General features: G+C 41.0%; 1 protein-coding gene and 1 long non-coding RNA gene across 2 annotated transcripts; one reads left to right on the forward strand and one right to left on the reverse strand.

Moving 5' to 3' along the window:
* Positions 1-14,332: 14,332 nt before the first annotated feature.
* Stam2 (signal transducing adaptor molecule 2) lies at positions 14,333-56,884 on the reverse strand. Its single transcript, XM_021654767.2, has 14 exons — positions 56,656-56,884; positions 38,683-38,767; positions 37,616-37,691; positions 37,409-37,507; positions 36,220-36,366; positions 34,578-34,647; positions 33,730-33,916; positions 28,648-28,742; positions 26,591-26,673; positions 26,374-26,461; positions 24,863-24,917; positions 22,222-22,372; positions 19,507-19,673; positions 14,333-17,082 (listed from the first exon to the last, which is right to left on the reverse strand). The coding sequence occupies exons 1-14, from the start codon at positions 56,693-56,695 to the stop codon at positions 16,854-16,856; spliced, it is 1,572 nt and encodes a 523-aa protein (XP_021510442.1). The 5' UTR covers positions 56,696-56,884; the 3' UTR covers positions 14,333-16,853.
* Positions 56,885-57,032: 148 nt separating this feature from the next.
* Positions 57,033-59,928, forward strand: LOC132655902 (uncharacterized). Its single transcript, XR_009593851.1, has 3 exons — positions 57,033-57,130; positions 57,952-58,002; positions 59,667-59,928. It is a non-coding gene; the product is annotated as an uncharacterized LOC132655902 (long non-coding RNA).
* Positions 59,929-72,089: the final 12,161 nt, after the last annotated feature.

Below are 72,089 nucleotides of genomic sequence, written 5' to 3' on the forward strand. Positions count from 1 at the left end.
GAAGTTTATGGCTAAGGATCCCTCTAATAATGTAGACCTCTGCCTTAGTAGCCCTCATCTCATTCCGGTTTTAGTTTGGAACCCTTTTTCAGTTGACATTTCATCAATACACACAGACTAAATGGCCTCTCGCTGCCCGGTTTCACTAACTGAGTAATCAAAACAGAATCCGCACCAGGCCGACAGAGCTGTTCTTTGCTCCTGCCTCTTCACAAAAGCCATGTGAAAGGTGAACGCGCACCACCACGCTGAGGATGTCTAAGAAAACCCACAGAGCCTCAGAAAGAAAACTGTGCGTCTGTGGCATTGCAGCCTAACTCTGCTCCCATCCCACTCAGAGAGGGAACCCCACACACATGGGACTCCCCTCCCCTCTCATCTCTCAGTTGGAGGTTTACTTTCCTGGGAGAGATACTGCTCTCATCCCCCAGCTACTGTTTGCTGGGACTAAATTCTGGGCCAGCATGGGAGGGTAGCACAGGCTACCTTCGGGATAGCCTCACTTACTTGGTGGAGACTCAGTGTTGCCCTCGGCCTCACCGAGAGTACTGGGGTCCTGACGGAACTTGTTTCTGGCTCATGGAGAGGCAAGTCAGGGGACCCTCTCCTAAAATGACTAGGCTGCCGTGGCAGTTTGGATGGGAATGGCCCCATAGGCTCATATGTTTTAATTTTGGTTCCTAGATACTGGAACTGTTTGGGAAGGATTAGGGGATATAGCTTTGTTGAAGGAGTGTCTCTGGGGATGAGCTTTGAAACTTTTGAAGCCTATGAAAGGCCAAGTCTTGCAACTTTTGGATCAGATGTGAGCTCTTGGCTGCTGCTCCAGCACCCATGCCTGTGTGCTTACCACCACAATGTCATGGACTAACCTTTTGAAAATGTAAGCAAGCCTCGAACTAAGTGCTTTTTCTTTCCCCTTTTTTTTTTTTTTTATAAACTGTCTTGGTGGTGATGCCTCCTCCCAGCAATAAAACAGAAACCAACACAGAGAGAATGATGCCATTGTTCCTACCCCAGCACCAGAGAAGAATGAAGTTGGATTCTTATCTCTCACCACTATACAAAAACTCAAAAATGGATCAGAAGTCTAAATGAAAGAGCTAGAAATGTAAAATCATTAAAAGAATGTAGAACAGTAAATCTGTAGCCAGCTGCAGTGGCGCATGCCTGTAATCCCAGCACTTGGGAGGCAGAGGCAGACAGATCTCTGTGAGTTTGAGGCCAGCCTGGTTTACAAAGTGAGTCCAGGACAGCCAGGGCTACCCAGAGAAAACTTGTCTCAAAAAAACAAAAACCAAACAAACAAACAACAGCAACAAAACAGAATGGAAAATCTTTACCATCTTGGACTTGGCAATGGATTAGTAAACACGACACCAAAGTACATGACAAAAGAAAAGCAAACATATTGGACCTCATCAAAATTAAATATTTTGTGCTTGCAAGGGTACAATCAAGAATGTGAAGAGATAACCCACAGGATGGGACTGAATTTTTTTTTTAAATGGGCAAAGCATCTGAAAAGATAAGATACATCAGTGCTACCCCCCCCCAAAAAAATGTAAAAAAGTGTCTAGTAACAATTCTCAGGAAAGCACTGCTCACAACCACAATGAGCTTCAAACTATGGTTTTAAAACGCATGCTGAAATTTAATTACATATTACAGGACTAACACATTGGACCTTTAAGAGACGATTTTACCACAAGAGCTCCCACTCTTGTAACGGGATTGGTGCCATTACAAACTGTAACTTTTGCCTTCAGCTCTGTGGTGACATGGAAGGCCTTCACCAGATGCTGGCGCCTTGACCCTCGGCACTCTACCTCTAGAACTATGCAAAAATAAATCATTGCTCGTTATACGTTATCTAGCCTCATGCATTCTGTAATGATAGCACCAATGTGTGACAGCCACCACCTTACACCAACTAGAATACCTACCATCATATTAAGAAAGCATTCGCAAAGAAAAAAAAAGTCACATATTTGTATGATCCTTTTTCTATGAAATGTCCAGAATAAGAAAATCTATAGACACAGAAGACAGATCAGAGATTGCTCAGGACTGGAGAGGCTACGATGTTGTATAACAGCTACGATGTTGTATGGTGCCCCTTCCTTCTGTTTGTATGCGCATGTGTAGCGTGTGCTGTGTGTACACGCATGTACATGCTGTCCCGTGTGGGCCAGTGCAGTGACTTCTTCAACTGTCCTCCACTTTATCTACGCAGGCGGAGTCTCCTGCTGCACCCAGGCAGCTAGTTAGAGAGAAAGCCTGGCCCAGAAAGCCTGTCTCTGCCTCCTGAGCTCTGCTTTTATGTGGGTGCTAGAGATCTGACTTCCGGTCCTCATGCTCATCCGGCAAGCATTTTATCCACTGAGCCACACTCCTGGCATCCAAGGGCTTTGTTGTTATTGTTGTTGTTGTTTTTCACGATTTATTTGCTTTATGTGCACCTGTGTTTTGGCATCTGTGCGTTGCTTGCATGTGTGTGTGACGGTGTTGGATCCCCCGGAACAGTTGTGAGCTGCCATGTGGGTCCTGGGAATTGAAGCAGGGTCCTCTGGAAGAGTATCCAGTGCTCTTAACCACTGAGCCATCTCTCCGGCTGCCAGGCTTTCTTTTTAGACGAACTGAATATTATAAAGATGAATGTGGTGATTATTGCACATGTGTGCATATATTAAAAGCCACTGAGTTATCTGGGCACTGTGGCACGCTCAGGAAGAGGAGGCAAAAGGAGCACTTGAGTGCATGAATTTGAGAGCAGCCTGGGCAACAGAGACTTTGCCTTGAACAAAACAAACAAACCAACAAAAAGCCTTGAATTGTATACTTTAAATGAATAAATTAGAAAGTGTGTGAATTTTATGAGTTAAGCTGTTATTTTTAAATCTTTGGGTCTTAAAAAATAACTCGAAAGGTATTATAGAGCTAAGAGCAAATAGAAGACAAACCACATCTTGCACAAAAATGTGCCTGCTCTGGATCTGATGAGGTTTTTAGATACAGCAGTCTAAAGCATGACTGACCCAGGAAAGAAAACAAAACAAAACAAAAAAACTGATTTGGGGGCTAAATTAAAACCTGCTCGGTGACAGACAGAATTTGGGTTTTGTTTAAAATTCGATTAATTTTTTTTTTTTTTTTTTTTTTTTTTTAGTAGAGTCCAATTTGTGCCTTAGGTGTGCAGCTGAAAACAGCTTGACCCACCAGGAGCAACAACCTTAGACAGAACTAACTCTCATTCTCTCCATCCCGGCAGGTGTCAACTGCCAACAGCTCCTCAGCTAGGGGTGGGCTTTCACGCCAGCATCCCCAGCCTATGGGGGGGACCTCGTTTAGCTTGGGTTTGCGTAGGACTTCCACGTGTTGCCACACTGCTGTGGGTTCATATGTGCCACTGCCCTGCCGTGCCCAGGAAACAGTTCTTGTTTTTGTTTTGTTTTTTAAGCCATACACTGACCCTGGCTCTTCCAGTCCTTCCACCCCTTTTTCACAATGATCCCTGAGCCTTGGGGAGAGCGTGTGTGATAGACATCCCTCAGGGCTAAGCAGTCTGCAGTCTTATTCTCTTCACCTTGGCCAGTGTGGGTCTTTCTGTGTAATCACCATTTACTGCAGGAAGCTTCTCTGATGAAGGTATAGCAATAAATCACTAGGAGGTAGCTTAAAACGATGCCCGTTTACCAAAATTAGGTTCTCCTTAAGGCCTGTGACCTGTCTGTGCATAGGTACTTGGCTGTTGTTTTAGAGAAAGAAAATTCCAAATGTTTGATTTTACCAATAAAGACTCAGGAGCCAGATGCTGCAGAGCAAGCCTACTAGCGCAAAGAGGCAGAGGAAGCACCCAGCTGACCTTCCTACTCAGCTGACTTCCCAAAAGGAAAAAGCCTTTCCTTCTTTTGCACGCTGCCTCAAACACCCTTCAATTCAATGTCCCTCCTTCCTGTGTTTCCACTGCCCACTCCTTTGACTGGCTGCCTGTTCTGCCCCTTGACCTAGGACTAACTTTATTTAACCCTGTTTACAGAAAGCTCTTGGATTAACTGTGCGTGCTAGGGCTGAACCACACCACAACTAGAAACAGGTTTGTTTGTTTGGTTTTTTTTTTTTTTTTTCCAGTACACACTATCAGGTTTTACAGTATGACCAAGTATCCCGCAACACTTGGCCCCAATAACAGTGCCAGGTATGGCGTCCATCTTGTGGAACAGACCAAGAATCCAAAGTTTTGGTTACTCCAATAACCTCCATGCCATGACTGATCCAGTGGGCAGATGTTACGTGGCTGGTCACCATTGTAGCTCACATCTGGGTAAGAGTGATGATAACTTTTCTCTGGTGTGTGCATACCACATTCACGCAACATAAAAGTTAACCAGTCACGATAAGGCTTCCAAGTTAGTGCCACATTGATTTCTCCTTTTTCTGTAACTCAGGCATGTGGTGTTTGTCAGTGAGAGTCTGTCAGGTTGAAGAGAGCGACCAAAAGCAACAGAAGTAACTCTTTCCTGGCACTGGGATTTTTATGTGCAGGTCTATACTGTCCATTTAAACTTTTCCTGTTCCTATGTATAGGTGTTATCATTTAGGAAGCTTCTATAGTAATCAGTTTCCATGTGACTTCATTTCTAAAGGTCTTTAGGGTTGTTATCCCTCCCTTATATTCTCTCTTCTTTCCTGCCCTCCCACGTCCCTCCCCATTTAATTCTCCCTAGTCTATTACTTCCCACCCCGTTACACCATTGTCCTGTATCTCCTCCCGCTTGAAAGGCCCCAGCCCCTTTCTTTGACATTTTTAAGAGAACATGAAATACATACTAGGAGAAAACATCTGTGACACAAGTCTGAGTAAGAACTTACAAACAATATTAGTAATTCTTAGATCCCAAGAATAAAAGCAAGTAACCCAACGAAAAACTCACCTGGGCCTTGACATAGGTATCGATTACATATAGAAATATTTACAGCTGTGTACATACTTTAGTTAGGACACACATATTTTCTTGATTTCAGATGAGGGTCTAGAAGTAGAAGAGCAAAAACATTGTGGTGGTCTGAATAGGAACGGCTCCCACAAACTCACGTGTTTGAATGCCTGGCCCATAGGGAGTGGCACTATTAGGAGGTGTGGCCTTATTGGAGTAGGTGTGGCCTTGCTGGAGGAAGCCTGTCATCGTGGAGGCTGGGCTTTGAGGTCATATGTACGCTCAAGCTATGCCCAGTGTGACACACAGTATCTCTCAGCTCCAGCACCATGCCTGCCTGCATGCTGCCATGTTTCCTGCTAGGATGATAATGGACTAAACTTCTGAAACTGTAAGCCAGCACCCATTAAATGTTTTCCTTTATAAAAGAAGTTTTCCTTTGTAAGAGTTGCCGTGGTCATGGTGTCTCTTCACAGCAATGAAATCCTAACCAGTATCTCAGTTTCTGATACTACATTCTAAGAAATGAAACCAGGACACCTAAGAAAATAGGTGATTCTAGGACTGGGGCAGGAAATACAAGTAATGATCTTGGAGTGTCTCAGAGTACCAGATGGTATGGGAGCGCTTTAAAGACAACTCCAGAGCTACGATGATGGGAGTATATCGCAGAGAAGCAGGAACAACCTAACTTCTCTCAGAGGTCAGTGGTAGGACAACATGAGCAACAGGACTGAATTAGGCATGATGGCAGACACCTGTCATTCCAGCATTTGTGAGGCCTGAGGCTCACGAATTCAAGGGCCAGCCCAGGCTATAGCTGAGAGCCTGTCTCAAAAAAATAAAATAAAATAAAATAAAAATAATAAAAAAATATATATAGAGAGAGAGAGAAAGAGAGAGAAAATGATAATATTGGAATAGAATCCTTAGTGTAAAATGGTCCTTGAAGACATAATAAATGATTAAATAAATAAATAATTTTTAAAAGACAAAGAGAAATCGTCAATGTAGCACTGCTGAAAAACATACTGGGCAAAGCTATGATGCCAAAGTAGGGAACAAGATAATGCAAAATTTTCCAAACTACCTCCACAATATTTCTAGGATTCTATTTTTAAAGCAAAACTTACTTTAAAATATTTAGGATTGCAAGAGAATTTAGGAACTCATTTAGAACAAATTCCACAGTAAGCAACTTAGGACCCCGAGTCAAAGAGAATGAATTATTCAAGAGAAAGGGCAGGCTACTATGCTCTGCTTTATCAGGAGACCGAACCCTGCTAGAGCACACTGTCAGCTACAAACACTTTCTTATACTTATGGTTGGGAGCCTCGCCTTTAACGGATGAGCCATCTCTCCAGCCCCAAAACGCTTTCTTTATAATGTCCCTTCACTGATGCATTTTCCTAGGTGCCTCCTGGGACCAAAGTCCTATTCAAGGTACTTTACATAAAATTAATAATAATAATAATAATAATAATAATAGGCTGGAAATGGCTCAGAAGATAGCAGCACTGGCTGCTCTTCCAGAGGACCCAAGTTTAATTCCCAGCACCCACATGGCAGTGCACAACTGTCTGTAACTCCAGTTCCAGGGGATCCAACACCCTCACATAGGCACACATGCAGGCAAAACACCAATGCACATACAATTTGAAAAAATAAATTATTAACAAAATGAAATAAAACGCATGAGCAAATAAAGTATTTGTAGAACAAAGCCCAGGATAGTAAGATGACTGTGGGTTCCTATTTAAAGATCAAATCCTATTTTGTCCAGAATATTGTTTTGCCATAGTTTGGATCTGAAACATAGAGGTTCGTGTGTTGAATCCTTGTGCTGTAAGAGTCACAGTTTGTTGATAGCGTCTTAAATCCTGAGCCCAAACAACCTTCTTAAGTCGTTCTGCCAAGAATAATTTCACAGCAATTGAAAGATTCGAGAGAAAGTGGACACCGAGATGCGGGTTTGCTGCTGTGGTAAATTTGACCAGGTGGTCCTCAGGAAGAACGGGCCAGGATGTAGAGCATAGGAAACCCAGAAATACTGTGACATCATTCTGGTGAAAGTGAGAAAGGCAAGAGTGCAACAGAAGGTGGACAGGGTTGGTGAGCTGGCTCAGCCAGTGAAAACGCTGCAGACTATGGTTTTGTGAATTAGCCTTCTACATTCTATGACCAAATGCTCCATACATGTTCTGAACTTTTGTCTTTTTTTTTTTTTGGACCAGGGTACATACAGAATAGGGTTTTTACATCCTATAGCCTAGGTTGGCCTTAAACCCAGAGCAATCCTCCTGCCTCAGCCCCCAAATTCTGGGACTATAGGTGTGAAGCACCTTACCCGGCTATCTCCTTTCTTGCTCAAGAATTTCTCTAAGATCATCCTGCTCCAATGCTCTGATGCACATATTGAAATTGTTTAAAAGGTACAAAGGCTACGGATATCCACAGTATTAAAGATCGTGAAAAAATGAGTAAGACACGTTTCTTTGAAGCTTTAGCAGATGTTGTACAAACGTTTCTTTCTGCCATTTCCTACAGGTATTCTGACCATATGCACCCACCTCCCCTGACGATCTTTTGCGGCCCTCTCTCCTTCTGTTGATCCCTGCCTTAAGCCTGAAAACCCCGCCCATGTGGAAACGTTCTTCCCCCGGTTATGATCTTGAAGGGTACAAAGGATTCAGACGGCTATGGAAACGGCTCAAAGCAAGCTGTAAGCATAGTCGCTGCGGGGGTGAGTAACAGGCCTCTCTTAAGTGCTGATTTCTATTTGGGTCCTACCGACTGGCTAACTTAATTATTTTATCCTATGTTTATTTCAGCCAGCACAGTGTTTTCTCTGGTAGCCACATTGTGTGACCTGGCTTGTATACGCTGTGGCTCTGACCTACCTACCTTCTCATTCCCCGGCCCTGGTTAAAGCAGGAGCAACAGTCTAGGACATACTGACTCTAAAGAGGGCAGACCCCTGAGAAATATCAGACACTTAGGCCACCCACTAAGCTTCTGATAAGATGTAAGCAGAAAAGAGGGAACTAAGGAACCATACTATGAACCACCGAAAATCACAAGTCAGTGTATAAATACACATATACACAAGTCAGTGTATAAATACACATATAGTTTAAACACAACTTTCCCATCTGTGTTGACCACAGGCTGGAGAGATGGCTCAAGGTTGGGAGCTCTGGCTGTTCTTCCAGGGGTCCTGAGTTTGGTTCCCAGCAACCTCAGGGCGGCTCATAATCATCTATAATGAGCTCTGATGCCCTCTTCTGGCCTGCAGGAACACATGCAGGCAAAATACTGTATCAACGATAAATGAATAAATTCTCAATAATAATAATAATAGACCATCAAACAAAAACCCCAACACAAGAAACAAGCAGCCCTCTTCTGAGTCAGGGTTGTCCAACAGAACAGATACTGTTACTGCCCTTGGCAGGCCCTTACCCTCCAAGTCCCTGTTGCTTAAGACACCATGCACTGTAGACACAGGGCCCAGAAGCTTCTGAGCTGGAACTGACCTGAATGTCCCTCTCTGACGACTAGCTTTTCCGGTACCAGAAGCCACTATGCAAGCTTCTGAAGGAGGGAAGTCACCAACAGTTCTGCCTACCTATGATAGCTATGAAGCACAACACAGACCAGCATGGCACAATAACCGCAGGGCATGCAGCAGTGGCGCTCATACCCTGGCTGTAACCAAAAGCTCTTTGATTACAGATCCTTTCAACAAGAGGGAAATGTGTCTTGTGCTGGAAACCTGGCCAACTACTCAGGGCGACTGATGTCATGGAGCTTGGAGAACTTAACACCATCACTTTATTAAACCAGCATAATCCCTAACTACATTCTAAATATTTATCCTCACACCCACAGATAAACGTGGTCCTCATCCCTTATCAAGGAGACTTCACCTTGCAACAATGAAGACCACTTCCAAAACCCACAACTAATCAAAATGGATACATCTACAATACAACTCCTGCATCTAAGGCTCAGGGATCATTTCCTGGGGAAAAGTAGAACGATTAGAAGAGCCAGAAGAACTGGAAGTTTGCTACGAGATTGTCTTTCAGAAATGTCAGAAGCAACACCCATAAAGTGTCACCAGCCTGGCTGCCTAAATACGAACTGAGCAAGGGATACACCAACAGACATGCTAACATGAATAGGCCTGGGATTCAACCCTAGGCAAAGAACCACAAACAACTAAGGAATACTGAGAGTGAGAGAAAGTCTTCCCCAGAGAAGAACATACCAACTGGTTATCCAACACCAGAGTCAGCCCTGAAAACATACATACAAGTACATTACACAGATTGAGCAGGTTCTGTTTATGAATTTAGAGGCACACAGAGGCATGTGTGCACACACGCCAATTAACAAAGAGTCCATTAATTTGAAAGAGCAAGGAAGAGTATAAGAGAGGGTTTGGAAGGAGGAAAGGAAAAAAATAATTTTAACCACAGAAAATAAAAAATTAGTTGAAAAGACTGCTAACAGGGCTGGAGAGATGGCTCAGAGGTTAAGAGCACTGGATCCTCTTCCAAAGGTCCTGAGTTCAATTCCCAGCCACCACATGGTGGCTCACAATCATCTATAATGGAATCTGGTGCCCTCTTCTGGCATTCAAGTGTACATGCAGACATAACATTGTATACATAATAAATAATAAATCTTTAAAAAAAGACTACAAATAATACCTTTAGTAAGAGAAACTTGCTTAAACAAGACACTTATATCTGATTGCCTATCCTGCACACACACCTTCATTGTGCCAATTTGAATGCTTATCTTAATTATGCTAATGATCTGTATAATATTAATATATATATATTTACAAAAATCCAAGACAGAAGAGAATGATGTAAAAATGCCAAGTAATAGTTCTAGTTTTCCGGGGCTGGAGGAATGGCTCAGTGTTTTAGAGCACTGACTGCTCCTCAGGGCATCTGGATTCAATTTCTAGCATTTAAATGGTGGCTCCCAACTGTTACCAGTCCCAGGGGGATCTGACATCCTTTTCCGGTCTCTGTGGGCACCAGGCACATGGTTCACAGGCATATATGCAGGCAAAACACCAATGCACATCAAAAGTAAAATGAAAAAAGTTGTAGTTTTCCTATTCTCCTGTGATATACATTTTCCCACCACTGGTCAGAAAGAAGTGTGCACTCACTGCTTTCTCCCTTGGCTGCCACTCTCAGGCTTGAGGAGGGAAGGGCACTGTGTGATGTGCACTGGAGTCAGTAAGGCACTTTTAAAAACAAGGCAAGGCATTGGCTTTCTGGAGCCGTATGCTGAAGCCTGCCCCAACCTTTTCCTCATAAGAAAGTAGTAGTATTGTGTATGGATGATGGGGACGAACGATTGTGTATGGATGATGGGGACGAACGAAGGCCATGCGTACCACAGCATGGGTACGAGGGTCAGAAGACTGCGTTGCGGAGTTAGTCTTCTTCTTCCAGCTTTAAGTGGGTTCTGGGGGTTGAACTCAGGTCATTAGGCCTGTGCAGCAAGCACCTATAGCTGCCGGGCCATCTCATTATCCTTATCTTTTGCCTTTTGATACTTAATGCCATATTCCATAAAAGCCAACCTGAATTTTTTAAATTTACTTTTATTTTATGTGCATTGGTGTTCTGCCTGCATCTGTGTGTTAGAGTCTGTGTTAAAGCCATCTCTCCAGCCTGCCAACCTGAATTTAAAGATGTATCATAGATCAAATATCTTTCGGCCAAATAAAATGAAATACTTTAACAACAGAAATGTTAGAAATGGGGGCTGGTGAGATGACTCACAATATAAAAGCACTTGTCACCAGGACTCGGGACCTGACTTCTACCCCCTGGGCCCACGCGGAGGAAGAACTGAGTCCCCAGAGGTGTCATCTGACCTCTATGTGCATACCGTGGCATTTCAATCTCCTTCCAATCACACCTACAAATAAATAAAATGCAATAAAAATTCCACACAGATGCCAATAAGCAATCACATGGACAAGACAGGATAGCAGGCCCTGGAAAGCGCCAGGCAGCTGTTGGCAAAGTTCATCTTCATTTCAGCTATATTACATGTCTGTGGGCATAATGTTCTTGTGGAATATATACAATTTACCCTTGTATACATTACCTTGTATACAATTTATCATTCAAACGCTGATTTCTCTACCCCTCTATCTGGTTTCACTCGGGACATTGCATCATGATGCCTATCACTTGTCTCAAGTTTGTGTAAACATGCCACCATTTGTTCTCTGTATTGACAGTAAAACAACCAGCCAATGCTGAGCAACGCAGAGAAGAGGGTGGGGACATCCTGGACTGAAGGAGAGGAGATAGGGTTGGAGAAGAGGGATCTGAGAGAAGAGGACCTGGAGACACCAGAAGAGATGAACCGGACCTAAGATATGACTAAAAAGCAAGTGTAATGTGGGAAATCTGAATGGGAGGAAGCTATGCAGGCTTGGAGGTTTAGGATGGAGTAATTATTGCCCAGCTTTGTGCTCTAGGTTAATTAAATAAATCCTAGTCTCTGTGTGGTGACTTGGTTATACAGCTGGTTTAAGAATAACTGCTGTTTAACTAAAAGATAAATCAATAATAAATATTAATAATCAACAACGTCTGTGCCAAGCTCTATGAAAACAACTAAAATATGGCTGAATTCTGAAGTCTTCTACAGACTTTCACAGGCTAGAAATTCCAGGTAAAGTAGCAAAACCCTACCCAACAGCAAGTTGGCAGATAATTGGTAGATAAAATCTTTAATTTTTACTCATGTGATATAGCCATTCAATGATACTGTATTTCTAAGCCACTGGGACTTTATCCTTCATGGTCCCAATATTATTGCTTTATCTCCTGGCGTGGAATCTGCTAAGTTTTTAAAGTTTTTTTCTTTCCTCTTAGGAAAACCATTCCAAGACCTCAGATCTCAAACTCATTGGGTCAAAAACCATGCTGCAATGCAGGATTGGCTGCATTGTCTTCCTCTGTGGCCTGGTAAGGCTGCTCCCCCATCAAGGGGAGGTGATCAAAGAGCCAGCCACTGAGTTCTGTCAGAGACAGTCCCTGTTCCCATTACTAGGGAACCCACTTGGACACTGAACTGCCATGGGCTACTTAAGAGATGTGCCGGCCACTATGGTCTTGCACCTCCACTTGGGTATGACGGACATCAGAAGAGGGAGGAAACAGGGAACAGGACAGAAGCCTAACACAGAGGGCCTCTGAAAGACTCATACCCAGCAAGGTATAAAAGCAGATGCTGAGACTCACAGCCAAACTTTGGGCAGAGTGCAGGGAATCTTATGAAAGAAGGGGGAGAAAGAAGACCTGGAGGGGACAGGAGCTCCACAAGGACAGCAACAAAATCAAAATATCTGGGCACAGGGGTCTTTTCTGAGACTGATACTCCAACCAAGCACCATGCATGGAGATAACCTAGAACACCTGCAACAGATGTAGCCCATGGGAGCTCAGTGTCCAAGTGGTTTCCCTAGTAATGGGAATAGGGACTGTCTCTGACATGAACTCAGTGGCTGGCTCTTTGATCATCTCCCCCTGATGGGGGTGCAGCCTTACCAGGCCACAGCGGAAGACAATGCAGCCACTCCTGATGAGACCTGATAGGCTAGGGTCAGATAGAAGGGGAGGAGGACCTCCCCTATCAGTGGACTTGGGGAGGGAATGGGAGGAGATGAGAGGGGAAGGGTGAGGTTGGGAGGGGGGAAGGGAGGGAGCTATAGCTGGGATACAAAGTAAATAATCCATAATGAATAAAAAATAAAGTATTTGCTTTAAAATGGTTAACTTTATTATGTGAATTTCACATGAATTGAAAAAAAAAAAGTTACTGCTTTCTATACCAAATGTCAAGTAGGGGGTTTCTTGCTTTGAAAACAACTTTTTATTTTATTTTATTTTATTTTGCCATAAATCTCCATTGGAGAATAGCCTTTGTCACCAAGTTCTCCTTTTGCCTTTAAATATTCATCCCACCATCAAGTTCCTACTATTCATGATGTGCAGAGTGTGGACAGTAAAAGCAAAATCAAGTGACTGTGTTACCTTTGGGACCAAACACTTAAATACAGATGTGGAGGCAAGGCGTTAAAATGGAATTGTGGTTAGGAGTTTTAGATTCATATATCATCCAGTTTCATTGTGTTAAAAAAAGTAACTGCCCACTGGACTACATACACCCTTCACAGCTCACATGCCTAAATGAGTTAAGCAATCTCACAAAGTTCGAGTACAAGGTACCCAGAACTGGCTGGGTATGTTGTCTGTGTGCTAATTTCCCAGGACTTTGTAACCAAGTGCCATAATGTTGGCAGCTTAAACTTAAGAGATACGTATTTTCTCCCAGTTCTTGAGGCTGAAAGTCTGTAACTGTGGTGTTCGGGGATTATGCTCCCCCAAAGGCTCAGGGGGGAGTCCTGTGCCTGTCCCAGCTTCTATGGGTCCAGGTTGCCCTTCCTCTCCTACAGGCACAGCCTGTCTCCTCCTCCATGTGGCCTTGTTCATTGGGTTCTGCCTTTTCATGTTCTTATGAATACACCATCATAGATTCAGAGCACCTCCAACATGGGAATCGTTTCTACTCAACACCCTTAGCTACCTTTATCTTCAGACCATTTTAAGGAAGGTCACATAAGATATTCAAAGACGACCTGAGTTTGGGGCAAAAGAAACACTTCATCTCACTCTACTGTGTAAGCCATATAATTTCTTTTTAAGACTCAGTTAATATTTTTTAAAACCTCACATTCAAACTTAGCTTCACAAATTCATAGTAATTCTCTGAGGAAAAACAAAGATTTAAAAAAAAATGAAAAACAAAACCCTACAAAATCAAACTGAGTCCTCCCTTCTATCTATGAGCTAATGCTGAAGTAAATAAGGAAGAAAACCATCTTTTGGTAGAGGCATTAAGTCAGTGTTGTATTAGCTGTAACTTACTGGCCTTAAGAACAACATTGGTGTTACACTACGATGGTAATTCAACAAACTCTGCCTTGAACTCAGGAGCCTTGCACTTTGTTCTCTCACTAAGAAAGATGACTTTGCTCTAGAGGACCCAGTTCAACTGCTGGGGCACAAGGCAGCTCACAACCTTTTCCAACTCCAGTCCCAGGGGAGCTGATACCTTCTTCTGGCCTCTGAGGAAACCAGGCATGCACATGGTGCACAGACTTGCTTGCAGACAAAACATCTACATACAGAAAACACGTAAAGTCTTTTTAGAAGGGAAAGATCCCTAAAGCCATCTTCCCCCTTTTTGCAATGTTGAGGGTCAAACTTAAAGCCTTCCATATGTGGAGAACGCACTCTACCATTGAGTTATTGCCCTAGACCAGCCACATTTACAAGTATTTCTCAAAATGTGGATGAAACTTTATTATCATCTTCAGTGTACAGTACAATCATTAGTCAAATATCAAGTACTTAAAATAGTATAATGGAAATACATCTTTAAATGCTAAGTAAAAAGATAATGTGTAGGTAATTTTGTAAACAAGCTACCAAATAAAAAGACAACATTGGCTGACTGTTGATTTTCCAAACATATCCCACTTTAACACTCAGGGAAATGTTTTATACCATAAAAGTCTATATATTTTTAGGATTTTTCTAATGTATCAAGATTTATATGAAAAATGAAATTTAAAATTTGTTAGAAAACATTAACTATGAACCCAATGTAGAAATCTGAAGGTAGATAGACTATTCCTTTGGCAGAAAATAAATAGCTACAAACATCTTAAGATAAGTACAGTTCACAGGATCATGGGAAGAAAAATATATCTTTACAGTTTGTATTAACTGAAAACCAGATCAATACAGATTTAATATCATTTTATGTTATCAATAACTGCAACACAAATTTATGAATGGAAAAAAATAAAATCTTTTCAGGAAGAAGAAATTTCTGCATATATTAACCTTCACAGACACCAATATACACTACTTATATACAGGTCATGTTGCAGGTCATATTCAAAAACAGATGAGCTTTACCGGCTGGTCCCCACTCAACGAGCACGCAGTATTCACACTGACTTAAGGGCTTCAACTGAATAAAGCTTTTATAATTTAGACAAGAACTAAACAGGAAATGCACAAATACTAAAGTTAGCTTATTAAACACAGTTTGGAAGAGAAAGGTAAGATGTGTTCATATATGCAAAAGTTATCAAGAGCACCTCTGGACTTTTCAGTTTATTTACTTAATATTTAAAGAACAGAAGGCTTTTTCAAAACAGCAAGGTGCCGTGTTGCAGTAATTCTTACAAGGACAGAAATGGGTTCCCCGAAAGGAAAATGCTGCATGGAAACAGAACAGGAGGGCTAGAGGCTGGAACACCTCCCAGTCTCTTGGATCTGAAAACCAGACACACACAAAACGCAGGGGCGCAGGTGCTGCTTGCTCTCTCTTCAGTGCTAGCCACTTTATGCAGTAATATGTTCTAGAATAAAGTTTCTTTGAAAAAAGAACATACTTACAATCAAATATCTGTAAATAGATAAATGACAAAATTTCCAAATTGTCTTCCAATAGATTTTTAATAGAAATATTAAGTGCTTAAAAATATAGATAGAAGTGCATTCATGCAAAAAATTTAAATTTAAAAAACTAAGCTTAGAACATTTTCTTACTCTAAGTATCATGTATCTGAAGCATTTGCATCCATGTTTTCTAGTCTGTGTTATGTAAAAAGTTGGTAAAATTAAGTAGTGTGCAGAGATTTAAGAGAAAATCCCCATGGGTTTGCCACCAACTCCCACAGTGTATGGGATCTTGCATGATGAACTAATTTAAAACATGAGCTTTAGAAAAACAGCCTGACCGCTGTCCTGTCAGGCTCCCTTGTCTACCAAATCACTGCTTGCTGCCACTGCAAAGGCTCAGAATTACTTCTGAGGAAATGCACAATTCTTTCATGACACGTGAAAGCTTGGCATGACAGCTTACCAATGGAATGTCAATCATTTCTGTAAGACAGTAACACGCCTACCTCACACTTAACACCCATGATGGTTTCTATCACATCGGATTATAAGGAGTGTTTCCTGGCTCAAGGAAGTGCACGGCAGGAAGGAAAGCCAAAGGACAGCATCCACTAACGTCCCTTGAAAAGGTCAACAGTGGCAAGTCTAAATACCAGGGACACTTGAACGAGAGCACGCCTTTCCTCAGGGAAGGCCAACAGTGGGTGGGGAATTCCTTGGTCCACTGCCATCAGAGGAATGGCTGACTGCTTCCCCATGTTTGCACTTACATGGTTTTCACTGTTAATAACAGAAAACATTTTTGTACCTTCCAAATTGCTCTGGCTTCTGTACAATTATATGCTAATTATTACTCAGCATAGCACTGAGAGCAAAACTGACAGTACTGCAAACACAACTGTAATTTAAGGAGCCAAAAGGAAATATGCTGGCAAGCTAGAGGCTTACACTGAAAGATGTTCGCCTTTTAAAATAACAGGGTGTGGAAAATTCAAAAAAGAAAAAAGTGCAGACAAAAATGTTTAAAGGTCTTCAGTGCTCCTCAAAAATCACATCTTAGAGGAAACAAAGTTTCTTTAAAGAAAAAAAATTTTACTCTCCTATCTCATACCATGTAGTGTCATAAGGCTATTCAGTGAGGGCCTAGAAAGTACAACAAAGCTAACTTGAAGCATCTTTAAGCTGCCTTTGATCAAAGATGAGCTTCAAGTAAATTGGATTAAAAAAAAAATCTTTTATGGCCTTCAGGGTAAGGTAGGGTGGGTTTTGTGCTTTATTTATGCATGGTTCTTTTTGACTGAGAGGGGAAAGTTTTCCTCTTTCACATGAGAAGCCCCTAGGTTCAGTTCACGTCTCTCACGATGCTCGGCAGCCGTGGTGTCTCTAAAGGAGAGGCTGCTGGTGGTAACTTGCTTGTGGCTGTGCGGCTGCAGGTGCAGGGACTGCCACTGGAAATCCAGCCAGCTGTGGCAAACCGGACGCTGTGTTCTGGAAAGAAGACACATCTGCTGACATTCCCATGGGCTGTGAGTAAGCAGTGGTCCCAGCAGCTGCCTGAAGATGAGGGCTCTGGTTCACGTAAGAAGGATTGGAAACAGTGTCCTGTCCAGTGCTGCAAATAAAATTTTACAAAGAAAATCATAAAAAATAAAAATAAAAAAAGAAAATCATATTTACTTTTGCTCAAGTTATGGCAACAGATCATCATGAAAACATGCCTTTTCCATCTTCTTTTAAGCTTATCTAGTCATCATACTGTTAATATGATGACTAGATATTGTCATTGGTTGGTTGACAATATTGATTGGTTGGCTGGTAGGTTTTCTGAGACAGCATTTCTCTGTGTAGCCCTGGCTTTCCTGGAACTCATTCTGTAGACCAGGCTGACCTGGAACTCAGAGATCTGCCTGACTCTGCCTCCCAAGTGCTGGAAAAAAAAGGCATGCACCACCACTGCATAATTTTTTATGTTTACTCAGAAAGCAGGACTAGAGAGATGACTCAGTGCTCGCTGTGAAAGCATGAGGACCTAAATCTGGATCCCCAGCTAACCCCAGGACAGGGCTACAATACAGGCTTCTTTGCCTGACCAGGCTAGCCAAAACAGAATGTTTCAGATTCGGTGAGAAACTGTATTGAAAACACTAGGTGGATTGTGCTGGAGAGATGCCTCAGCAATTAAGAGCACTGGTTACTCCTCCAGACGAGCCAGCTTGATTCCCAGCTCCCACAAGGCAGTTACAACCATCTGTAACTCCGGTTCCAGGGGATAATCCCATTTTGGGTTTGGAAGGCATCGGGCACACAAACAGTGAACAGACACTCACCCATACACATTATTATTTTAAACAAGTAAATAGTCGAGATGAGACCTAAGAAGACATCCTGACCTCTGGCCTCCACACATGCCCACGCGGGCAGCAAATCAGCAAGGTAAATGTACCCATCTAAACATACCTACACCACACAGGAAAATAAAGAAAAGAGAAAGGAGAGGGAGTGGCGGCAGGCACAAGATCAAGATGGGTGAGGAGGGTAAGGGTTTCCTACAAACAGTGAAGAAACTCAAGGAGCAGATAATGAAGACACAGAGAGAGGCCTAGCTACAAGCGGAAGAAAAAAATCTGGAGAAAGGCAAGCTGATCCTTCTACCTGACTGACTGACTGGTTGGCTGGTTGGTTAGTTGGTTGACTGATTCATTGGCCTTGCATTCAGAGGGATCTGCCTGCCTCTGCATCCAAAGACATTGCATTTTTTTATTTAAACCATGAAGTTCCATGCAGTAGTTACAATGAAGTATTATCTTTAGTCTTGCACATTATAAAAAAATTAAAAAAAAAATAAAAGTGCTAACAAAGCAGCAAAATGTAAGATTATAAGGCTTATTTAACTTCATTTCTCAGAAACCTCTCGCTCAAAAGTACTGAAAACACTAAAGATGCAAACTGTTTTTGTCAGCTTCAAAGAAAGCAGAGCCCTGCACAGAATGCAACTCCCTATCACCACACCCCTAAGCTTTCCTTTGACAAGAACTAAGCACTCTCAGAAACAGAACAATGTGCTCTGCCTGAGATCCCTGCACAGAATGCTTTACAGACTGATCATATAGACAAACTTACCCGTTCACACGCAAGTGGGAAGCTAACCATACCAAACTGTAGGACTTTGCTTTTCTCTTATTACTACTATAACATAAACTTATTTAAAACATTTAATTTGAAATTACAGCAAAAATGTTGCCTATAGCAGAGAATTAATGTTGATATATACCAGCTTTTTTTCCACACTTCCTACTGGTACCCAGAATAACAAAACTGTAACTTAACCCACAGATACAGGTTCATTTATTCTTCAGGTAGTCTTTAAATCATGGACAAAAAACGGACCTGAGGGCTACTACATATAATACTGAATACATATTTTCTGTGATAAAGTAAATAGAAAGGAAGATTTAAAATATGACTCTCAGAGAAATGCTTATATAAAGTCCAAACTTAGTTCCTTTTATGGGTGAAAGCAGTGACGTTTTGTTGTTTTTAAATATTTAGAAGTACATACAGGTACATGTCCCTGGCATTACTTTATTAGCTAATTAACCACAGCAAGTGCTAAGAACACCATGGCATCAATCCCTATGAAGGACCACTACAAAATATTTTGTCTAGAGTCTTAAACTGTGGGCTTAAATCTTAGCAACTATCAAGGTATTCATTGACATAAAGCAGCACCTTCCAATCAGTGAGAGAGAGCAGTAATGGCCCACTTCAGCCATTAAAAGTAAGAATGGGAGAGCTGAGCGCACAGCACACACCTTTGATTCCAGCACTCGGGAGGCAGAAGAAGATGAGCCTAACGACACAGTGAATTCTAGGACAGACAGGACTATGTAGAGAGACTGTCTCAAATAAACAAAGGAACAAACAAAAGAAGCATACAGCACAACAAAAGTAAAAATTGGAAATATTACTGTATGGAAAAGTCTGTAGGCTCTCATTCTAAAACTAAGGAAAATTAACAGAGCAAATCACAACTTACCTTAAATATGGAGTTTGGATGCTGTGTGCTGTTACTGAGTTCATATTTGGAGGCAGAGATCTTAGTGAGCCCATAGGATCAGGCCCTAGGCTATAGGTCTGAGCAACAGATACTTGGTGAACACTATGACCCAGGTAGTGTCCACCATGCGACTGGACTGGATATGTCTATTAATCAAAGAGAAAAAAGTGATACCTTGCTCTTTCATTTACTAAGCATATCTAAAACTTTAAGACATAAAGGAAATAAAATGTTTAATTATTTGAGTAACAATCTGACTCTACCAATTTTTCCACACTAGAACAAAAGGTGAAGAGCTTCCAACTTATGGTTGTCTAATCAGTGAATATTTGCAACGTGTTTAATTGTTCTTTGATTTTTGCAGGAGTTTAGAAAAAAAAAAAGAAGTGGGGGCTGTATTTTTAAGTAGAAGATTGGAATCTATGAAGAGAACCTATTAACAACATACATTTTGCCACAGAACCTTCCCTAGAAGGAAAGCAAATGATTACTCCACGTCACCATATGAATGACTCCCCCCAACTCCTACCTCTTGAAGACAAGGTTGAAAGAGAGGGCCAGGGCAGGGCACTGGACCCTCTCTGCCTTGTGTACCTTATCTCCTGCTGTGGTGGTTTAAATGAAAATGGTCCCCATAAGCTCACAGCACTATTGGCACTATTATGAGGCACTATTATGAGGTGTGGTCTTGTTGGAGGAATTGTCACTGGGGTTGTCTTTAAGGTTTCAGATGCTCAAGCCAGGCCCAGCGTCTCCCTCTTTTCCTGCTGCCTGCCAATCTAGATGTAGAATTCTTAGTTCCTTCTCCTGCGTCATGTCTGCCTGAATGCCACCATGCTTCCTGCCATGATGACAATGGACTAAACCTCTGAACCTTTAATCCAATCCCAATTAAATGTTTTCCTTTGTAAGAGTTGCTTGGTTATGGTGTCTCTTCACAACAATAGAAACCCTAACTAGGATACCTGCCTTCAGAAGATTAAAAAAAAAAGGGAGGAGGGGAGTTGTGAGGGTAAGACAAAATGCATCTTCAGGAAACTGCAAAAGGTCACTGGATTCTTGTGTATATCTATGCAATTTTCATAGTAACAGCTCCATAAGGATAGCGTCTATCTGCCTACTCATAAAGCATTCAAAAGCAATCCATATGTTTAATAAATACAATACAGTAGTAATCACTGCTCAAGTTTTATTTAAAGAAAGGATGACATTAAAACCTAGAATAATAAGAATGCCAAATGAACATTAAGCACAACAACTGGCAACCCACTGCTAAAGGCAGAGACTGGGGGAACAGATTTCTGCAGTTCACCATTTCTGATAAAGAAAAGTATCTTTATCAGGCATAACTAATGCTCTTATAATCCCCTCCACTCTTAGGACACACATTTTTCAAAACAACAGGAATTTTTGAATATAAATTCAAATAAACTCACACATGAATTAATAGAAGAGGCTGTGTGAAAAAGTAAACCTTAGAAAACCTTAAGGAGGAAAAGAAGAGCAGCTGCACAGACTGCAACAGGGAGACGTGGCACGGGAGTGGCCACCTTTACTGACCGAAGCAGACATACAGTTCTCTGTACAGTGGAGCAGACATTTCTACTTCATTCCACTTTCACAGCTGCAACAAGTATCTTTTATCTTTTTTTAAAACAGAAGTGATAGTGAATAAACTTCAGGAGTCTTTTTTTTTTTTTTTAAACCCAGAAATCCTTTCTAAGCTCATATGTAATTTTCAAAAGTTCAGAGCATGGCATATTTGATAAATGTTTCTTGTCTGGCATGACAGTTACCACAGTAACCATTTAAAAAAAAACTTAGCAATTATATTGTGTTACATCATCTAATTCATGCACCCACATTCTAGTTTTTCTCCTTGGTGTCTCCTTCACACTCTACTGCACACCAGTTTTCATAAATTAACATGAATTTTGCTCATCCATGCTTAATTTAAATTTAATTGGTCAAAATTTGAAAATGCTTCAAATGGGGATACTGGAAAAATTAAGTATGCTTGTGTCAGCTGGCAGGCACAATAACACGGAAGGTGCTAAAAATGCAAGGCTGCTAATGGGTAGCTTCTGGCAACTACACCTCACGGCTGTAGCAAGGCTTCATTACACAGACTTTTAAGTCATGAGTCTATGAAAATGTAAAGCATGCTCTGAGAATAAAAAAAGCTCATTAATTGATCTTTAAATAATTACCTAGGACAAATGCTTGGTGCTTGAGAGCTCATTTACCCATGAGTCCACCTCACAGTGAGGTGAGGACTTGCTGGAGAAAACAGGCACTGGGGCTTTTGAAGGCTGATCCCCAGACCCTTGTGTCTGCTTGCCAACTGCCATGGGGATGAAGTGGCTGTCCTCTACCACATGCTCTTTTGGGCCCAGGGCAATGGAGCTACTGACTATGAACTGATACATCTGAAATCAACAGGGCAAATAAACGTCTTCCTTTCAGTCGATTTTCCTCAGATACTCTGTCACAGTGAAGGAAAGGAGAAACAGGTCCCAGTTTTGATTTGTTTTTTTGTTTTGTTTTGTTTTTTGTTTATTTGGTTGTGAACCTAGCCTTTAAAGACTCTAGACTTAGTTTTATAATTTTACTCATGGACAATAGATCTTAATATTATGCTCTTAAACATTTCCTTTTTTAAAAACACAAACCTTTCTTACAAGAAACACTCACCTGCACTGGGACCCCAGCTGACGGAGATGAGTAATGTGCTGGGTGGAGCTTTGAATAGACAGAGTACACAGGCACTTCATTCACCAGTTTGTTATACAGGTCCAGAGCTTCCAACACCTTCACGTTCAACTCAGACAGTTCTGAATGCCTCCTGATAGAGAAGGAAAGTATTTTCACAGAAATGTCAATGACTGTCTAAGTTTAGTACATTTCTATTCATTCTTCAAAAGGCTCTTTTCATATGCAATAAAAGGATGGTCACAAAAAGTCCTTATAGTGAGCCTTATAAGTCTTCCTAATAATATGAAAAGGTTAGCTCTACATCTCATAAATTGCAATCAATTCATAATTTTGGCACTAGAATTTAGTTTAATCAGTATAGATTTATGATGAAAATCAAATTACAAAAAGAATAGTCTATATTTCAGTAAAAGTCTATGTCTTAATATATATCTCACTAACACAATGTGTAGGTGAGATCCAGAGCTCCTATGTAATATACTGTGGCTTAAATAAGAGCATTCTGGAAAAAAAAAAAAATCAGACACATTTTAACTTAGATTGAAGAAAGGACTAACTAAATATTTAAATATTATCAAGAAAACACAAGGAAAGCCAATATACGCATAAGCTACTCACCACTGTTTTTTATAAATTTAGTACTTTTGAGGAAGTAAATTAAAACCAGACATTTTATTGTATAACAACAAATCTAAACAAGCATTTACACATTCACAAGGAAACTCATGGTAAAAATCCTTCTGATTTGGGAAAATTTTGCCTACTCCCCTTGGAGAAATAAATGACAACTTATAATCAACAAATCGGTACAAGTTAAAGTGCTACTTTTTGTGAAAAGGGCAACTTGATGGTAAGCAATTATTTAGGGAAGGCAGTAGAAAATCAGATTACAACAGTCTGACACATAATCGGAACAGGACAGCAGTATGAAATTTCAGTCTTTGTGATGACAAAGTGAAACGTACAATTTAATTGTCTAACAAGAGAGTTTTATTCTTACTCCTACACCCTGTAGGAATAGCAAACCGTTGCTGATTCATTCAAGGAAAAAATGGTTTACATTTATCTTTGGATTCCTGACAGGACCAAACAATCAATGGGATTGAAAAGCGCTGTCCAGGACAGCAGCTGCAGATGTATGCATTGCTATGAAACATTGACACCAGCTAGCCAACTCACTGCTGAATGGCCAGCCCTCGTTCAAAGGTAACTGACATGAGAAATGGGAGCTGAGGTTTAATTCCTTCAGGTATTTTTCTTTAGTGAAATTCTTTTTATTTAACAAAAGTTATGTTATACTGTCACATCTTCCATGATATAAATGACATCATGTCATATCAACAAGTATTTATCAATAGCAGTGATTTCTACTATGAAATAGAGAATGTTTAATTTTGAAAAACAATTTCACGCTGAAAGGCATTTTAGCTAACTGCATTCTTATGGTTGTATTATCAAATCGTTCCTATGGACAGCATTGTGCTGAATATCACAACATCTGATCACTGTGTATCTCCCCAGATTTATATGTACTTCAAATGACTTGAGTAAAGAATAATTTTAGGCCCAGGAAAATGTGTGCCTACACTCCTGCTGGTCATTTTCTTTCTCAATTTTTCCATTCTGATTAATCACTAATATGTTAGTAGCAGATGTGTAAGTAGTCGATTGGTGCCTTCTCCAAAACCATGATCAATTATTTTGTTTTAGTAAAAACACAAAAGACTTGTAAAAATATGCTATGGAACAGCTGGAGAGATGGCTCAATGGTTAAGAGCCCTGGCTGCTCAAGGACCCAGGTTTGATTTTCAGCTCAAACCACCTGAACCTCTAGTTCCAGGGGATCTGATGCCCTCTCCTGGCCTCAGCAGGCAACAGGGACATACATGGTGCACAGCTGTACATGAAGAAAAAACACTTATACACATAAAATAAAATAAAAATAATTTTTAAAAAGGTTATGGAAGAAATAATTTTTTCCATGAATGAATCATCATGTTTGCCATTCCTACTTAAAAAAAAATCTATTAGAAAATTACACAACCTAACTCCTTTCTTCTTATATTATTTCTATAGCAGTTCAATCACTAGGGGCTGAAAGGGAGGGACTTCAATCCTCAAGCTTCTCCACCCAGGCTTAGAGATGCTGGGGAATGAAGCGTCTTGGAAGCCCGTCCACCACCAGTGCTGCCCCTTCCCAAGAACAGCAAAACCAGGACGAGCGGGAAGTGGCAGGGTAGCAGGGGCAGAGACATGACAGGAAACATGCATTCAGTTTCTCGAATTAGGGAAACTGCGCTTGCTATGTTCACAAATGTCACTCTTGGGTCTACAGCAAGTCAATGCTTACCTAAAACACCCATTTTTATTTTGTCCTCGATTCACTTTATTCTTTATTACTCAATTCCAGCCCCCAAAATAAAGTAACTGGTGTGACAAAAATGCAGGAGTCCACGGTTCTATGCTTATCACATTACTGCCATTGATGAAAATTGCATTCCCCAAATAACGAGCACTACCAGCAGCCAGCTAAGAGCTGCAGCTAAACAATAACTGCAGGAGACGGTCCAGGTCCACGAGTACTTTCACCAGTTGTAAGCTCGCTCAAAACAGACCTTACCTATCAATCTCTTCAAGTTTCTCATCTATCATTGGACCCATCTGTTGACAAATATCTGCAAGACATAAATAATTACAAATATAGAAACTAAATGTAGTTTAAGTCGGTTTCAACAACCTTTAAACAAGAGGATATACGTCGCCATACAAAATACAGAGAAATAAGCTTATGCTAGAGAAGAGATGACAAAAGATCTATTTTCAGTAACATTGATAGCACCTCTACAATGGACAAAAGGCAAGGTCAAAGTTAGAATAAAAATCCCATCACGATCCTGGAGTTATTAGCCAAGCTTATAGGCTGTTGCAGCTATCACAAAATTTGAAGAGTATCTACAGAACTACTAGCTAAGTAAAGCAAACCTGATCCATATGTACAACATACATACACATGTGCACAAGCATTAAATAGGAACATTTTTCACTCATTTAAGACTTTTTAAAATGCAGGGCTGGTAAGGTGGCTAAGCAGTAAAGGAGCTCACTACACAAGCCTGGGAACCTGAGTTTGATCCTTCGAAATTACATATGGAACAGAGAACCAGCTCCACCAAGATCTCCTCTGGCTTCCCCATGTGCACATGCATGCTCACCCACACATACAGCATGCACATACACTAATAAAAATATAAACACTTCTTACAGTTCCAAATGTAAAAACACATATAATGGGAAAATGCTCCATATTTATAACTAAGCTTTCTTCTATAAAAAAAATTAAGATTTAACTATTTCCTGTATTTTTTTCCAAAGGTAATTGGTTTTGGTTTTGTATATGTGTGTGTGGGTTTTTTGTTTTGTTTTGTTCTGTTTTGTTTTTTTGGACAGGCTCTCACTCCATAGTCCAGACTGGCCTTGAACTCATGACTGCTCTTCCTGCAATCTTCCTGCAGGAATTACACATACAATCCCCTTATGCCCAGATCCCCAAAGTACTGGGCTTTTTTGTTTGTTTGTTTCTTTGGTTGATTGGTTTTTGGTTAGAAACCCAAGAAGGGTTCTTAAAACATAAAAATGTATCTGTTTTTGCTTTAAACTTTTAGAAACTAAAGAATACAAAGACGACAAACAAAAATGAGCGCCTTTACAGTTTGGTTTGATGGATTTAATAAAATGTAACATTTTTTTTGTTTGGTTGTTTGTTTGTTTCTTTGTGTAGCCACGGCTGTCCTGAAACTTATTCTGCAGTCCACCTGCCTCTGCCTCCTGAGGGCTAGAATTAAGAGTGTACTACCACCACCCGACTATGAAGTTATTTCTAATCCTGCCTTTTCTTTGGCCAATTTCACCAATGATTTTACAGAAATACAAAGACTCCCTTCATGAAATGGATACGGCTGTGACAATACCTTTCAAGAGACATTTCCACTACTTTATTATAAAGATCTGTTTCTCACCTGAATTTCAAATCTCAAATAGCAAACAGGGTCAGAAAAAAAAAACCTGAAGACACCATAACAGGTAATACATATGCTAAGCTATGTTAAGGTGAGCTCAGTATGAACTAAATACCTTCTAAGTCCAAGAGGTCTTGGGAGTCGGGTTTTGAATCTTTTGGATCTATGCTCTGGAGAACCTGCAGGGCTCTATCCATTTTATCCTAAAAGTCAACCGGAGACAGTAAGAATACAAAGAGTTAACTTCGGTGGATAGAAAGGCGCTGTTCACAGGCATTCACAAAGAACATTTTTTAAAAATCTTGGTAATTTATTAAACAAAAGAACAATACCTCATCTATATAAATAGGCTCAGGCTCTGATTTTTTAATTTCCTCCACATCATCATCGATTACATTCAATTTGTCCACCGTTGCTACGGAAACAAAATGAGTTTTAAGTTCTTCAATATTTACTTTGGCAATTTAGTCGTTCATTTCTAAGTGGTCTATTATTATCCATAGGAAAAAAGTGGAAGCTCCTTAGTCATCACACTTCATAATCAATACATCACATCAGACGTTCATTCACGCCACAATATTTACTCAGCACTCACAGTGTGCCAGACCTCCCTCCTGGAACTTACACACCAGTGCATAGATACAAAGATCTGGTGTGCATGGAACTTACATTCAAGAGGAACAGTGAAGAGCATTTGTGGGCACTGTCACAACAGCCACCATCCTGAAAACTGAATGTTACCACTGGTGCGAATAAATATATAAACGAATAGATTCTTATACTATACGTAAGCCAGCTTCACTTATAACTGTAAGTTCCATCTACATGCTGACTTCTAGAAATAGAAAACTCAGCCTGTATTTCCTATCTGAACAAAATATAGACCTGACTTACCCTAATTCTGACAGTTAAAATAGTACAAAGCTACAGCAACAAAAAAGTATTCATAAAGAAGATGTTGAAAAATAATTTATAAATACACATAACCTGAAAACTACCTAATAAAAGTTCCCTGGAGCACTGTTAGAATGTACTCAATTTTAACTAAATTTTGATGGAAACTAAGTTATTCTTTAAAAAAAAAAATGTAACCAAAGGATGAGGTCCAGCAGACAAGCCACTTAAGGGTTTGGCTACCTGTGAATTATATTTAAAGACAGCTCAACAAAATACAGGGGTAGTAAGATTAAACCATCTCTTACCATTTAAAAATAACGTTACTGAAGAGAGGCTAGGATCAAACCTACAGACTGCACAGACTAGTAAATAATTTTACTGACCTATGCTCCTGGCTGGATATTTTAGTGTTAAACAGCAGGTCCTGCTCTTTCAACTAAGCCAACGAGAAAGTCACTGTATAGGGTGTCTTCTGTTTTATAAAGTTATCTGGGAAGTTCCCAAGGCTCCTATCCACTAAGAAAGCCAGAGAGAAAGCAATGTACTCTGCATCAACCTGAGTCTCTCCTCACCCAACTTCATTTCTCTGAATGCTTCACTCTACACATGTAAACACTGTACAAGATGCATGAAATTTGAACAGGGAGGGTCAGCGCTGCCTCAGCAGCAGTCTGAATGCACTCCAGACGAGAGGCCTTAGAATTCTGGCTTTCTCCCGTACTAGACAAGCCTCTTCACCTCAGCCTTCTTCATCAGGACAGCAAAAGCACTGACTTCACAGGTGTGAACAATGTGAGCGTGCTGAAGGACTTAGCCAGCTGGCTGTCACCACCAGCATTACTTTAAGCTCCTTCTGGGCAGTTAAGATCTCCCACAGCATTCCTGGAGAACGAATGCTGACTACACAGTTTACAGTTGCAGGTGAAGGTCGGAGACCTACAACCCTATCAAGGTGGAATGAAATGTAAAACTTAAGGACTCACAGGCCTGTCATCTTGCTCGGCACTTGCTGCTAAGACCCATGTGGTATCCACCTTTGCTATGGCTTCAAAAACATTGTGTACAAATCAGACACCAATTGCTTCTCAAGTTTTGATTTAAATAATTAATTTATGTAATCATCAATACACACATCAACACTCAAAGGATTTGAAACACAACTCCTGGGACTAATATGAGATAAATTAATTCCTTTCTCTAGTTAAGAAGTGAGTTAAGTGGAAAGGCCTAGAGACACAATTAAAAGGAAAGTAAATATTAACGCCTCAACCCCCCCCCTTTACCCTGGCTGGCCAGGAACTCACTATGTAGACTAGGTGAGTCATGAACTTACAGAGACCTGCCTGCCTCTGCCTCCCAAGCGCTGGGTTAAAGCTACGTGCCACCACGCCCAGCTCCCATCTAGTCTCAAGTGTCAATAGTAAAATCCAAGGGAAAATAACTTTAATAGATTGACATTTCTCTGAGAAAACAAAGCCCTTTCTTAACTTACCTGCCTCAGACTCTATGTTTAAGTTAGTCGTTACAAAGTTGGAAGGGAAGAGCCCTATTCCTCTGTGACTTTCCCCTTTCCACCAGTTGGCATCACTGTAAACAGAGCATAAAAAAGGTCATTTATTGTTCTCCATGCTGTCAAGAAAAAACAAAACAAAACAAAAAACAGTTACAGTACTTTTACATTTTAGTTTCCATATAACTATAAGTAAAAGTTGTTTTCCTTCCCTAGACACAGTGGGACAAACCTGTAATCCTAGCACTGGAAAGGCAGAAATATTTTTTCTTAAATTAATGAAAATGGTTTAAAAATACAAATCAAAGAAAATCTATATCCCCATATCTAAATTTTGAAGCAATTTCCAGTGCCTAAACCCCAAGCCAAACCCCATCCTTCCACACTACCAGCATCCAGGCTGGACGGCAGCTTTCTCACCTGTCTGTTTTCCACTTCCACATATACAAGACAACTAAACTGACACTTGTATGGAGACATGTGTTACTCCACAGAGTTTTTTAGTTTTATGACTAATACTTCCCGATCCCACTCATCTCTGTTAAAGTTCTATCACAAGTGCACATCACATTTAATGTAAACTCGTGTCTGTGAAGATGATATTTACGGGTCATTCTAGATCACTCCCAGTCTCTCTACATTATAAAGACTGAATAGTGCAAGAGAGGTGGTGGTAGATGACTTTGTAGAAGCAGGTGGATCTTTGAATTTGAGGCCAGCCTGCCTACAGAGGGAGTTCTAGGACAGCCAGGGCTACACAGAGAAACCCTGCCTCAGAAAAAAACAAAACAAACAGAAAGGACTGAATAGTAACCATTCTGATTAGAAGGCCCATAAGCAACAACTGTTTTAGGTTTGTTCAACAGTGATCTGCAAGCTAGGTGTGATACATGTATGCCTATAGTTCTTACTACTGAAAGAATTACGTAGATCCAGGAGTTCAAGACCAGCCTGGACAAAATGCTAATACACTGACACTGTTTCAAAAAAAAAAAAAAACCTGAGGGATGGGGGTGGGGGAGAGGACAGACATGCAAACAAAACCACTTGCTGGCTCATGGGATATAAGCATGCTCAATTTTACAGATATTGTCAAATGTTCATTAGAAAGACTGTGGCTGTTCATGGTCCTTTCCCAAGGAGCATGTGAAGAAGTCATTTTTCCACTTGATAACTGTTCACCCCTACAACTGATACCAAAAGAAGGCTAGTCATACTGCATCATGTTCATCTGCCTTCTCCAAGCAAGCAGCCACCCGTAGTGACTGCCTCTTCCACAAACTGCTTATTCTTTTGAGACAGGGTTGCCAAATGTAGCTTTGGCTTACAGAACTTGCTCTGTAAACGGCTTGTTCTTATCTTTGCCCATTTAGCTTTTCCTACAGGATCATAGGTATTTTTTCATGGATTGAAGTTCTTTATGTACTTAGAATGTAAGTGCTTGTCTGAATTAAGACTACCTGGCTCAAGCCTCTCAGGAAGAGAGGCAGGGCAGATCTCTGTGAGTTCGAGGCCAGCCTGAACTATATAACACAAGTTCAGGACAGCCAACACAGAGAAACCCTGTCTCAAAAAAAAAAAAAAAAAAAAAAAAAAAAAAGACTGCCCTACCCCCAGGCTGATTCAGTAATCTTTTCTCTATGTCTTACAAGTTTAATCTATCTTTCCTTTCTCTGCCCTGAATTACCAACTCTGTTGCCCTACAGATTTGTCTAATGGCTCAGATTTTCTTGTCTATTTCCCATGTTTAGGTCACTTAATTCATCTGGAATCAAACTTCTGTGTGAATCAAACTTCATTTTATTGTTGAAGACCCAATCCATGCTAAAAATTAGTAAGAGTTCACCTTAAGCAAACAAACCTAATCTATAGTATCCTAACTGTCAAACGGCAAGTTGCATCTGTTCATGTGCCTATTTCAGTATGGCACTCTGTTCCAACAATCCAGTTTGCTTTCTGTGGCTGCAGTTACCTGTAGTCAACCACGCTCCAAAACTACTAAGAGAAGAAGATTGCAGAAATCAGCATTTCCGAAGTTTTAAATTGCACGTCATCTGCCTAGGAAGTGTATCATAGGTCCAATACATCCATGAAAAGTCCACAACCCTCCTGCTGCCATGATATTTTACTTACTGTATACCATCACACTTACAAATTTGTTGGAAAAAAATTTCAAAAGAAGCTTAAATGGAAATGCAACTAATTTATGTGCTATGAGAAAACCAAAATCTTTACAATACTAAAATTTATCATCTATTTGTATGTTTATAAATATAATGTGTATTTTTATCTCTTAACTACCAAAGAATTTTAATTTCTTCATAGAGGTGTTACACACCTTGTGCAGGTCATGTATTACTAGATCACTTTATTTGTTTCATAAGTAAGTGTGTGTGTTGAGTGTATGTATGTGCACCACATGCATGCAGGAGCCTGAGAAGGTCAGAAGGGGCGCTGGACCCCTAAAACTGGAATTACAGATGGTTGTGAGCTGCTATGCTGATCAATGAAACAAACCCAGGTTCTCTAAATCCTCATACCTATAAGAACAATTTTTGTTACTATTACGAACGACATCTTCTCTACATTTTCTAACACCCCACTGATTTTTGTATATAAAGTTTGCAATAATAACCCTAACATAAACTTAGTTGTTTACTCATACCACTGATTTTCTTGGACTTTCCACACAGACTGTCACTGTTATCTAGAAATAACCCTTTTTGTCTACTGTCTAGAAATCTCATGTGCCAAACTACGATTCTTAAAGATGCTTTTGGTTTTCTTTTTCTTTTTAGTAAGACTAGGAACTACATCCAAAGGTCCTTCATACTCAGTACAAACTCTTAACACTGAGCTTCCCACTAAGGAACAATCTTAGGATTAATGGTGAAGCAATCTTTGTGACTCTGAAGCATTTCATTTACTGAGTTCCACAAAGATATGAAAGAGCTATCCATTATGTAAATTCTTAAGATCTGAGATGTTATATGCTAATTTCTACACAGGAGAGGACTCTGAGTGAAAACAAGGTCTCCTCACTTTTATCTGTCGGGTATTTGGCTACAGCAAAGAGAAAAGAAACCGACAGTAACTTCTTAAGATTGAAGATGACACTTGTCAAGAGGAAAAGGAAATTAGGCTGTTAAAATAAAAACAACATTTTCCTGCATTCATTATGGAAAAATAAGAAAATAAAACAAACAAAAACCTACTTTTTTATTTTGAGATTTAAAAAAAAAGAGCAAGATTAAGGTTATCCTATTTGGTTTTAGGTCTTGGACAGGCAAAAGAATTCATCTAAAAGCGCTTCCCAAGTCTGACGACCCGTTTGATCCTAGGACCCAATGGTGGAAGGAAAAAACTAACCATCTAACCATCACACACGTGACATAGCACACATGTGCCCCTCCCCATAAATAAATAAGTGTAAGTCTCAGAATCCAGGAAAACTTGAGCCTTTCTCTTCAGCTATAAACTCTAACCAAAACAACTCTTCTGACGACTCATGCAATGACAGTGGTGAAAGGAAAGCAATACCCTTGATGGTTAAAATCTCACATGAGAAAATTGTGTCTATCATAAGCAAATAAGCAATAAATCCAGAAACTGCAGTGATACTGTCCTAATCACTTTCTTAAAGTGTTTTTACTTTTTAGTCAACCCTTCTGTTTAGGGCTCAGACTCTTTTCAGTGTCGTACAAAAATTTTTTACAAGTCACCCCAAGGAGCCCTTAGAATGTAAGTACTTAGTAAGTACTTAGCCCTCAGAATGTAAGTAACTCAGTGGCAAAGCACTCCCCCAAACGTACAAGGCCTAGGTTTAATCTTTAGAAGTGGTAAACATGGAGCACCAACACTCCGAGATTCACATGAAATAAAGCAGCCTGGGCAAGCCTCCTATACCACACATCTACACCAATTGTAAAGTGGTTCTCCGTGGCCTGAGGCAGCCTCTTTCATGGTATCACCACATTCTGTCTTGCATATCACTGTCTACACAGTCATTTTAACACCCTTACTTACTTAAGTTTCATAAAAACAGAACTGTGTCCTCATTCATTTTTTATTATAAGTAGTCTATTACATAACATTTTCACTATAAATACTTACAGCAGAAAAGCAAAAACCACATGAAAGTAGCCACTTAAAAATAGGCTAGACTGGGGCCAGCAAGATGGCTCAGCGGGGTAAGGTGGAGCCTGACAGTTTGAGTCTGATCCCCAGAACCACATGGTAAACTCTTGCCAGTTGTCCTCTGACCTCTACATCACACAGTGACTGCACATATTCATGCACACATGCATGTGTGTGGACAAATAAATGTGCTCTACAAAGTAAAACCACTTATCTTTACTTCACTAGTCTAGGAAAGCAGGTGTATGTGTCATCTCTGTTCACACAGGCTATCTGGTCTCACTATTGCAAAGTTTTATCATCTTAAAAAAAATTATTACATTCATTTATCTGTTTGTGTGTGTGTGTGTGTGTGTGTGTGTGTGTGTGTGTAGGTCAGAAGACAACTTGCAAAAGACAGTGCTCTCCTTCTAGCATGTGGGTTCCAAGGACTGACCTCAGGTTCTCAGGGTTAAAGAGTTCTGACCCACTGAGGCAACTCACAAGACCGTATCTACTTCTTTTAAAAGCACAAATACATTCATGCAGAAATTTCAGTTCTATAATATCAACATTTGGGAAACTGAAACAAGAGGCCTTGGAGGCCAGGCCAGCCTGGGCTACACAGTAAGAATTTGTCTCCAAAACAAACCAAAAAAAGAGTAAAGAACCCAATGAGGCTCAAAACAGTTTTATCTATTTTTTTCTTAGAATTTTAAATAATAAAGAAATTGTGAGGGGAATAGGGTAGTAGTATATGAGGACTGGGGAGGACCAAGTGAGGCTTTTCACTGCTCTGATCAAGGTTCTTACTGCTACTCTAATCATCAAGAAAATACTGTGTTATTTGACTAAAAGTAAAAAAGTGAGTATTTATGATCCTCAGCTAAATATACTGCATATTTTCAGAATATCACACACAACACACACACAAAATGTAAAACATACCTGTCATCCAAAACAGTAATAATTTCACCATGTTTAAAGGTGAGTTCGTTGTCCTCAACAGCTTCAAAGTCGTATAAAGCTCTGACTCTTCGTGCAGTCTTATTATTTAACTGACTTTCTGCAGGTGGGTACAGAGCCTTTGTCTCTGTATATTGCTGCTTTTGCTCTTGCAATGATAATTCGATAGCTAGTTGAAAAAATTAAAATGCAAAGATATCCAGAATTAATTTTAACATCTAAAGAGCTTTTTAAAAACATTACATAACAATATTATACTTAACAATAAATCAAGTGTATATTTTCTTTTTTTCAAGACAGGGTCTCACGTAGCCTTGAGCTCCCTACGTAGCTGAGGGTGATCTTTAACTCCTAATCCTCATCTCCGTCTCTCAAGTACTCTCAAGGCATATGCCACTAAGCCTGACCAAACAAATACTAAACAGTTAAATTCATGAGGGGCCAGGGACACATGACATTAAAAAAATAACATTTTTGCTCATCGCTTATTATCACAGTCTCAATCTACAGCAGCTATTATTTTTATAGCAAACAGATTGTGACATTATAATATGGGTAGCTTTCCATATAGGACAAACCATGAACATATTTCTGTGCCTGAGTCATAACTTTGGCATTAAGAAAAGGTGAAATGTAATCTCTCCAAAGGTAGAACATCAAATATATATTACTAAAAAATAAAATGAATTAGGTTCATCTTATGTCATTGGTTTTCTTGACTTTTAAGACCCTACAGCTTTTAGATTTGAGTTAATATAATTTTTCTTTCAATAAAACTTCCTGGTGAAGCTATTTTCAGCAACCCCAAATTATCATGCTCCATCTCTTACCTTTAGCTATGTCCTCATCTTCTTTGTTTTTGTTCAATGATGTACCGTTTTTGGCAGCAGCCGAGACAGTCTGTAAGCGTATGAGTAAAATGAGCACAACTACCCTTTCAAATGAAGCATAAAGCTCTGTAATTATGTGCAGATGCTAATTTAAAAATACTGATAATTCAATTTAAAAGTGAGGTTCTTCATGATCATTTAAGTAGCTGTTTTGAAATACTAACAGTAAACACCAGTGTTCAAGAAAACATAAATGCACCAAAGGCATACAGTGACTAATATTTTACATAAATCTAAGTATCTGACATAGAACTTGGCATAAGAAAGTACTGAAATTTTTTACAGAATGAACTTTCTGACATGGACTGCTGAAGGTCTCTTATTCAGGGGAGGCACTTGGGCGCTCTGGCTCAGAGCTGAGTGGCAGAGAATACATCAACTGGGGTACACCTCAAGTTCCCTACAGCTCACAGAGGTTAGAGAGAAGTAGCCTTTCTGACTCCACAAAGGACGAGAGAAGGTACTCTTAAGTGTAATGGTACCTGAGACAGGTGCCTGGCGCTCTGAGCCATCAACAGTTCTTTAACTCCCATTTTTGAGAGTGACATGCAGAAACGGCAGGGTTATTACTATTAGACTTTCGCACCCTCCCTCCCTCCCTACTACAGCTATCCTCATGTCTCCAAACGAGTCTCTGGTCTTACAGTTCTACTCAGCACATTGGTTTCTTACCTTTGGCATATTCACTTTTTAACAGGCAATTCTCAATTCCATCAATCTGTTCACATCAGCCCTTTCCCATCAGATCTCTTCTTCATTACACTCTACCTAACATAACACATTCAAATCTCAAAATTCTTCCTCTCTAGGTCCTCACCAATCTGTAGTCCTCCTTTCTTCTTGGTACTAAGACAAACAACAACTAGTCTTCATCCATCAGCCCTTTTTTATCACTTTTAATTTAAATTAGTAATTTGTTTCAAATATATGACCACTTTCAAATTTATCATAAATTTCTTTTTAAAATTTTAACTTATGGGAGGGCAACAAGTATGAGGTCAGAAGAAAACTTTTGTGAGCTGGTTCTCATCGTCCATTTTTACCTGGTTCCTGGAACTGACCTCACATTTGTGTGGCAAGCCTTTTACCCACTCAGCTGTCTTACCAGCCTCTTATCACTGACTTCTTAAACATAAGGCTGACTTGAACATCCTATGCTTTTCGTATGATCCCAGGCTTTAGAGTAGCATTTGATACAGTATTTGCATCTGTTTTGCTTTTTAAATTTCTGGTACTTAGAAGAAAAATACTGAAGGTATTATTACTAAATGTATACTATGCAAGTGCTACATTAGACAGACTCTCAGGGAAGCAGAGGGGAGCTGGCAAGACATTCCTTGCTAAGAGCAAGATGGCTCAGCAAGTGTTCACCCACTGCCATGCCTGACAACCTGAGTTACATCCCCAGGACCCACAGAGTAGAAGGAGGTAACCAATTCCCATAAGTTGTCCTCTGACCACAACTCTCTTGCTTAGACACACACACATACACACACATAACCCACAGCCCTTGCTATATTTTATATAAGATATGTATCTTCAAACAGTAGAGGAACAACCATGTTCTACATTAATCTCTCACCTGGGAACCTGCTGAAGGAAAAGTAACTCCTTCTTCTTTCATAGATTTAATAGTTGCAGATATCAGACTAAATTGGGGGTCCTTCTGGAATTCTTCTGACCATTCCACCATTAGAGATTTCAGTTTTTCACATACTTTAGGATGTGCCTTTTAAAGAAGTGGTAAAGAAAAAAAGGAATAAAAACAAACAAAAAACCCATATAGTTCAAGCACTTATGTTCATCAAGAGGGTTGGCAAGATAGCTTGGCAGATAAAAGTGTTTGCTGCCAAGTCTGACATATTGAGTTTGACCCCTAGAACCATAGAGAAAAGTGACTTCTCACAAGCTGTCCTCTAACCTCCATACATGTACTGTGGCATGTGCTTGGGTGTACAGCCACAAACATACACTCAAAAATTAAATGAAAACAACTTAAATTTATTACCAGAAAGTCACCACCAAAATTCTCTTTAAGTATGTAAACACAAAGTGCAGTTTCTAGACTAGTTGAGCAATTGACAGATGCTTATCTCACTTTTAGATGTAGTTGCTTCATGAAAAAAAGAAATCACCCTTCCAGAACACTTCTTGCCCAAATACCTAGAAATACTTTATACCAAAGGCTATTTGCTCTATTTTCTTAATATTCTCATTATGAGATTAGGATTGTTGCATGAACTTGAGTAGCAGCATGAGAATGGTTGCTTCAGAGTTTATAGAAAACAGAAGGGGTACTTTGCTTTAACAGGAAGACCCTCTTTCTTCACCAACTCTAGTGGGAATCAGCAGACAATGACTGTGAAGTCTGGAGTTAAGACTCACAGACACCAGATCTGAGTCTCAACTATGACCCTTTCTAGCTATGTGATCTTGACAAAGGCAAGCTTTACGAGTGGTTAAAAATAAACAAGGCAGTCTATATAAAATGGCCAAAGTGACCAGACTTTAGCCAAGATGAGCTCTTAGCAATAATTACACATATATATGTTTTATATACCTATACAGCAAGGCTGCTATAACTTATCAAAAATCAAGGACAAGAAACTTTACCTTATTTAAAAGTGGTTTCTTTTTTTTTTTATTTTTTTATCAGTTACATTTTATTAACTCTAAAAGTGGCTTCATCAGTAATGAAATTTATTATACAAAATTAAATAATGCACAGAACATTTATTGGGCAATGACAAACTTTTCGCTTTAAAATTTACCTTATTTTTTATCACAGCACGTACTTCCGTTGCAAAATCACGGGAACATACTTCTAAATGAAATATCTTTCCACAGTTTGCCACACAAGCCCCAAGAAGCTATCAATTAAAATAAAAACAAATATATAAACATCAAAGTATTCTCTGACTTAAGTTACAAAGTGAATGCACTTTTTAAAAGGGTCAACTGATAGGACATTTACTTACAGTTAACGCCTGCAGAGCAACATGAGGGACCTTATGGTTTACCCTCTTCATTATGGCTTTTAGGCAATCTTTTGCTCTAAAAAAAAAAAAAAAAAAAAGAAAGAAAAAAAAAAGGAGAAAGTTAAGAATGTTCTGACAGTTTCAATTCAAATGTTAAGAATACAAGGTATTTCCTAACTAAAAGCTTTAAAAATAAAATTTTGCAAACATCTCTGTTAAGTCATAGAGTGCATGATTTTGCACTCTATGGTTCACAGATGTTATAAAACTACATATCCCAATATCAAGAGAAAAATAACTTTACCACAAAGCTAGTCAATATAGAGAACTATACCAAACAAATGCTTTTTCTCCAGAGAGACTGAGAATTCCATCAGCAAATTCTCATCCTGAAAAGAGCTGGCATATTTTGTCATAAAAGCTCACTGACACATGTGAATGTGCTATGAAAGCAGAGTGCTAGCACACTGCACACATCCCCTTCTCTTAGAGGAAACCTGAGCAGCTTAACAGCTGTATCCTACAAAAAAGCAACCACGTTTTTTTAACTTTCACTTTTCATTATGTTACATACTGTATTTACAAAGGCTCTCTTAGAAGTCTATGTAACAGGGAAATTCTTCCAATAGCCAATGTATTTCATGGTGAGCATGTATGCCTGCTGTGAAAGCCTTTATTTATCTATATATATAGATAATATTTTCTGTTCTTTTTTTTGGGGGGGGGGAAGCAGTTGAGACAGGGTTTTTCTGTGTAGCTCTGGCTGGCCTGGCTGGCCTCTAACTCACAAAGATCCAACTGCCTCTGCCCTGAGTGCTGGGATTAAAGGTGTGCACCACAACCACCCAGCACAGATCAGATTTTCTCAGGACAAAGTCAGTACAAAACCTGGCCTACTAGATCTCTTTATTTCTATCCCCCTGAACCAAACAGCTAGTTAAGTAAGTAGTCACTTAGCAAATTTAAATAAATGCTTCTATTAAAACTATCGTGTCAACGTCCTGTCCTTTCAAATTTACACTGTGAAGATACAGGCTAACCAAGCTCCTTACCCATGATCATCTTACCCATTGGGCACGCTTCCAACCCTGTCACAGATGTCCATAATCAGACTCCAGTCCTCTGTGGTGTTGTACTCATTTGTGGCTTTTTCTGTAAGATACATTAACAGATATAAAAATTAGAACATATCTTTTAAAAAAAACATTAAGATACCAATGAAGGCCAAGAGTTAAGAATCTACCTTTTCTCTAGACAACTATAAATGAATTTCAGAAAAGAATACACTTCTACTAACTTCACTTTGATTTTTACTTATATTCAGGGCCCTACTGGTCTGGAGAGATGGGTTGGTGATTAAGAGCACTTACAGCTCTTGCATAGGACCTCATATCAATTTCTAGCACCCATATGGTGGCTCACAACTCTCTATAACTCCAGTCCTAGCATGCCCATGATATACAGATATACATGCAAGCAAAGCACTCATTCTACACATTAAATAAATAAATCTAAGCAAAAAATAAAACAAAAGCTTGAACACACACACACACACACACACACACACACACACACTTATGCTTCATCCTGCCAAGAGCTAGGATTACAGACATGAGTTGCCAAGGCCAAATTCACTTCAGTTTTAAACTATATCCTATAATGACATGAACTAAAACTAACTAAATGTTCTCAGATATATTAGTAAAATGTCTTCTAAAATGAATTATCAGAATTCCCGCCAATCTTATTTTGGAACAAATTGTTATTTCTAGCACATCAAACAGTATCGAAGGCCTGTGGTAACTATCAGTATCGTTCCATGAATAAAAGAATGATGTACTAGATGCACTCCTATATGCTAGTGCAATGACTACAATGTATTGCACAGCTGCAGACGAGAACAAAGTCTCAAAGAGCCTTAAAAATAATGCTCAACATGGCCCTCCTGAAAGATCAGGGTAGCCTGAGTTTTACTGCTGAGCAAACACTCAGGCACTTAAGATGGAGCTTCAACAGCAACACCATGTGGCAACAAAAGGCAACAGGCAGAGTGCTGGGGCATCAGGGCTCAGACTGCTTACTCAAGAACGACAGGTGGGAAAAACAAGGCCCTAGAGGGCTTCAAAGAACCTCTCATATTTAGAGCTTTATCCTCCGGGTCCGAATAATAAACCACATATATTATGAAGGCTTTGTGCTTATCCTTCCTTAGCCTGTGACAGTTTTACCCATCTATGCAATGACAGAACCTACTACCTTTTCTTTTTATAATACATTATGCCATAAAATTTGTACTTGAAACTTAATATTCACTCAATCTATTCTCTTTTGTATGTATATTATTTTTTCTTACCTATAAGCCTGAAGACTTATATGTACATTCAAATATATATCTGAGTCTTGTTTAGTATATAGTATAAGCCAGGAATAGAAAAATACTTTCACAAAATTTGTTAAGCAGTTCCAACATTTAAGAATCTGTTCTGGGACTGTCTCTGACATGAACTGATTGGCCTGCTCTTTAATGACCTCCACCTGAGGGGGGGTGCAGCCTTACCAGGCCACAGAGGAAGACAATGCAGCCACTCCTGATGAGACCTGATAGACTAGGATCAGAAGGAAGGGGAAGAAGACCCCTTCAGTGGACTTGGGGAGAGGCATGGGTGAATAGGGAGGGAGAGTAGGGTTGGGAGGGGAGGATGGAGGAAGCTACAGGTGGGATACAAAGTGAATAAACTGTAATTAATAAAAATAAAAATGCTAAAAAAAAAAAACCCAAACAAACAAGGAAATCATGAAATTTGTAGGCAAATGGTGGGAACTAGAAAAGATCATCCTAAGTGAAGTATCCCAGAAGCAGAAAGACACACATAGTATATACTCACTTATAAGTGGCTATTTGACATATAATATATGATAATCATACTAAAATCTGTACACCTAAAGAAGCTAAGCAAGGAGGACCCTGGGTAAGATGTTCAATCCTCATTCAGAAAGACAAATGGGATAGATATCAGAAGAGGGAGAAAACAGGGAACAGGACAGGAGCCTACCACAGAGGGCCTCTGAAAGACTCTACCCATCAGGGTATCAAAACAGATGCTGAGACTCATAGCCAAACTTTGGGCAGAGTACAGGGAATCTTATGAAAAAAGGGGAAGATGAAAGACCTTGAGGGAATAGGAGCTCCACAAAGAGAGCAACAGAACCAAAATATCTGGGCACAAAGGTCTTTCTGAGACTGATGCTCCAATCAAGGCCCATTCATGGGGATTACCTAAAACCCCTGCAACAGATGTAGCCCATGGTAGCTCAGTGTCCAAGGGGGTACCCTAGTAAGGGCAACAGGGGCTGTCTCTGACATGAATTCAGTGGCTGGCTCTTGGAATACCTCCAGAGGTGGGGTAGCCTTACCAGGCCACAGAGGAAGACAATGCAGCCAGTCCTGATGAGACCTGATAGGCTAGAGTCAGAGGGAAAGGTAGGAGGACCTCCCTTATCAGTGGACTGGGGGAGGGGCACAGGAGGAAAAGAGGGAGAGGGAAAGGGATTAGGAGAAGATGAGGGAGGGGGATACAGCTGGGATACAAAGTGAATAAATTGTAATAAATAAAAACATACATTAGTTTGTGTAATAAATACATTATGTTTGTGTAATAAATAAAAACATACATTATGTTTGTTCGTGAACTGGGCAGAACAATAGATGCTGCTCTTGCAAAGGACCTGGGTTTGATTCCCAGCACCCACATACTGGCTCATTTGTAACCTTAATTTCAGGGGAGCCAACAGGCACACATGGTGCACATACACGCCTGTGAACAAAATGTTTAAACACGCAACATAAATAAATGAAAACTTTAGAAAAAAAAATCAGTCCTTTTTCGGGCTAAGCATGTTGGTTCACACCTTTAATCCCAGGAGGCAGAGGCAGGAGCATATCTGAGCTCAAGGCTAGCCTGCTCTCAGCCTGGATGGAGAAACCCTGCAAACACGGCTCAATCTATGTATTTATCAGTTCTAATCTTGGACCATCTAACTAGTTCTGCTAGAACACAACTTTTCATGACTATTTTTTAAGTTTTGGTTATGTAATACAAAGAGGTACAAAAGCTATTCTGATATCTCCCAAAGTCTACCAATAATACAAAAATACAGAAAGAAAATATCCTTTGCTTGATTTGAATCCCATGGAAAATAGAAGTATTGTGATTTGTATATTCAATCAAGCTAGTTTACTCTGTATAAATATAGGACTCAATTATTCTTTTAAAAATGTATAAAATGTAAAGAGTTTATAATAGCCTGCCAAAATAGACTTCATTTTTCAAGAACAGTTAAATTATGTACTTAGGAATATTTTAAACTCCTAGAAAATTTTAAATATTATAATTAAGAAACCTTTCTTTTACAGCATGTCACTCTGTCCAGTGCTGGAGCTACATCTTATATTATCCAGTGTCAGATGCACGCAGGGGAGAGGCCTCAAAGAGCCCGCCTGGGGCCTAAATGCTAAACTTCCAGAGTTTGGTGGGTGTAAGTCATAACATTTCATCAGCAGGTTTTGATTACTGTATATAGAGAACCTCAAATATACCATAAAAGAATTCAGAAAGACTCTGACAATATTCTAAGAAGCACTCTTTCAATACCTACAAGGGACAAAGAGTCTCCTTGACACAATCCATTATGCTCACAGCAAGGCTTTGAAAAGCATCCAAATCTACCCATAAAACTTTTAATACAACAGGCTGTATCAGTAATAGAGCATGCACTATATAAAACCAGACCTTTACAAGAAATAGTTAAAGCTCCTCCTCCTGTTTGCAAATAAGAACTTGTGACTGGTCTTCGTGACAGGACAAAGTATCTGGCATCAATTTGCTACTCTATCAAAAACAGCTCTAACTAAGTAAGATAGAATGTATGAGACTTCTGTGGGAAATGAGTAATAGGCTGGGCAATTCTGAGGTCTTAGAAGACTGAAAAATGTGGAGCAAGCCTCGTGATGGCCCCAACTTTCTGCTCGGAAATGCTAATCCAAGACTAGCCCAAGTGGAGAAATCAAGAGCCAAGGCACCAAAAGACAAGACTTCTGGGACTTCTGGGCACAGGTTCTGGGGAAGGGCTGAGCTGGGCATAGGTAAGGCGAAGCGCCATGAATTCAGCTGAGATCTAGCAAAGGTTATACAGTGCAGGGAGTCGTCCTGCCATTTAAAGCTGAATGCCTGTGTCACTCCCATGAGTGAGATGTGGAAGCCCTAAAGCTAGGATGGCAGGATCTGAGGTGGGGCCACTAACGAAGTTAAATGAAGTCACAAGGACAAAGACCTGACAAGGTTAGTGTCCTTTTAAGAATAAAGTCACTCAGGAACAAGAAAATAACTGTCTGCAACCCAAGGAGAGCTATCACCACACGAACCCTACCGAACCCTACCGGCACTTTGATCTTGGACTTCTAGTCCCCAGAACTGAGAAAATAATTTCTGCTGTATCAGTCACCCAGACTATGGTGTTTTGTTGTGACAGCCCACACAGATTAACAAACAGTGAAGAGAACACTTCATTCATTCAGTTAGAAGCCCCAAAAGGTCACATCTTAAAATAATCCTTTAAAATATAAACTTCAAAATCAAAATTATGACCAAGGTAACAACACGGTCCATTAATATAACCTCCTGATAAAACAAAGAGTAAATACACATCTGGCATAATAAAAAAGTACCAGATCCATTATGATTACTCCACATATACAACTAAAGTCAGTAAAAGATGTCAGCACAATCCAAAGAAGTAGCTATTACACATATTTCTAAGAACTGAAAGCAAAGATGGTCACAATAAAAGAGTGGCTAGCATGTGTTTAACAGAAGCCAGGAACTATAAAAAGGGAACTGCTTAACTAAAAAGTAAAGTCTATCAGCTGAAAAACTCAGTAAGGGCCAGGGATATAGCTCCTTTCCGTCTGAAACTGGACTAGACTGTCATAATTTACACTGCTTTCGGCACCACTGTCTTCCATGCTCCTACTAGTATGGCCCATTAGACCCCACTTATAGCATTCAACTACTTTTCTAGTTCAAAGTCCCTAAGTCCACATTCCTCCAACAAGCAGCATGGTCAGGACTATCACAGTAATACCCCAGTCATGAGCACTAACTTCTGTCTTGGTCACTGTCCTACTGCTGCAAAAAGACATCATGATCAAGGCAATGCTTATGAAAGAAAGTACTTAACTGGGGGCTTACAGTTTCAGAGGGTTAGTCCATTATCATGTTGGCGGGAAGCATGGCAGAGAGCAGGTAGGAACTGGAGCAGTACTGAGAGCTACATCCTGATCCATAGGCAGAGCAGGGTGGGGCTGGAGGTGTGGGGACGCTGGAGGGTGCTGGAATTGTATTCCCAAATCTTAAGGTCCCCAAAGACCACCAGGAACCAGACTACATATGCAAGAGCTTTATCCCAGTTAAGCTCAGTCTCTCCACCACCACCAACGCAGTGGATCAGAGAACCCGAGTAGCTGCAAGACAGGGTTTCCCAGCAGTGACAAGACTGGATGGCATTCTGCAAGGGCAAGCTCGTTACAAAGTGACTGGCTAACTAACATAACAATGAGCAGCTATCTTAGACCTCCCAGGAATGTTAGGTATTTTCTACTACTAGGTGGGCTGCCCAGCACAGATGCCCCATCCTGAGATAAGATACATTCCCATTCTGTGGTTATCCTCAGGCAGTTCCTTAGGTAGGGGATTTTATGACCTTGTTTCTGGAATTGGTGACCTAAGGTCTAGTTCCTGGTGACTTTTGGGGGTGTCAGGCCTGGTTCTCTCAGAATGAACTTTTTTTGGGGGGGTCTTTCAAGACAGGGTTTCACTGTGTAGCCTTGGATGTCCTGGAACCCAATCTGTAGACCAGGCTGGTGGAACTCAGAGATCCACCCGACTCTGTACTCCCAAGTGCTAGGATTAAAGGCATGTGCCACCACCACCTGGCTACTGGTAGGTGGATCTTTGTTTTGTTTTGTTTTGAAATACAGTATTCTCTCTGCATGTGAGCTAGAGGTCAGAAAAGGACACCAGATCTCATTATAGATGGTATGAGCCACTGTGTGGTTGCTGGGAATTGAACTCAGGACCTTTGGAAGAATAGTCAGTGCTCTTAACCTCTGAGCTATCTCTCTAGCCCACTAGGTGGACTTTTGAAAACACAAAAACCACCCAAAGCATAGAGGGATTTTAATTCTGAGCACGGCTGCTCTGGCAAAATATCACATCGAAAGACCTTCTAAGTCTGTGTGATGTGTGATCCAGCTAGAATATAGATATGCCTTTAGTCCCAGGAGACTGAGGCAAGCAGATCTCTGAGTCTGCCTGGTATAAAGCAAGTTTATGGTAAAGAAAAGCTTAGGTCCTGTTAGTATTTTGGAACACAACCTGCTCCTGTGTTACCCAGCAACCTATGATGTCATCATGTGTCACCAGCCAGGTGGCCACACCTGGAAGGCGTGGTTACCTTGCCCCTTAAAGGGCTAACCCTGACACGTGGTCTCTCTCTTACACTCTTACTCTCTCTTACTTTCTCCTTTTCTCTCTCTTACACTCTTTCTCCTACACTCTTACTTTCCCCCTCGTACACTCTTTATTTCTTAATTCTCTCTCTTACCGTCTTACTTTCTGTCTCTGTCTCTCTCTTGGGGCGCCCCATCCCCTTCCCTTTTCTCTCTCTCTCTTTCCATGTCCTGCCCCCCTTCCCTCCTAATAAATCTCTTGCAGAGAATATCGGTTGACTCCTGCTTCTTCTTAATTTTTAACAGGTCCAAGTGTGGTGGTACACGCCATTAGTCCCAAACAATGAATGTAAAGATAGTTTATAGAAGGAAGCACCTTCTGTAGGAAGTAATGTCTAATTGAGTGGCAGAAAAGGTGACAAATCAGAGAAAGATTTGACAGAATAGGAAATGCCCTATTCTCACAAGAAAAGGGAAAGGGAAGCTACTTAAGGGGCAGGAGACAGTTTTTACTGGGAGAGTTTTACAGAGAGGTTGAATGAGAGAACAAGCTAAACACAAGTGAAGACAGAATGAGCCAGAGAATGAGAAGGAACCAGAAGATTAGAAAACACTGTTGGAGTTAGTTTGAGGCTAAGCAGAGTAATTCAAAATTAATGAGAGAAATGCCAGATTGAAGTCATCTGGGAGAAGAATTTGAGCCAGATCAGCTAAGTTGAACTAGCAAGTAGTAAGAACAAGGGTGAGCTTATTTAGCAGTAAGTCTCAGAGGCTGAAAACATTCTAGGCCTAGGTTAGATCGTATGGAGGCTAGACGCTTCCAGGACTAGGCCTAGGTTAGCAGATAGAGCCAGTAAGTCTCTAAGACAACAACTGAAATAGGAGAATAAAAGTACTTTTACACCCCAGTGACATACTTTCTCCAACAAGACCAAACATTTCTAATCCTTCTCAAATAGTGCCACTGCCTGATAATTAAGCATTCAACCATATTAGTCTACGGGGAAACTTCTTATTCAAACCACCACACATGGTGACACTCTGTCTCAAAACATCTGAACAACAAAAAAGAAATATTTATCAATATCTTTGGACTTGATCAGAGTAATGTCAGTTCATTACAGTTCTGTTACTGTATACAATAAGATTAGATTAACTCATAAAAAATAGACGCTTATATCTCTCATTCCTGGAGGGTGAGAAATCCAAGCCCAAAGTGCCAGCATGTAGAAAAAACACCTTCTTGTTGCTTCTTTTATGGCAGAAGGTAGGAGGCCAAGAGAGCAAATCCATCCCCATACACCCTTCTAATGTCTTTGAAAATATTTATTTATGTATTTATCTGTATGTATGTGAGATATAGATAGATAGATAGATAGATAGATAGATAGATAGATATAGACAGACAGATAGGAAGGGAGGGAAGGAGGGAGGGAGAGAAAGAAAGAGAGAGATGGACAGACAGAAACAGGAATGACATCCACATGACTGTCAAGTCTGGAATCCCATTGTGCTGAGCAGGTCTCTCCGTTCTTGTTGCTGTGCTGTATACTCCAGCCTGCAGGCCCACGAGCCATAAGCCTTTAAAGAAATTTCTTTTTATTATGTGTGTACACAATTGTATGTGTAGGTGCAAGAACCACAGTGGAAGTCAGAGGTAATTCTGAGAAGTTGGTTTTCTCCATCCACCTTTTTATCAGTTTCAGGGATCAAACTCAGGTTGACAAGCTTGCAAAACAAGCACCTTTACCCATGCAGCCACAGTACCAGCCCATAAGGCCTTTGAAATTATTTTTAAGATACACATTTTATATGTATAAGCATTTTGCCTTCATATATGTATGTGTAACCACCTGTACATTTGGTGTTCATAGAGGCCAGAAGAAGGCAATAGATGCTCTGGAACTGGAATAGAGCAGCTGTGAGCTGCCAAGGTGATGGTGGAAACTGAACCTGGGTGCTCAGGAAAAGTAGTAAGTTCTCTTAATGGCTGAACCATCTCATCAGCTCCAAGACATTCGTTTGTTTGTTTGTTTTAACAAAAACTAGCATTAATTCTTTCAGTCAGTGGAGCGATAATGAGAGAAATACCTTCCCAAGGTCCCAGCCACCTTCCAATGCTGCTACACTGGAGGTTATAATATTAAGGGGCATATTAAACCACAGCAATCTTGGAGAAAAAAATAAGCTTCCTATGTATTAATAAAATAAAATCAATAATTTTATCTTAAAATTCTTAAGAAAAAAGAAAATGCAAATAGTTTCAAAAGCAGAAATAAATTAGGAACTGAAAAACAGATGAGGAGGCTACAACTGATGACTCCACTGAAAATGCACATCCTTTCTCTGCAAACAGTTCACTATAGTTATCTGAAATATAAGAAAAATGTATCTTCCTGATTTATGAAGAAATGATGTGTGCTTATGCTATTGTAATTATTTGTGTTAAGTTTTCAGAATACATAATTTTTTCTCTCTTTTTTTTTATGCGATAGCTGAAGATAACAAACTTCTACCTCCCATGTGCAGAGCTGACAAGCATGTATCACCATGTTTGATTTATATAGTTTGGGGGATCAAACCCAGGGGGGAAACAAAAATCACTCTACCAATTTGAGTTACATCCCTAGCCCTAAACTACACTATTCTTATATAGTTACATTTAGGGGCTGGAGCGATAGGACGTGGTTAAGAGTGCTTGCTGCTCTTCCAGAGGACCCATGTTTGTTTCCCAGAACACATCAGTTGACTTACAACAGCACATGACTACAGTTCCTGGGGAACAGACAGCTCTTCCAGCCGCTGTAAGCATACACTCGCCTGAACTACAGACGCATGCACACACACAGAATTAAAACATATTTTTAAAACTACATTAAAAACAAAACTGTGTACTGTGCATACATTCAAAAATGAATCAGTATTTATAACTGAGTACTGAACAGATAACAATTTGTGATGGCCTTCCAGAATTCTGTATGCATTAAATTATCCATTTCTCAGCCAAAAAACATCTCCATGGAGAAACTGAGACACAGAAAAGCAACTAGCCCAGGTTATGCAGTGAAACATTTCCGTCTGGTGGTGTGGCCTGGAATGTAACACCAGTGGACAGCTCCAGTGTGTGTTTGAGACAGGGTCACTCTCCAACCCCAGCTGTCCAGGAACTCGCTATGGAGAAGAGCCACCTGCCTCTGCCTCCCAAGTACTGGATTAAAGGTGCACACCACCATGCCTGGCTCTGAAGCACTATTATTAAAATGACTTCTGCATACAATTTTTGTTCAAAACTGCCAAACAAGTTCTTCAAAAGTGAGTTTAAAATTTTTCTACATATAAACATCCTAAAAATGCTGGATAGGACAAATCCTACAAACAGAGAATTGAGCCAAGTACCACAATTAACTCCACTTAATACTCACACTGAAATACAGTATTCTTGACTTGACGCTGGGTTGGAGATGACTCAGTAGGTAAAGTCATGCAACACACACCCACACACACACACACCGAAATTCAGATATGTAGTAACCACATATAATGCTGGGTGCTGGGAAAGTACAGCCAGGAAGATTCCTGCAGCTTGCTGGCCAGGCAGCATTGCCTAATCTGAGCTCCACGTTCAGTAAGAACCTTAAAACTCCGGGTGGAGAGCAACTGAGGAAGCCACCTGATTGACTTCTGGCTTCCACACTCATGCTCAGGCATGGAGGAGCCCAAGTGTAGCTCACACTGCAAGGGGTCTTGCTCTGCTGGGTCTTCCTTTTGTTTGTCACGTCGCTACCTCTCTTTCTCTCTCTTTTCTTTTTAGACAAGTTCTCATTACAAAAGCCTGGCTGACCTGGAACTCACTTAGCCTTTAAATTCAAAAGATCCATCTACCTCTGCCACCTGAGGCCTTACACTAAATGCATCCATTTTCTACCACGCCCAGGGACCTCCAACATTGTTTTTCCACTAAGAATAAGGAGTGTGACAGATAAAAGAAACAGCAGGGGAAATCAAAATCACTTGCTTGCCTTTTACTACTTTAAACCACTTATCAAAGGACAAAGACAAAAAGGAATCCAGAGGCAGATCTCATATTCCTGAAAAGTCAGTCATTTGGGCAATTCTGTCAAAATGCCCTCTGTAAAACTCTTAGGTGAGGGCCCTGGAAAACAAACACACCCATTTCCACATCCAGCACTTAGGAGGCAGGAACAGCAAGAGTTTAAGGCTAGCCTCAACTACTGACACCCTATCTTAAGAAACCAAATAAATGAGGAAAGGAAGGCGGTTCAGTTGGTAAACACTTGCAATGCAAGCATAAGTAAACGAGTCCCCAGCATCCACATAAAAGCCAAGTGCATCACAGTGTGTCTGTGACCCCACGGCTGTCGAGGCGGAGGAGAAGGGGGCTTCCTAACCAGCCAGTTTAGCCTAATCAATGCATTTTACATACAGTGAGATTCAATGTCAAACAATAAAGTGGCAGGACAGTTGACGTTACCTAACATTGACCAACAGCTTCCAAACACATGTGCAAACACGTGTGAGCACACACATATACACAAAATAAGCAAAAATATAATTAACTTCAAGGATAAATATGACCACAATGAGATGATACTTGAACAGCTAAAATAACAAAAATCACACCATTGGGCAATAATAAATTTGACATGAAATTGATATTAATGAGCTTAAATCAAGTAAATGGTCACTTCAGAATATCAATACAATAAACTCTGGGCGGTTGTGGCGCATGCCTTTAATCCCAGCGCTCAAGAGGCCAAGGCAGGAGGACCTCTGGGAGTTTGAGGCCAGCCTGGTCTTGAACAGATTAACTATTAGGCAGTATTTCAGAGCTAATAAAATTAGAACTTAAAAAAAAAGTCAGGGCTGAAGAGAGATAAAGACCTGGGTTCAGATCCCCAGTGCGCACATAAAAAATTCAGGTGTGGCCACATGTGTACCTGGAATGCTGGGGCAGAGGGACAGGAGGATCACTGGGCCTTGTTGGCCACCAGCCAGTTCCCATGGAGAGCATCTCAAGGGAATAAGTAATAGAGAAGGACACCTCATGCCTCTACCTGAGCATGAGCACATACACGTGGGCACACACCCTACATTGCATATTCATGAGCTCATTCTCACCCCCACCCTACCCCACCGCTGACTCCGCTTCAAGTGCTCAACTGTTACTAGTATTTCTAATACTCTGAATTTTATGAGTTAACACATCTCAGGACATATGAAGGTTTTTAAAAGAAGCTTCTCCATTTAAGAATAAACCATCCCTTTTAGTGCCGATCAAGCAAACTTCTGAGTCCCTACAAACTTCGTCTGCAAATGAAAATAAATAAAGGAGTGCTTCATTCAGGACCAAGGGAGCACATGAGCTTTCATAACTGGGTTACGGCAGTGGGAGAGAGTGAGCTCCGGAAGACAAAAAGCAAGCTTGAAGGAAACAATAACATGATAAAGATTTGGAAAGTTCTGTCATGCTCAGTCTTCACTTCAAAATTTTCACATTTATATGTACTTATTTGGGTGGGGGCATGCATGTGCAACAATAAGTTTGTGCTTGTCGGAGGACAATTTCAGGGAGTTGGTTCTCTTTTTTCTTTTTTATATTAATCACAGGTTATTTACTTGGTTCTCTCTTTTCACCACATGGGTTCGAGGAATGCAACTCAGGTCATCAGGCTTGGTGGCAAACACCTTTACCAGCTGAGCCACCTCACTGATCCTGTAGTCTCCTTATCAGTATAATTTTTGGAGGGGACACATCATCTTGTTGTATTTTGGCCTGGGCTAACCCTGAACTCCTGGGTTAACTGCTTGAGTACTGGGTCTACCGTATGTGCCACAATGTAAATTCACTAACATTTAAGCATTATACTGGAAGCTGAAGTGGCACCCATCTATAATCCTAGAAGCCAGGAAAATAGGCCCAGGCAACAATGCAAGACCTTGTCTCACGATAAACAAAAACTGTATTAAACATGCCAAGCACAGTGGAACAGGCCTATAATCTTAGCTATTGGGGAAGCTTAGGCAAGAAGATAATTTGAGGCTGGTCTAAGCAACATGGTGAGCACTGCCTCAAAACACCTCCTGCTGCTGCTTCCGGCTCCCCACAATGCTGAGCATTTTTGGCACTGACCTATTGTTCCAGCACTCAGGAAGTTAAGAAAGGAAGATCACTTGGCCCTGGAATTGAAAGCTAGCCTAGGCTAAATAAAACACAGTGAGATGCTATGTCATAACACTGAATTAAGGAGAGAGCATAAGAGAACTTTAAAAACCTTCATCAGCACTGCTTCCTTCAAGCCTTTCAGTTTTGTTCGGCAGTACTGTACATCAAACACAGGATGGGACTATGTTACGCAAGCAACATCTACCGAGTCATAATCCCAGTCCCATGCCATCATAAGTATCACAGCAGTAAACACCCTGCGTTGCATCAACACTCGGTCCCAACTAGAACTACCTTACAGGAGACTCCATTTTCATCACCCCTCTACTGCAAATCAAATGAAGGCTTTCTGAAACTAACAGTGCTAGCTGAACGGTCTCTACACTAAAGACCTGTTCCCACAGGATGATGGACACAGATGGCACAGCGACACACAGGTACTTGTTCTTTAAGCACTGGAAGTTACAAGTCCATTAAGAAAATGTTATGAGCACTTTAGCAAGACGGGAGCAGTATTTACAATGCCCAGAAGAGCTGAAGATGCCAGTAGGCAATGTAAACTCAGTCTTAAAACAGAAATGCTGAATAGGGTGTAGCAGTGCAGACTTGTAATCCCAGCACTTGGGAAGGAGCAAGAGACAGGAAGATTGCAAGTTCAAGGCCACCCTCAAGTTCCAAGCTAGTCTGGGCTATACAACAAGATCCGAACTCCAAACAACAAAACATGGGGGCTGGAAAGATGGCTTGGTGTTCAAGGCCATGTGTTATGCTTGCAGAAGAGGGAGTGTAGTTCCCAGCACCGCATGGCAGTTCACAACCATCCATCATTCCAGCTTCAGGGGATTCAATGTTCCCTTCTGATCTTCACAGGCACCCTGTACACAAGTGGTACACAGACATGCATGCAGGCAAACATTCATACAAATAAAATAAACCAAAAAATATGTAAACCAACAAAAATAAAGGCTAAGGGAAAAGACTATAAAGACAATACCAAATGTCTTTGTTTTCTAGAACAATACTTGTTTTAGCAAGAAGAGGGTTTGACAATATTGGTTAATACTGTGATTATTTTAGGAAAGGAATTGTTGGCTAAATTACATTCAAAATCTTTGTTATTCAGGGCTGGGGAGATGCTCAGAGGTTAAGAGTGTACACTACCAGGCTGGGCACAGTGGCACATGCCTTTAACCCCAGCATTCAGGAGGCAGAGGCAGGAGGATTTTGGTGAGTATACGGACATTGTAGTCTACATAGTGAGTTCCAGGACAGCCAGAGCTACACAGTGAAACCGTATCTCAAAAAATTAGGAGGACTAGAGTTCAGTTCCCAGCACCCAGGAGGACAAGTGCCTCACAACTACTTGTAATACAGCTCCAAAAGGTGACCCAAGGCCCTCTTCCTGCCTCTGTGAGCACATAAACTCAAATGTGCATATACACACAGAGAGACACAAAAACACATAATTAGAAACTGGATAGGCATGATGGTGACTGTAATCCTAGCACTGGAAAATCTGATATAGGTATGTCACAAGTTCAAGACCAGCCAGGGTCATGAGGGCAGCCTGGCTACTCAATAATAATAATAATAATAATAATAAGAAGAAGAAGAAGAAGAAGAAGAAGAAGAAGAAGAAAGAAGAAGAAAGAAGAAGAAGAAGAAGAAGAAGAAAGAAGAAGAAGAAGAAGAAGCAGCAGCAGCAGCAGCAGCAGCATTAGTAACTGCTGCCTCCTGCTTACCTGGGAGGGTAAGGCAGGAGAAGTTTTAGAAGAGAGTCACCATCTCTTTAAACAGTTGTCAGATTTAGGAACAACAAGCAACCAAGGAAAGAGGACAGGGGTATAGCAGAGTGGTAGAGCGCTTGTCTGCAATATGAGACTGTTAGATTCAAAGCAGAAAGAAAAAGACAGAAGGAAAGACGGCAACCAAGGAGGGCAAAATAATAAGAAATAAAGAAAAAGGGAAATAAACCTTTAAGTTTTATTTTGATGTGCCAAACAGCTGGAACTATCAGTTGTCCGTTAGCCAAGGTTTGATATCTATACCACACACCTGCAAATTCTATTCTTAAGGAGAAAAAGAATGCCTCTAAAGGTCTTATTTGTTTGTTTTACAGACAGATCTTCACTATGTCGTTGGTAACATACTTCCTATATAGACCATGCTAGCCTCAAACTTGAAGTGATCTTCTAGCCTCTGCCTCCCATGGACAAGCATGACAGGCAGGCACTACATGTCTGTCTTAAGGTCTTTATTTAAAGGAAAAAGCCCGACACTACTACTATAGCCTGACCCCTTGTAGGAGACCTTCATTTCACACTCTTGCCTTACTTTTAAACTATAAGCATGCCCATACGTAAGAGTACATAAAAGTGTGGTATATTCATACAGTAGCATCTCATATAGACAACACATCAACACGAATAATATCTTAAAAAAATGCCTATGACAAGAGCTGCAGACAAAAAAAAATATTACTCTTATGAAGCTGAAAAGCACACAAAAATATAAGTTGTATATGAAAGTCCTCTACTCCTGCATCTTTAGAATATTTTCTTCCCTGTATTTGCCCTTTTCCTTTCCTATTTGGCTAGACTTGGCTTTCTGCTGCAGGATTTTTATTCTTCTTGTTTTGTTTGCAGTCCGGGTCCAGCTTTAGCCTCGTGACAACCATCCTGCTGGGGTAGGTGTGGACACCTACTTGACCTTTTCTCCTGCCCCCATTCAGTGGGGATTCATGCTTCTACCTGTACTTCTGGACCCCTCTGCCAATCTGCTGACCTTTGCACTGTCCTTGCACAACCTGAACTTCATCCCTTCGACTGCACATAGACCAAGCATTAGCCTTCTGTCTCAGCTCTTTGGAATGAGGGGAAAACAAGATCTTCCTAGGAATGTGAGAAGGTGAACTGAAATGCCTTCACAGTTCTTGCTTGTCAGAAGTTACAAGGGACTCAACTTCATTTCTGCCTCTGGTAAGTGGTGAAAAAGGGTAGAGGTCTATGTGGCCATGCCAGTATCTTCTTTTAACAACAGCCATCCAGCCTCCCATCATGTGTAGTTTCTCCTTGGAAATGCTCCAGTTTGTGCCCTATTGTTCATAGTATAAGATGCGGCTGTTTCCTGCTGAAGAAATGTTGTCAGGACAAGGAGGCAGGGAAAGAACAATGGTGACCTTTACCCTGGGAATTGCCTACATGACTTTGTTGCTTGTCTTGCCTTCAGAGACAGCAACTTTTAGGCAAAAGGGAAGCTATATACCATCTTAAGTATTCCTCATATTTAACACACTGCACTGATCACATTACTGTACAAATATCTACTTGAGGATGTATCCTTCCTTAGACTTGAGTGTCTTGTGATCAAGAACTCATTATGTTTATTATTTTCTACTGCTGTAGAGCGTAATACAATGCCTGATACACAGTAATCATCCCATGCATTTTTGTTGAACAAAGAGTGAACAAAAGTTAACACACATACACACAGTAATAAAAAATAATGCTGAAAAAAGGACAAAAACATTGCTATAAGATGCAAGTCAGCTAATGACTTGCTTTGCATTATTTAACTCTTTTACATTAAGGGTTTTTTTTTGGTTTTGTTTCTGTTTTTTAGTTTTTTTGTTTTTTCAAGATAGGGTTTCTCTTGTAGTCTTGGCTGTCCTGGACTCGCTTTGTAGACGAGGCTGGCCTTGAACTCAGAACTCACAGAGATCCACATGCTTCTGCCTCCCAAGTGTTGAGATTAAAGGTATGTGCCACCACACCTGCCTGGCTAACATTAAGAGTTCTTAAGGCACTCACAGTGGTGCACTCGGGCAAGCAGAGGCAGCAGGATTTCTGAATTCAAGGCTAGCCTGGTCTACAGAGCGAGTTCCAGGACAGCCAGGGCTACACAGAGAAAACCTGCCTGGGGAAAAACAACAACAACAACAACAAAAAACTAAACAAGAAAAGGAAAGGCATTCACAGGTTTGACATTTTAAATAATCTGCCTTGGGGTGGAGAGATGGCTCAGTTAAGAGCACTCCCTGACTGGGTGCAGCCCAGCGCTCGGGGAGGCAGAGGCAGGCAGACCTTTGTGCCTGGTCTACAAATCAAGTCCAAGACAGCCAAGGCTAAACAGAGAAACCCTGTCCCCCCCCCAAAAAAAAGGGGGGGAGCACTTCCTGATCTTCCCAGCACCCACATAGTGGCTCACAACTGTCTCTAACTCCAGTTCCAGATGATCTGACACTGTCTTCTGGCCTCAAGCACAGCACACAAAGGACAAACATAACATGCTGGCAAAACACTCAACATATATAAATAACAAAATAATAAAGGAAAACACAAAATAACCTCTTCTTCAATTTTGCTTTTTCTGACTCATTTCATTACAGCAAAATGAAAGCTTTTATAGTAACAGAATAATTATAGCTCTGAAGCCTCGTGGAGGCTCAGGCCTGGAATCCCAGAATCCTAGACACTAAGACAGAGGTTTTTCAATTCAATAAAAGTTAAGTGCAATGTCTCACATAGGTAATGTTACAAAAGAACTATAGTTATTCCTTTACAGGGAGGGAGGCTCAACACGCTTCCTATAGAATTAGACTCCACTTGACCTGAACATGATTTAGGGATTTATAACAAAGAAATCTGAATTAAGTGGTGGCTCACTGCTAAACTATAAAGCATTTTCGTTTGACTAAAAATATATAAGTCCTGAAAACCTCGTTAAGAACCAGTTAATGCTACAAAAATGCTGCTAGCCAGCTAGCTTTTTCTGTTAACAGTATACTTAGGATGTACTCCATCCGCCTATTTCTCATTCTGAAAGAGCAGCGTTACCAGACTAAAATTTTGAGTCCGACAAATATCAGTTGTTTTGGGCTACTTAGAGATTCCGGGAGTTTTCTTTCTCGTTCTTTGAGACTGATCTCACAGCACCTTCAAAACAGTCAACAAATACTGAAACTACAACCATCGAGACTTAGGTGTGTGCATACGGAAGCGATGTGAACTAAACCTGGTTTAAGTCTGGATCTCCAGTTCGGGACTGCCCTAGACTTCAGGGTGACTACAGCACCTTCTTCCAAGGGGAAGGGTGTTAACCAGCTCTGGAGAAAGCAGGAAGTTTGTATCAACAACTTAATCCTCCATCGAACCTGGCTTTTCCCCAACTCCTGCTCTGAGCGACGGGAGCAGGCCGGCTCGGTACCCCAATTTCGGGCAGGCAGGAGGTGGCGGGGCCAGACCCCCGCGGTCGAGAGCGGTGCCGCCCCTTCGCTCTCCTCGGGGTTTCCAGGCACCAGGGCCGCCGCCCACTTTCCCCTGGACAGAGGACGCCGGGCGCCGCACTCACCCACATCTTGCTCGAACGGGTTGGCAGTGAACAGAGGCATCGCGCCGGCACCCGAGGTCGAATCGCGACAGCCCGGCGGGGCTCCGACTGCTCCCGCTGGCCGACCGCCGCGGCTTCCTAGACGGCTGACCGAGCCGTGCCTTCACTTCCGCCGCCGCCTGCCCCGCGCGCGCCTGCGCGCTCCGTGCCGGGCCGCGCTCCCCTGCAGCCGGGCCCCACGGGCCGCGCGACGCATGGCCGAGCGCGAGCACCCTACAGTGCCCTCCCCGTGTCCTGAGGACGTGACAGCCCCCGGTCCGACGCCTGCTCGGGCACGGCGTCCGCCGCGGTCACCTCTCCTCAGCGAGGACCCCGGCGAGCCACGGAGCCGGGGGGCGGGGGGAGGTCCTTCGAGGCCGGAAGTTGTCGCGGCTGGAGACGCCGGAGGCCCGGGAGCTTGCTGCGCCCCGGACGTGCGGCCGGGTTTACGGCCTCGGTACGTCGTTCCCTCCGCCCCCCCCCCCCCCCAGGCTGCGACAGCCACTTCTTCCTCACCCCAGCATTTCCTGGGCCTCAGGTCAGGTCTCGGCCCCTGGAACCCTGCTCGTGCCCCGCTTCGTAGTTGCTATGGAAACGAAGGCGCTAGCCTATAGGAGGCGTTGAGACTCTGTCGATTGCCGCCGCCTAGGTTGCCGATGCTCCTTCGGTTAACCCAAGCCGAAATAGTCACCGGGCTAAGCGATTGCAGACTCTTTGCTTCTTATCTCTCTTGAGTGAAAACACAGTTTGGACCACAGAATACAAAGATGAGTGACGGGGCTGGAGAGATGACTCAGCAATCAAGTGCGCTTGCTGCTTTTGCAAAGTTCGGTGGGAGGTGGAGGTAAAGCCAAATTCCAGGGAGCCTGACACCCTCTTCTGGCATCCGTAGGCATTTACAGCCACCTGCACAAAACACTTGCAATTAAAAATCTTCTGCCGGGCGTTGTAGCCCACGCCATTAATCCCAGCACTTGGGAGGCAGAGGCAGGCGGATACATCTTCGAAGATTATTTCGAAGACGAGTGAAGTACACTTTTACTTTTGACTTTCTCCGGCTTTATAGTGAAAAAACATTTATAATGATTCGGTTATTTAGAAGAGTCATAAACTCGGGTTCCCACATGCTCCAGCCAGGCATTTAAATGAGTGTAAGTGTGCAAACACCCTTCCTGCAACACATGCGTGAACTTCTCCCCCATCCCCCCGCTTCATATGGTGTTCATATCATCCGTCTCTAAGGTACAATTAATTGTGGTATCTTTCTTTATTCATTAGAATATAAATCCCATGAGTTTTGTTCACTGCTGTGAACCCAGAATCTAGAAGGTAGGTGCTCAATAAATATTTTTAGGTTGTAGCTCTGGATTTTTATTTTAAAAAACAACAACAAAACACACATCTAAAGCTGGCCCAAGCCCGAAGAGTGATGTTCAGTTCCCAGAAGCCTTTACTTTATGCAGTAGCTTGAGCACACACACCCCCACCAGCACACATCATAAGCACACATAAAAATATTTTCTTTTAATTTAGAAGATTTTTAGGGCTGGGCATGGTGATACAGACAGGTGGACTTATATAGTGAGTTCCAGGCTAGACAGGCCTGCACAGTGAGATCCTATCTCAAGTAAATTAATTAATTAAATGTTTTAAAACTGAAACTGACAGCTACTAGTAAATTTCAGCCATTTGTTGCAGTATGAGTCCTAGGACTCCCAGTTTTTCAGGGATTTTTAAATTATGAGAATTATTTCAACATTTAATGATTTACATATGGATTCTTGTTTCTGTTTTGAGATAGGATCTTCTGTAGCCTAGGCTGATCTCAAACTCACTGTGTAGCATAGGATTACCCTGCACATCTACATTTTAAACAAGCAAAAATTATTTTCCAACTTGTAAGTAATCTGGAATGGCGAACACATTATCTGCCACAAAGTTAGGTTCACAAATGAGATGGGAACATGTGAGTTAATGGACTAGTTTTTTTTTTTTGAAGATTTATTTATTTATTATGTATATAGTATTCTGCCTGAATATATGTGTGTGAGCCAGAAGAGGCACCAAATCTCATTGTAGAAGGTTGTGAGCCACCATGTGGTTGCCGGGAATTGAACTCAGGACCTCTGGAAGAGCAACCAGTGCTCTTAACCTCTGAGCCATCTCTCCAGCCCCCAGGACTAGTTTTTAAAAAGCTTCTTAACCTAGGGTATTCAGGATATGTTTGGACACGTTCTAGGATTAAGGCTCAGTGTTAGAATGGAAAACAAGCTACCTAGAAAGGAGACAGAACCCATATAATTCTAGCATATAAGACACTTGGCATTCATTTAGGAATATTCAGGTAACTTGGGATATCTTGGATTATATTCTGGTATCAATTTGCATATGAGTAAGGAGTCCCAGACAATTGAGGATTCTATCAAAGCACTCAAAAGACCATCCAGGGTAATTTAGAAGTACTTGCATTAAGAGCAAAGGGTTGAGGCTTAGCCTTTGGAAATGCCATTTTAGAGGCTTTCCTGCTCCTGCTGTTTAATGGTGGGCATACTAAAAAATCTGTATTTAACTGCTGGAATATGTACTTAAATCAGCTAGTGAGTTCCCCTGATAACAGTTTCAGTAGTGACAAGGAACAAACCTATGTTAGCAACATCAGGATTCACAGTTTTTGTTCCTTCATCTATGGAAGGAATTGAGCATTTAAAAGACATACCTGAGGTAACCTACAAATTCGGACATGCAAAGTAATTTGACTTCTTCATTTCTCTTAATGCACTCTCTTGAGTACTTACCTCCCTGGTGACAGGAAATATGACCAATTTCAGATGAATCCAGTTTCTATTTTTTTTCGTGGTTGCTTAGATTTATGATCAACAAATCTATGGTACCTTTACCTTAGGCTGCTTACTCATGTATGCATCAGATCCATCTTCAGATATGTTCCGATTCTGCCAGCACACGCTTTTTGAATTCTCCTTATTCCACAACAGGGCCAGTGTTTCCCCAGACACACTGTGACAAGGTTGAGTCTACTTGTGAAGAAACACCGAAGGCAGTGTGCTAGGTCTTGAAAGAGGAAGAAGCATGTTAGAGGACAGCTTTCTCAGGTGTGCCTTCTGCATGGTCTTTCTGCAAATGAGGCCACTGTCTTCTAGCTATGGGAAGTAGATCACTTGTGTTCACAGCATCAAGAGAAATCTGTCAGCTCAAAGTCCTAAATAAAAGTTGTCTATCCAGAGAGCCCCTCCTGAATTTTACAGTCTCATTCCTTCTCCACCAGGAACTGAACTAAATGGGTTTCATCTTACTATATTTAAATACTCACATAGGACTAGTGGCTGGTATGGTAAATCACTGTGAAGAAGAAATGGAAGTGTTTTCTTCTGTATTATTCATGTTTTATCTTCTGTTTTCACTTTCCAAAAACCCATGCTGGCTTGCTTTCCCCCTTACCTCTTCACTTATTACATCTGGAAATGTAAGAACTAATTCACTACATCATCTTTCCTAGAATTCCTCAACTCCCAATCTATATGTCTTCCTCTTACTGATACTATTTTTTTTTTCACCTAGAGTCAGACTTGAACCTCCTAGTGTTATATATTTTCTAAAAACTATCTTGTATATACATTGTAGCTTCCAGGAGCAGAACACAGCCTGTGCGTGCTTTGTACGTTCCAGTGCTGAGAATACTGTGTACTGTTTACTGTGTACTGTGATAGCATGTAGGGGGGGTCCAGCATTGGGAGGTAATTAGACTTCTTAGTTACTTTTCTATTGCCATGATAATACACATGAACAAAGCAACTTATGAAAGGAAGCTTTTAATTTAGAGCTCACAGTCCAAAAGAGAAGTAGATCTCATGACTGTCACGGTGGGGAGCATGGCTGCAGCCAGACGGATGGCACCAGAGCTGTAGCTAGAGCTTATATCTTGATCCTCAAGCAGAGAGCTAATTGGGGATGGCATGGCCTTTTGAAATCACAAAGCCCAACCCTTGTGACAAGCCTCCTAATCCTTCCCAAATGGGGACCAAATATTCAAATGTTTGAGCCTATAGGGGCCACTCTGATTCAAGCTACTACATTAGAACATAAAAGCCCTTGGTAGTGGTATTAGCACATTTATAAGAGGCCTGACTGAATGGCTTGACCTCCTTCCTTTGTCCCTATCTCCCTTCCTCCATCTCTTCCCCCATTTCTTCTTTCTTTGCTATATTGGAGGATATAGCAAAAACTTGCTACTCTGTACCTGGAGGAGAGTCCTTACCACAACCTGATCATCCTGCTACCTCACCCAGGACTTCCAGCCTCTAGAGCTGTTAAAAATTTCTGTTTTTGTTAGTGGCCCAGCCTTTGGCATTTAGTTAGCACAAACAATCCCAGTTTGATGCAGATTCCTTCCTCTTAACTACCAGACCCCATCACTGTTCACCTGAAGTGGGATGAAATGAGAAAAACAGCACAGAGATAGTAAGTTAACACCCCTCCAGTTGCTATTCACTATTTGTTAACATTGTCTACTAATGCCAAATACTAGTGGTAGGGTACCAGTAGGCACAGTATTGGGCAGGGACAGATTAATGGGGTGTGAAAAAATGGTGAAATGACTGCTTTCAAGGAGTTATATTCCAACAGAAAGAATGACATACGCAAGTACTGGAAGAGAATACGTAAGAAGAAAATACACAGGGAATGCCCAGGCATAGTCTCAGCATAGGCCAATGATATTTTGGTATTGACCCATTTAAAACTGGGCACCTTGGAGAATGCCCAAATTCGAGCACTCAAAAGGCTGAAGCAGAAGAATTACAGATTTGAAGTCAGCCTAGGCTACACAGTGAGTCCCTGTCTCGCACAAAAGTAAGTAAATAAATCATGTATGGGCAATGTAGAAGGAAAGAGTAATTTTGGTAATTGGCCTTTATAAAATATAAGCTATGTAAGTAAAAAAAAAATGAACATAAACGATAAAGTAATTGTTAAAAGTTGGCAAACATTAAATTCAGTTAAGTTATATGTGTGCATATGTTCATCTATGCTTTTTTTTTTCTTTATGAGACAGGGTCTTTCTATGTAACCCTGGAATACTCTCTCTGTATACCAGGCTAGCCTGGAACTCAGAAATCTGCATGCGTCATCCTCCCAGGTGCTGGGATCAAATGCATGCACCACCACTGCCTGGCTTATCTGTGCTATAAAGAAATTTGCTGTTAAAGTCCTAAAGACCTCATATAACCGGAATCATAGGAGAGCTGGTTGATTTAATGCAGTAAGTTTTTACTACCAGTCAAATTCAAGAGGGATGAAATGCATAGATGGAATAGCTTAATTTTTACTTCATGGTTTATTTAAAACTGAAGTTTTCCAGAGGACAACTGTAGAAGCAGATGCTGAGACTCAAAGCCAAACTTTGGGTAGAATACAGGGAATCTTATGGAAGGGGGATATAGAAGGACCCAGAGAGGACAGGAGCTCCACAAGGAGACCAACAAAGCCAAAAAAGAAGGCCCAGGGGTCACTGCAAAGACTAACGCATCAACCAAAGACCATGCATAAAAGGACCTAGACTGCCTGCTCAGATGTAGCCTGTAGACAGCCCAGTCTCCATGTGTGTTCCTAGTAAAGGGAGAAGAGACAGTCTCTGACATGAACTCAGTTGCCTGCTCCTTGATCACTTCTCCCTAGTGGGCCAACCTAGCCAGCCCATAGAGGAAGAGGATCCAGACATTCCTGATGGGACCTGCTAGGCTAGGGTCAGACCAGTAGGGGAGGAGGACATTCCCTATCAGTAGACTAGTGGAGGGGCATAGGGGAAAAAGAGGGAGAGAGAGTGGGACGTGGAGGAGATGAGGGAGGGGGCTGCAGCCGGGATATAAAGTGAATAAGTTGTAAAAATTAAAGTTTAAGAAAATAAAGTTTTACTCATCGTCATACACAATCTGCACACTGGAGGCAGCATTGTTCCACCCCAGAATCGGCTTCTCTAGAAAAGAAGCAAACTGTAACAAATTTAAGGGAAGATGTAATTTGGCCAAAATTAAAAACACCCCTTTCTCTATCTACCTTAAGCCAGGTGAATAATACACCATTATAATACGCCAACCTATAATAAATTTCAATAATTTATAGTAAGTAAGAAAAGTAGTTTCTAGTAAGTCACTTAGCTAATGAGTATCAATGAGCTGAGCTATTAAAAAAATTCACATAATCATCTTCATTCCGACTTTTTAGTTTTAATATAAAAATGAGTATTTAGACTCAATTTTGTATGTGAAAGTCAGTAATTGTGATAAAAACTATTATGCTAAGAACTCCATGAAACGGAGGCTGGAGGGATCTCTATCTCACTGGTTAAGAACTTTTGCTACCACTTTTCCGCTGGTTCCAGTATCCATGTTGAATAGTTCACAGCCCCAGATAACTCCAGTTTCAGGAGATCTGGCACCCTCTTCTGAACTCTTTGGGCACCAAGCTCACATGATATATTTGATGCTGTGTTTAGGAAAATACTCTCTCTGTTTTAGAATAATTAGACTCACAAAGACACATTAAAGAAGGAAGACTGAGTCTCTGCAGAACAGTTACTTGGGTGGGACCTCAAAGATGGATGAGAGCCACATCACACAGCACACATTTGAAGATTTAAAAACCATTCTGCAGGAATGTTTAGCCCTCGTTACACAAGCTATAGACTAATTTTCAGTCACACAAATTTTCCCTGCCTAGCTTTGAACCATAATTTTAAATTCAGAATTTAATCAAAATCTGTCAACTATGTCCTTCTATGACATTTTTTCCCAGTCTTTTAAAAGTCTGTGGCTAAACAGTATAGTTTAGTGTTAGAGCATGTGAGGCCCTGGGTTTAACCCCCAACACCCAAAACCAAAAAACACTGGGTTTTGTCCCTCATGTAGCCTGGAGTCCCCCTTTTAATATTTTGATAGTTTTTGAGCCTTTTGGAGAATTGGTGTAGCCAATTCTTTATTCTAGGAAGAGCTGTGATGTAGTTTTAGATCGGGTAGAATTATGTTTCTCATTTTGGTTCCTAGTAATTTTTTGAAGGTACCAAGTATAAACTGCTAACTTTCAAAACTGACTTCAAAATCCCAACATCCTTTTCTTGGGCATAAGTGATTCTTTCTAAGATAACATGTTCTTAATACATGTGTAATTTAGGCTTGTTTTTAAAATCCCAGTGGATAATCTCATTCTTACTCCTGATAGTCTGTTCTTTGTAATTAAGGGAAATTGACAATTCAGTAATGTCTCAGGCTAGGGATGTTGGGCTCTGTAGAACTTTAGCCTAGTCTGCACAATGTTCTAGGCTCCATTTCCAGCCCTTATAAAACAAAAATCAAAAGGAAAATTTTCCAGGTGTGTTAGTTGGCCCATGGAAGTGCCAGCCTGTAGCTCAGCTATATGAGAGAATCTAATGAGCTGAATTTAATTCCAGAGGGTCCATCTTTCTTGACTTCAAATATTTGTATAAAAGATAATAAATTGAGCTGTTGAGATAGCTCACCACTCACACATAGACATATAAAATAAATAAATAAGATGTAATAAGGGGTAAGAAATCCACTTATTGCAGAACTTTACCACATTTTCTACAAGTATGTTTACCTTTTTTTATTTGAGACAGGGTCTCACTCTGTGCTCCTGGCCAGCCTGGCATCTATCATGCAGACCAGACTGTACTAGAACTCAAGAGCTCTGACTCCTCTGCCATCTGAGTGCTGGGGTGGAAGGCATTTGCTGAGCCATATTTTTTTTTCTAAAAGGTACTTTTAAATCTCAGTTTTATTTCAGAAGTCAAAAAACCTAAAAGGATTTAAATTCTAGTCATCCCTTAAAAATTAATACCAAACTGTATCAGTGTACCAGATACAGTGACTCTGTTTTGTTTGTCATCTCCGCCTTATCAGTGAATGTGCAAATTGGTCTTTGCTAACGAGTGCATAAGAACAGTATTTGTGTCTGGAGCAGTTGAGTTCCATCAATAGACAGGCCTCAGTCACCTTACTGGAGACTCTGTAGAGCCTGGAACTTTATGAGGAATCTGTCTGAGCATCTCCTTCCAGCCTCCACGTAAGCATCTGCTCCATCTACTTGATAAAGCTGATTTGTTCGTCTCATTCTCTGCACTGTCCTCACTTTGCTATCTTTCTGATTTTACTTCTGTTGCAACACAGAATCACTCCAACCCTTTTGACTTGCTTCAGCTTTGCTGACAGGTCTGCCTTTCAGCTCTTCCTGAGCATCCACACTCGAGCCCATCCAAACACCTCAGGAGTGAGTGAGTCCAGCAGGGAAAGCAAGCGAGGCTTCTAAATCACCGAATGGACAAGCACATGGGTTGGTTTGTTTGTTTGTTTTTCAGGATTTTACATTTTTTATGTGTATGTTGTTGCCTACATGTACATGTGCACCATGTGAATGCCTAGTGCCCGGGGAATCCAGAAAAGAGTATCAGGTCACCAGGACCTGGAATTACAGTTGTGAGCTCACATGTGAGTGCTGGGAACTGAGCCCTGGTCCTCTGCCACAGCAGCAAGTGCTTTCGACCTCCAGCCCCTAGAGGTTTTAAAGTTTAGACGGATTGTAGTTCTCAGTTTCAAGCAATATCAAGATAAGTATTTGGTTTATATACACATAATGAATTTTTAGTAGAAAGTAGAGGATGGTATCCAGCATGACATCCCCACTGTCAGTGTTAGAGCTGATCCTTAAACACTGTAAAGGAATGATGCAAAGTTACATAAATTGGTATGGTTCTCAGTCTTAATCTACCTTTTAATTTTTATTAGTGAACTAACCCTCAATCATAAGATTACATCTGCTACTTAATCAAAATGAAATGAAAACAACCTTTGCCTTTCAAACTAATTAGAACACTAACAGAACCCAGCCTTATCCCTTATTAGAGAATGAACAAATAAAAGCATACATGCCAGTCAGCAGGATGGCTCAGGGGATAAAGGTGCTTGCCATGCAAGCCTGTCAGCCCAAATTACATCCCCAGGACCCAGGATGCAGGGAATGAACCAAATCTCAAAAGTATTCTTCTGACTCTATACATAGGATGTGACTCATGCACAGCCCCCCACACACCATGCACACACTCTCAGGAAAAAAAAAGTGCTTTTTATTCATAAAGGGATCTGGGATTTAAACAAATGAAAACAATATCTTTTTCTTTAGATAGCCCTCAAATGCCTGGTTTTTCTTTTTCCCTTTCTTGTTTTTATTGTTATTGAACTAATGAGCTTTAATGGAGTAGCTTACAGGAATATGGGGAAAGGAGTTGCTTACGGGAGCACAAGGGACTCAAAGACAGTCGCTGTCGTGAAACTTGAACCCCCCCAACTGTTTTGTTTTTAAGACCTATAAATTGTCACTAGCTGTAATACAAATCAAATCATAACACTGAGCCAGCTATAGAAAGTATAATTTCTATACCTTCCACAATAATCTTTTCAGTTATGACATTCGTGAGATGTCAACATTTGCTTCACATTACTCTTTAAGACTCATTGAGCCAAGTTAAATAAAGCTGAGATGACTTTCAGGTCTTAATTTTGGGTAGTGGGAAGTGGGGTTCTAGAGATTAAACCCAGAGCCTCACAGCCTAGGTAAATACTATATAAGTGAATTATAGCCTTGGTCCTCAAGTTTCTTTTAGGCAACGACTTATAGGACATAATAGACAATGAAAACAAAGTGTTTAGATATTTTAATGAGTTATTTTAAAGTTACTACAACACAAGGAGGGGTAAATTAAAAATCTGAGGAAACTTTTTAAAAGCAATGATTATTGAGCTATGCAGAGATGATTCAGAGTTTAAGAGTATGAGCTGCTCTTGTACTGGACCCAAGTTTGATTCCCAGTATCCACACTCAGGCAGGTCACAACTGCCTATTAACTCCAGCTGAAAAGGATCTAGCTCCCTCTTTTGACCTTTTAAGGAACTGTACTCACATGCACATACCCACATACAGACAAACAAACACATAAAGAATAATAAACCGGATCATCCAAGATGGCGGCAACCAGCACGCACTGTATCTGAGGGAGGATACAGTGGATCTGAAACTCCGAAATTAGTGAGTGGAGGGGCAGCTGAACCCAGAATATCGACATTGAGGCTTCCGGGGAGAAAGGGGACAAACCCTGGGCTGCGACCATTAGGATTCAGGTCAACCGTGGACTTCTCCCTTCTCTGCGGATCTCTTGGGGATTCAATTCCCAGGCACTTCCCCTTTAACGGGCCACCCAACTCAATGGCGGAGGCAGCAGAGGTGGCCTGCAGTGCACGGAGCTCCTAGCACAGAGCACAGTGCTGGCTGTCCCTGCTTAAGATTTGAGACAGAGAATACTCAACCCACCGGCACTTCCCCTAGATAGGCCTCCCTTCTTCCTCCTTGGTGGAGGTGGAGGCTGTAGAGGCGGCCCACAGCACCTGCCTCAGTGCCTGGTCCACAGTGCCCACAGCTCCTTGCACAGAGCGCAGTGCTGGAGGCTCAGGCCCACATCTCCCCAGGACCTTCCAGAAGGCATCTGTGCCAGCGGCTTCCTAGTTCTGCCACAGTGACTGGACTCCCAATGGACTGCAAACCAGCCCCCAAGTTCTGCAACAACATAGGAATTCTTGAGACAACATTATCAACACTGAAGCCCCTGCTCTGCGGGTCTACCAGTGAAGTTGAGGCAAACAATTCCTGGAGCCCAGACAGATCTGAATACCAGAACAACAGTATGACAGGATTGTAGGCCACTGAGGCCATTGAGGTATTCAGGAAATCAGTGTAGGTTTATTGTGCCTGCAAACTGCCCACAAACAGTGCTGGCATCCACACCCCCTCCTGAACCTGCACCCCCCACATTCCAAGCATCTACACTCTCTAGCACTCTCTCCTTCCAGACACATTTCCACGCACACGCGCACACTTCTTCACCCGCAATTGTGATTTTGTGCCAGTGGCTCTTCCTCCCTTGGGTACAGCTGAAACACCAATGCACACTCTCAATCCAGTGGACCGCTCTCTTCTTCCTGAAGAACACTACAGACGTCAGAGAAAGATGGACCCAATCTGAACTACAGAATCCAGGAACAAACAGTGAAGGTTACTGATAAGCAGATGGCCAGAGGTCGGTGTAAGAACACACCCAACAAAAATCAGGACATCATGGCTCCACCAGCAATCTCCAAAATCAATGGATATTTTAATTCATCGGAAACACAGGAAAATGACTTCAAAGCTGTGCTTATCCAGTTATTAGAGAAGCACATAAAGAGGAAACAAACAAATCTCCCAGAGAAATAGCTACACAAGTGGAGGCAAATAAAGAGGAAAAGAATAATAAACCTTTAAAGTATTATTTCAATATCACCATCATGAAAAAAATTTTCAAAGAACTGAAAACTCTGATTAAAAGGAAGCCATAATTCTGCACAAATTTGTATGAGATCCACAATAACTTTATAAATAAATTTGTAAATTTGTATGAGATCCACTCTTTCTACAACTCAAAGAAAATTAAGGAACAAGCTCAGAATATGTGTCAAGCCAGTGTGACCAGAAGCTAACACAAGTGTAGAGTCTAGGTTAGAAGTAGAGGGAAGGCATCACCAAAGGAGCAATGCTAAACACCCATCTACTCCAGAGGGAAAGACCTCAGACCAAGTAAGTAAAGACCCCAGGAAATAGGAGGATTGAACAGTATAGCATGAAGTTACTGATCTCAAGAAACTGTCTAGTTGGAGAAACAAAGCTTATCCCATGGAAAGTTAAATAACCATCTGAGACAAATAAATAGTGTTGCAAAACAATTTATGGTTATTAAATCATCAGGAATGTCTTCAAAGTAGAGAGGAGCTTAGAGTTCAGTTCAGTTCAGAGCTTAGAGTTTTTGATGGATGATAAGAATTCAAAGGGATAAAACAAATATAAGGCTTAACAATCAATGAAAATGGAATGTCTCTGGTATATTATGAGAAAGCAATGAAACCAACCTGAGGGGTCTATTAATCATGGCTTTCATTTTCTATATTATATGATGCTTTGATAAGTTGCAGCCTGGCCAGACCCAGGTAGGCCTGGCCTTTGTAGAAGTGTCCAGTTCCTAAAGATAGCAAACAACATGCCTATGGGCATGCCTTTGATGCAAAACAGCCTCTCTGAAGTCCAGGCAAGCCCCTGTCTGCCTCCTTCCCTTGACCTAAATTGCCTTGGCGCTCCCCACCTGGCCTTATACTGAACCAAGGTGCCTCTTTTCTCTCAAGCTATAAAAACAAACTTTCCTTTCCCCTGTTCATCTTCCTCTTACTCTTCCACCACTTCCCTTTTTTTTTTTTTCTTTTCTTTTTTTTTTAACCAAGTTGGCTTCAGTTTCTGGGCTGCCACAATTTTGCCTCAACTTCCTGAGTAGCTGGAATTTACAGATGCATATCTACTCTTCAGTGGTGATCATTTCATGATTGGTTGCACTTCTCATTCCTGAATAAAAATAAAATTCCAAGTACATTTTAAAACAGGAAACATAAAAGGTTTGCATAGAACAGTGCTTTTTAGAGTATAGTCTTAGGAACCCTGAAGTTCCTGAAAGCCTTTGGGGAGTATGTGCAATCAAAATCAGGTCCTCTCAGAAAGCAAAAAAGCCAAATGAGTTTTTGTGACACAATATGAAATGACCATTGATAGGAGTCTAAAACATGTTTTTATTTTTATTTTTCATTAAGTGTATATGTGCATGTAGGAGTGTGGATTTGTGCACATGAGTGCATTGTCTGAGGAGGCCAGAAGAGGCCATCTGATTCACCGGAACTGGATTTACAGTCAGTTAGCCACCCTGGTGCCGGAACTAAACTCATATACTCCACTATTTTTGTTATTTGTATTCTCTTTTTGAGAACAAAGTCTTACTGTGTATCCCTGGCTTCAGGGCTCTTTTTAAAGACCAGGCTAGCCTCAGATTTACAGAGCTCCACCTGCCTGGGCCTCCCTGCTAGAACTAAAGGCATGCCCACCACACCCACTCAGAATAGTGCTCTTTTGGGCAGAGTGCAGGGAATCTTATGAAAGAAGGGGGAGATAGACCTGGAGGGGACAGGAGCTCCACAAGGAGACCAAAAGAACCAAGAAATCTGGGCACAGGGGTCTTTTCTGAGACTGATAATCGAACCAAGGACCATGCATGGAGATAACCTAGACCACCTGCACAGATGTAGCCTGTGGCAGCTCAGTCCAAGTGGGTACCCTAGTAATGGGAACAGGGGCTGTCTCTGACATGAACTAGCTCTTTGATCACCTCCCCCTGATGGTGAAGTAGCCTTACCAGGTCACAGAGGAGGACAGTACAGCCAGTCCTGATGAGACCTGATAGGCTAAAATCAGATGGAAGGGGAGGAGGACCTCCCCTATCAGTGGACTTGGGGAGGGGCATGGGAGGAGATGAGGAAGGGAGGATGGGATTGGGAGGGAATGAGGGAGGGGGCTACAGCTGGGATACAAAGTGAATAAACTGTAATTAATATAAAAAATTAAAATAAAAAAGGCTCAGCTATCTCTCCAGTAACTCTTAAGGTTTCAGAGTTCTCATTGCTGTTAACCTTTGAAAAACTGACAGTTGCATTTCTAGTTTTTTTGTAAAGGTTTTCAAACATTTCTTTATTTTCAACTACATATTTGTGAAAGGACAGATTTTCCTCATTTGAACCAAAAAGAACACATTTACCACATATTGAATGCAAATAGAGACATGAGAATGCAGCTGTCTTCTATTAAGCTAGTTGTAAATTTTCTCAAAGAATATGAAGATGAGTTTTTTCATTAAATTTAATTTTGAATTTTTTCATAAAAACTTATTATGGTGATATAATGTGCTAAATGCTTTTTAATGAATCAGTATGTAAATATTTTCAACCTTTGCCCATTTTGGTTTCAAATATAAAGTTTTAGTAATTCTTGGGAACAAAAAGTTATTGAGATCACATTTTTTTTTTAAGTTCAATAAAAATTCATTAAAAAGATTGTATGCCTGAAACCAACATTTTAAGAGCAGTGTATACGGGAACCTAGTGTTGCTGTTTTGCCAAATGATCATGCTGTCAAGCTGCCTTCTCGTATGTCTACGCATGGATTTGGGCTGCGGCCGGCGTAACCAGAGGAGCTTCTTTTTGCAGTGGGCAGCACTCGCTGCAGAAACTCATGGCTGGTAAAAGTAGTGAGAACAAATTCTTGAGGAATGTTCCGCCCTCTATGGGGGACATCTATATTAAGCCCACACCTAGCTAAGGCTCAGGGAATGTTGCAGGCAAAGGGAAAGAATGGAAGAGCCAGAGGATGGGAAGAAACGCTGTAAAATGCAACCTTCTGGACAGGGCGCGACCGTTATACTCCTGAACTCACAGCAGCTGTGGATGGTCACCTGTGCCAGACCAAGCCAATCAGGATTCCAGCGTGGATGAGAGACTCGGGAGGCTAGACTCCCAGCTGAATAGTTGGCAGGTGGTGACTGGTGAGGAAAGGAGAGTCTTTCTCCTCTTGGGATGCTACCACTGATAAAATTACCCAAGCTCCAGTAGGTGGCCACGCCCATATGCATATGGGTAGCACTGGTTGGACTCAGGGAGTTTTATTATTGAGAGAGAGAGAGAGAGAGAGAAAAGGAGGGAGGGAGGGAGGGAAGACAGATATGAAATTTGGGAGAAGGTTGTGTTGGGACATCAGGAAACTGGGGGGATGGGGGGTGGAAATGACCAAAATACATTGTATGTATGTATGTATGTATGACATTCTCAAATGATAAATACCACACACATTTTTAAAAAAGGGTTTTCCGGTGGAGTCTTTAGAGACTTCTGCGCATCAGAGCTTTTACACACAGAATTATATCATTTGCAAATATACTTTGACTTCTTTTCCTATTTGTAGCCCTTTTACTTGCTTCTCCTACATGATTGCTTTGGCTAAAACTTCTTGTAGTATACTGAATACGAATTAAAAAGTGAATATTCTTATCTTGTTCCTGATTAGTGGAAATGCTTTTCCCGCATTTCAGAAAACGTTGGCTTTCAGTTTTGTTAAATATAACTTTTATTATGTTAAGATGTGGCCCTTCTACTCTGATCTTATTACAAATGGTTATGAGCCACTATGTGGCTGCTGGGAATTGACTTAGGACCATTTGGAAGAACAGCCAGCGCTCTTAACCTCTGAGCCGTATCTCCAGCCCTAATTGGGAAATTTTTAATTGCTGCTTCAGTCTCACTACTTCTTATAGATCTGTTTGAATGGTTACTTTTTAAAGATTTCTTTATTTTTATTCATGTGCATGGTGTGTGTGTTGGGGGTATGTGTATGCAATACGTGTCCAGGTATTCATAGAAGCCATCGGATCTGCTGGAGCT

This window comes from Meriones unguiculatus, chromosome 8 (genome assembly GCF_030254825.1).
Source record: "Meriones unguiculatus strain TT.TT164.6M chromosome 8, Bangor_MerUng_6.1, whole genome shotgun sequence".
NCBI lineage: Eukaryota > Metazoa > Chordata > Mammalia > Rodentia > Muridae > Meriones > Meriones unguiculatus.

Bases quoted from the DNA above. Each gene is read 5' to 3' on its own strand.
- Stam2 (XM_021654767.2), bottom strand. From the start codon at position 56,695: ATGCCTCTGTTCACTGCCAACCCGTTCGAGCAAGATGTGG. The intron at 37,692-38,682 runs GTAAGATGATCA...TTTTTTTTTTAG, and splicing joins GTTGGAAGCGTGCCCAATGG to AGCAAAAGATTGCCTAAAAG. The intron at 24,918-26,373 runs GTATTTAGTTCA...TATGTCTTGCAG, and splicing joins AGACCTCTTGGACTTAGAAG to ATATTTGTCAACAGATGGGT.